At 40.1% G+C, this 70,850-nt stretch overlaps 6 protein-coding genes across 9 annotated transcripts in view; 4 read left to right on the top strand and 2 right to left on the bottom strand.

Moving 5' to 3' along the window:
- The window catches only part of hic1 (hypermethylated in cancer 1), a 9,592-nt gene extending 3,962 nt beyond the window's left edge, over window positions 1–5,630 (bottom strand). The window contains exons 1-2 of one of the 3 annotated variants that reach the window (XM_079569309.1): window positions 5,350–5,630; window positions 1–1,535 (exon numbers count right to left, since the gene is read on the bottom strand). The exon at window positions 1–1,535 is cut by the window's left edge and continues 3,962 nt beyond it. In XM_079569309.1, the coding sequence (XP_079425435.1) occupies window positions 1–1,518 (1,518 nt within the window). In that variant the 5' untranslated portion in view covers window positions 1,519–1,535; window positions 5,350–5,630. Of the gene's footprint in view, window positions 1,536–4,317; window positions 4,495–5,349 lie in introns of those variants that run through there. The other 2 variants (XM_079569308.1, XM_079569307.1) reach the window with 2 other exon arrangements.
- Window positions 5,631–13,174: 7,544 nt separating this feature from the next.
- On the bottom strand, window positions 13,175–23,581 carry tsr1 (TSR1 ribosome maturation factor). The gene is made up of 15 exons (XM_079565664.1): window positions 23,412–23,581; window positions 20,818–20,921; window positions 20,508–20,736; window positions 20,276–20,410; window positions 19,772–20,202; window positions 19,546–19,687; window positions 19,239–19,426; window positions 15,804–16,012; window positions 15,546–15,705; window positions 15,359–15,469; window positions 15,136–15,268; window positions 14,931–15,047; window positions 13,661–13,801; window positions 13,494–13,568; window positions 13,175–13,408 (listed from the first exon to the last, which is right to left on the bottom strand). Exons 1-15 carry the CDS (start codon window positions 23,536–23,538, stop codon window positions 13,227–13,229), a joined length of 2,484 nt encoding a protein of 827 aa, XP_079421790.1. The 5' UTR covers window positions 23,539–23,581; the 3' UTR covers window positions 13,175–13,226.
- Window positions 23,582–24,845: 1,264 nt separating this feature from the next.
- taok1a (TAO kinase 1a) lies at window positions 24,846–37,135 on the top strand. The gene is made up of 20 exons (XM_079556982.1): window positions 24,846–25,271; window positions 27,641–27,883; window positions 28,473–28,544; window positions 28,647–28,748; window positions 29,084–29,129; window positions 29,216–29,312; window positions 29,387–29,500; window positions 29,579–29,670; window positions 29,765–29,858; window positions 29,927–30,008; window positions 30,192–30,359; window positions 30,431–30,631; window positions 30,722–30,850; window positions 30,919–31,155; window positions 31,224–31,352; window positions 33,218–33,421; window positions 33,563–33,802; window positions 33,914–34,126; window positions 34,238–34,420; window positions 34,576–37,135. The coding sequence occupies exons 2-20, from the start codon at window positions 27,752–27,754 to the stop codon at window positions 35,092–35,094; spliced, it is 3,054 nt and encodes a 1,017-aa protein (XP_079413108.1). The 5' UTR covers window positions 24,846–25,271; window positions 27,641–27,751; the 3' UTR covers window positions 35,095–37,135.
- Window positions 37,136–38,517: 1,382 nt separating this feature from the next.
- Window positions 38,518–42,094, top strand: paf1 (PAF1 homolog, Paf1/RNA polymerase II complex component). Of its 2 annotated transcripts, none has more exons than XM_079571067.1 (14): window positions 38,518–38,722; window positions 39,188–39,217; window positions 39,289–39,381; window positions 39,513–39,634; window positions 39,721–39,787; window positions 39,871–39,972; window positions 40,048–40,153; window positions 40,232–40,300; window positions 40,434–40,537; window positions 40,631–40,747; window positions 40,823–40,951; window positions 41,061–41,166; window positions 41,261–41,345; window positions 41,442–42,094. In XM_079571067.1, exons 1-14 carry the CDS (start codon window positions 38,676–38,678, stop codon window positions 41,861–41,863), a joined length of 1,599 nt encoding a protein of 532 aa, XP_079427193.1. In that variant the 5' UTR covers window positions 38,518–38,675; the 3' UTR covers window positions 41,864–42,094. The 2 variants fall into 2 exon arrangements, with proteins under 2 accessions (XP_079427193.1, XP_079427192.1); XM_079571066.1 differs by having other exon boundaries at window positions 39,185–39,217.
- A 692-nt stretch (window positions 42,095–42,786) lies between these two features.
- samd4b (sterile alpha motif domain containing 4B) lies at window positions 42,787–51,403 on the top strand. Its single transcript, XM_079572359.1, has 13 exons — window positions 42,787–43,090; window positions 43,761–44,257; window positions 44,372–44,848; window positions 44,937–45,179; window positions 45,254–45,363; window positions 45,918–46,004; window positions 46,075–46,342; window positions 46,496–46,581; window positions 46,677–46,792; window positions 46,865–47,063; window positions 47,188–47,314; window positions 47,644–47,727; window positions 48,766–51,403. Exons 2-13 carry the CDS (start codon window positions 44,062–44,064, stop codon window positions 48,792–48,794), a joined length of 2,022 nt encoding a protein of 673 aa, XP_079428485.1. The 5' UTR covers window positions 42,787–43,090; window positions 43,761–44,061; the 3' UTR covers window positions 48,795–51,403.
- An 89-nt stretch (window positions 51,404–51,492) lies between these two features.
- On the top strand, window positions 51,493–54,976 carry socs9 (suppressor of cytokine signaling 9). The gene is made up of 2 exons (XM_079572645.1): window positions 51,493–51,612; window positions 52,078–54,976. The coding sequence occupies exon 2, from the start codon at window positions 52,204–52,206 to the stop codon at window positions 53,833–53,835; it is 1,632 nt and encodes a 543-aa protein (XP_079428771.1). The 5' UTR covers window positions 51,493–51,612; window positions 52,078–52,203; the 3' UTR covers window positions 53,836–54,976.
- Window positions 54,977–70,850: the final 15,874 nt, after the last annotated feature.

Raw genomic sequence — 70,850 nt, 5'->3', positions numbered from 1 at the left:
TTGACTGGACTTAGTTTCTAGGTGGGACAAGCTGTTCAGACTGCTGCTGCTGAGGCCACTGTACCCATTGGTATTGCTGCCATTGTTTTTGGTGCTGCTATTGTTGTTCCCCATCTCTCCACCGGTGGTGCCATACAGCTCTTCCTCAGTGTGTGTCTCCACGTGTGCATTGAGCTGCTCTGAGCTTGGAAAGCCTTTATCACAAGGAATGCAAACATAAAGATTGTCCCCAAAGCTTTCAGGCTCATATGACATGTGGAATCGGCCCCTAGGTCCCGTTGGGGAGGGTCGGCCTTCGCTGCTGCCTGTCTCCTCTGTCCCTGAGCCACTCTTGTCCTCTGCTCCTTCACTCTCCTCCCCCACTTTGTGATGGTTGTGATTCTGCTCTCCATTTTCACCTGCTTCATCATCATCATCCTCATCATCATCTTCAACTGGATATGAAATTGGCTCATGTTTAACCCAGCGGTATATGTTTCCCATCTCTCTGCCAGTGTCTGTCCCTTCAATCGGGGTGTCAGGGCTGGGTGGACAGGGAAAACGTTCATTGGCATTGTTCTGTGAAGTGGAGCGGTGCAGATGGGGCAGGTGCGGGGCCAGAGGCTGGTTGAGATGAGGGAAAGGAGGGGGAGAAAGAGCACCGGCTGGATCACTGCTCTCAAGTTTGTCAGATGGGAAGGGTCGTCCATTGATGCCCTGCATGGGGCTGGTGTGGCCACTCAGAGTGCCGTCTCTCTCCTCCTCATTATGAGAGCTGGTCAGGTTGGGCGTGTGCTGAGACTGTGAGCTTGGGCTTTTTTTAGTGAGATCGAGGCCAAACATTGGGGAGCAGTTTGTTTCTGGGTGGGCTGAGCGCATGCTCATCTGAGCAGACAGGCCATTTGGAGGGGAAGGAAACACCTGAGATGCCTGTGTGGAGGTGGGAGCGTACAGTTCTCCTGTGTGAATGCCCAGGCGATGAGGAACAAGGTCCTCTAGTGGAGGTGGTCGAGGTGCAAGGCTGTTTACGATTCCTCCAGGAGGACAAGACTGAATGACAGGAGTTGAAATTCTATACCGGCCACTCCCTAAACCCATACTATTAGGCCCCAGTTTGGGATAGGGCAGATATGCTGGACTTGGACGAGGCAGGTACTTGCTATTCCTTTTAAGCTTCTTTTTACATAAGGCCACTAAGTCGAGCAGCTGCAGGTAGCTAGCTGCGGCTAACACAGCCCCCAGACTGGGTTCAGAGGCAGAGGTCGGGTCCCCTTCACTAAGGCGGCCGGTGTATATGTAGTCCAGAATGACCCGGAAGACCCCTGGACTCACCATCTCATGGTCGAGGTTGATGAGATTGTCGTGGACCACCAGGGACTTCAAGTAGTGGCTGCTGGCAGCCAAAATGTTCTTGTGAGCTCGGAAGAGCGCATTCTGCACCACTATGATGACATCGCATAAAAAGCCCTTGGTGCGCTGGCTGTTGAGCTGCAGAAGAAGATCCCTCGCATGACTTGGAACTTCCATGGCATCCAGCATCGTCTTCAGTCCAGCACCTGTAACAATAGACATGTGTGAATGTCACACAAAGGGCAACACCATAGTGCACAGGAATGTACTGAGGACTTCAGTAAAGTCTGGCTTGGATTAAATTAAATAGGATAAAAAAGATGTATCATAATGTAGAAAGCAGAGTAAAAATGATCAGTGTAAATGCTGCTGTTATTGCTGGTATTGCTTCATCAATGACAGGGAATTTGTGTTATGTATGTGGAGAGCACCACTCTGCGATGTGAACTTTTATAAAAGGTGAATGGAGGCAATGGTTTTCTCATTATCAGAATTTTTAATGCATTGACATTCTCTGCGTGAAGAAAAAAAAACTACACTCAGAAAGCACAGATATACTTAGTGGGTAAAATATGTGTATATTTTTGTCTAAATAAAGCGCACGATGCAGCTACAATATGTAACTGTATGAGCAGAGGACATTTGCTGAAAGAATAAGTCATATATGGAACACCAGAAGCCCACAAAGTAAATCGGAATTCGATACTACCATGAATTGATGGTGAGCACACAATACATTACACACGCGTTAGATAAAGCTAACCTCAACATTATTGTTCTATCAGGCCCAAAATACACCACATCACACAGCATATTGTTCATTCATTATCATCTGAAGACAGTTTATTTATGAAATTTATCACGTCGAGGGGTTTTGTCTCACTCATGGGAAACAAGCTGCTAAACAACTCTGTCAGTTGTCTGATCATTCCTTCCTGACATCAGACTATTTGTTTATTTAATTCTAAGATACACTCTGATTACCAATGGGAACTCCTCAAAAACGCAAATCTATTTTTAAGTGTATTCACTTTTTAGTATTGGGTAAAGAACAAAATCCAGCTTATATTGATTGCACTTTAAGCATGTGTTTGGAGCTGAAATATGCTATCATCGATGTCCTATAAAATACAAATACTTGTAATGATTTATGGCATGTAAAGTGCATACGGTTGGATAAACAGGCGGCTACGTGGTAGGCTGAGATGAGTTCACGCTTCATCTTGTCTCCACGCATCATGTTAAGTGTTTTAGATTCAGTTATGTGTCAGCGTTTGATCACTCCACTCACATGTGGTGGGGTAAATATTAGTAGAAGTCAGATGAAGCATGTTTAGCAGCAAGTGTGATATAAAGAGGTCATGAACTCTGAATAAGTCACTAAAAGTCATCAGCCGCATTCACTCTGATTAACAGCACTGGGTGGATATCGTCCCACAGAAAATATTTGTGAGGATAATTGATTCTGTCACTGCTGTTACAACAAACGGCATCACTAGCGAAATATATGTATTAATGAAAATATAAAAAAACAACAGTATTTTAAAAATGTTCAAATATCTTGAATATTTTATTTTGTCGTTTTTCATTATGTTTAATGATTTTAATCTAACATAAAACTTATATGATCTTGATTTAAGATAAAACAAACTTCACCACTTTATCTATAGGGCATCCTGTCAGGCAGTTTCTGAAAACTAGCACTTTTTAAAATCATGTTTCTGCCACATTTCTCTGCAACAATTAAATATATAAAGAATACAAAAAAACATTGATGGCGTTATATGGGTATTAAATAATCTATATGAATAACATAAAATGTCCCCGCAGTGTTTCTTTAAACAATCTGACATTACCAGTGTGTGTAATGTGCACGCACTTAACAGCAATAGCTTGAAGTGCATGAAGTGAAGGCCTAAGAATTGTTACTTTTTTCATGAACGAAAAGATCTTAAGGTCCCGTTAGAATAGCTGGGGCACAACTGTCGTGCTTTGTAAGTGATTTTCGACCCTTTGATTTTAACATTAAGTTGAGAATTAAGAAATAAACACTCAACAAAGATCGTTTCATTTCGAAAGTAAGTCTGTCACAACTCTTTTATTCCATTGATGTGAGCGTGGCGCATCCAGTCGCACTGCGTAAAGGCTACACTAATTTTAACCAATTTATTAACCATGACTAACTGTTTAATCAAACGCACTTAGTGCAACTTCTTAATCCGATAGAAAGCGCAAAGAATTGTAGAGAGTGTGTTGGACAACATTTCATCTGTCTCTAATCTACTTTACTCTACACATAGTGTCACAGTAAAAAGATCACGAGTGGCTCCATCTCTCCTAAAGCTCTCCTTTGCTCTGCCGAAGAGCGAGTCTTAAATCACCTCCAGAAATAGTGCGTTAAAACAAGGTGTATCGCACAGATGGTTCCAATATTGAGCTGTCAGCAGCGCCACGAGCGTCTATTTTAATCACTTTTTTGTAAAAGTCCTTGAGCATTATCTAAACATATTGTTGAATGAAATCATCAGTTAAAGATGACGCGTGTTATTTCTTATGAAATTATTCTATACAAATTAAATGTTTTCTTTCTCAGTAATTTAGCATTTTCAAACTGTGAGTTCGCTATAGCCAATAACTATCACCCAACTGTTTGTTGTCAAATACATGGCAATTATTAAACACTAATTTGGATTTATCTTTAAAGGATATTCATTGATTTTACTTTGTAATATTCAGTACCGTGGTGTTTAAGTTTTGTGAGGTTCTATCAACACTGATTGCCCACGCTATAAAGTACATAAATACTTTTAGCCAATAAATGTATTGTTTTTAATTAGACAGACGTACACAAATTAACACATTGTGCCGCCTTGTTTTAAGTTTTAAGCACGGCAGTTAGTGTGTAAAGTGGAGCGGACCGTTCTACACCCTGACCGTGTGTCCCTGTTCCCGCGTGCTGGCTGTGCGTAAAGCGCGAGTGGCTCTTACCTGCATGCCCGATGTCTTCTGCCATACGCTCCAAGTCTCCCTTAATGATCATCTCAGCACTCTCTAGAACTCATATCTGACATTTGAGCTTTCAACTGCCAGCCTCCAAAAACCATGCCAGTTTTCCGAGCGCGTCTGCCAGCTCTTTTTTTTATGTTATTAATTGATATGAATTTCTTGTCGCTCCTTACGGCCCGTCCTCCCACCCACTTCTCTGTCACTGCCCCTCCTCTCCACTCTGTCTCATCCACTCATATATTTTAAAAAAGTGCTTTGACCAGCTTCAGTTTCCTCTAACATTTTTTTTTTTTTTCAAGCAATTTCCTTAGCTATTTTTTGAGTCTAAGCAAAAACGCGCACCGGGATGATAATGGTGCCTCTATGCGCCTTAAGTGTTTTAGCGCCCCGTGTGATGTCAGTCTCTAATAAAACGAAAAGGTAAAATCGAGGGCAGGAACTTCATATGACCCCGACTCGAACTTCTCAACACATCGTCTTAAAGAGACAGGCACATATTGAATGCATATGTAGGCTCTACTTGCATATTCAAGATCACTCTTTACCGTCGACTTTTCTGATGGGTTTAAATAAAGTTGGAAAGATGCTATGAGGCCTTTCTTATGAAGCGTTTCAACGAAGTCACTTCCCGGCTGTATTGTTTATATGTTACATCATTAATTTACTGGATTATTGAAACATTGAAACCCCTGATCCATCTGAAAGCTCAAGTTATCGTGCATAGATAACTTGACGCACCTGCATGCAGTGCGCAATGTCCTGGTCACTGTGTCGTGCTGTTTAAGGGGTCTTATTCTGAATGTACATTTAAAATGAGCATACAGTATTTCAATTAATTAGTACATCGCTGTAGTCTTTGTTATAACGCCTGGGTAATTTTGCATTACACTTCCTCCATTCTCGTGTAGCCTACTATTACGCCCCAAATGACAACGATCGTATTTTGTTTTTTTAATAAATGCTACTTTCGACATTTAAGTGCTTTTAAAGATCAGTTTTGAAGTTGTCACTCACTCGTTTACCTCGGATTCATGCTGGTGCTCTAGTCGTATCCTCCTCGACATTCCCCCCGAATCCTCACTCTGTCCTCCAGGTCCAGCACTGGCTTCCCTCAGAATATTCTACCGCGTATCTTAATCTCGCCCCTCTGAATCGGGTCTTCTCCTCCAGGTTTCACTCTTCTTTAGCCCCCGTCCAAAACCTGGGGTTCTTCACACGTGTTTGCGGCACAATCTGACACTTCGGACTGTTGAGGTCCCGCACGCGGAGACGTTTACGCGCACAGCGACACCCAACGGTGCTTTCAAGGGAGTCCCACAGGTCTGAGGCACTGCAGTCATTTGACCGACGCTGAATGACTCATTCATTCATTCATTCATTAGGCTATGTTTGGTCATGGTTAAATTACTTCATCTATAGCATACAATCATGATGACATTAAGATTTTTATTTTTATTATTATTATTATTATTATTATTATTATTATTATTATTATTATTATTATTATTATTATTATTATTATTATTATTATTATTATTATTATTATTATTATTATTACACTACTGTAGCCCATATGTATCACGTTTGTATGTACTTTATATCCACATCCTATGTAATCCCCTGTGTGTTGGAGAGAAGGACTGCAGACAGATATGAATGTAGTCCATTATTTTAACATTACTGCTCTGTGCAGACAAGTAACCTATTCCTGTTTGTTTTATTTCCTAACAGCAGCTGCCAGCTCTCTTGCAGGTCTTATTTTGAATGTGAAGGTGCGTCTGTCACTGAGCCGATTCCTAGGACACCCTGAAGACCCCAGAGGAAGCTATTGTCTGACTTCCATGTTCTCTGATGAACCGCTGATAACCCTGCAGACTGAGGTGTGCTGCAGAATACATATGTTCCATGAAGGATGTCTCTCAATTCATGCTCCAGAATAGTCTTTTCCATCCAGGAAGGGACACCATGATATCATCAGTGCCTTGCCAGGTGCTGCATGATGCGTTTTAAATCGACGCCGCTGGTTACAAACACCATGGCATTTTGCTTGAGGAACATAGACACTACATGTTTACAATTCCTCATTAAACAATGGTGTGGGCAGTGGAAGTGCGGCTGGCACAAGCTTTGACCCTACTGCTACCATACTACATACTGGTACTGGTATGGACTGGCTCTGGCTTATGGTGGTCCTACATTTTTTTGTTGGTGGCCCACCTATTACTTCTAATTACACCTTAATTAGACACTTTTGACACGCAACCTGTGACTTTGTTTTACTTTGTAGTTTGTTTTTGTGTATTTTTATTATTCTTATTGAAGCACCACTGTTGTTAAAGCAGTACTAAGTAGCTTGTTTAACTTAATGAATCCTTTTCATAGTCCCTCTGGGGGTATACAAGTGTTAATGGGATGATTGGGGGGTCTTTCATCTCCCCCTGGTGTCTCTGGCCAGAAAACCACAATTGCAACTAAGCTGCCTACGTGTCCGAGGCCTCAATACACACTAATAGAATCACGAAGAAGAAGCTAACAGGCTAACGGGCAAAGCTAACTGTGGGCTAGTGCCACTTAAAATGGATTTACAATTGGGTGTACGATATCCCTCTCTCCCATTGTTTTTTTCTGTCAGCGTAGTATTTAAAACCGTAACATGCTACGACACCTGAAGTGGCGCTTATGGCCTCTAGGGGCATGAGTTACTTAGTACTGCTTTAAGGTGCTCTAGAGCTCCACAGTCCCACCCACTCCTGGTCAGATGTCAGGGTCCGACATAAAAAAATCCTATGTTTTTTTTGCATTGACTCTATAAAAAAAGTCAACTATTAAGAGTTTAAAGGCACAACGCCAGCTAATCAGCTATGTGCTAAGTACAAGAAAGAAATAATACTTGAAAATATGACAAAATTACTTACATAATTTAACAGATAATAACGTTTTAGACAAATCGTCGATTTTACCTTGTATATTTCATTTGAATTGTATGTACTCAGAACTTTTCAGATCAATTTTTATGACTTTTTTCATCTGTTTCTTTTATATGTCACTAATGTAAGGCGCTGACCAAATGAATTTCCTTCGAGATTAATAAAGCATATTGTATCATATAGTGTTTATGCCAAAAACAGACTCTTAACGGGCATAAAAAGAAATAGCAAATAAATAGTAGTTACTTTGTCAGCCTTCGCACTTCTATCATTAGAAACCAAGTTGCTGGACAGGGTTTGGGGATCGTATCAACTATTTTTGTACTTTCAGTCCCATGAATGCCTTTTGCCAGACAAACTTTATCTCACTAATCAATCAGTCCTCTGAGGCTGGACATTAAACCTCAGCTTGTCCAAACACAATCTAACATACCAAAATCTGGAGCTCACTAAACCTGAAACGCTGAACTTCTAATGAACTGAGAAAGCCTCCAAATTGCCGGTTGTAAGCAATGATTCAATTAAAGCTGCCTGTTCACAGGGCCACAAATACAAGTAAAGAAGCCCATCCCTAATTCATGTGTCTAAATCCTCCATCCAGTGCAGGGACTTGAGCTGGAGATAAGGCAGACCAGGCGCAGCGCAAATGGTAAATCTGAGAGGAGTCTGTCACCCTTTAAATCATGCACATTTATAGTTCATATTCCAGGTTAGAGATGTGGGATTTTGATTTACAAAAGACAGGGGCGAATTACGAAACACACAATAAAAAGGCGATATGAGCTGAGCGTCTCTATGGCTATAACCCAGAACGATGGTTTGTTGGGACTGATTTGTTTTTGACGCGTTTTGTTTCCTGACAAGAAGAAAACATGTAACTAAATATGCTTTTGGAAAACCTCAGTTGTATACCATCACTTTATGCACATCCAAAATATGTAAGAACTTCAACTGTGCTGCTGTGACCCGAAATGGTAAGAATCTATTACAAATCCATTTTGAGATCAACAAAGTCTTATCTTATCTTCCACTCAAAAAGTGAATCCTTTTTCAGCTTGAATAAAAGGCTTAACTTTGAAAACACTGATTAAAAATGTAAGACTTTAAATGGCATAAGTAAAAGACAGCGAAATGCCTAAAAACAATCACCATGCAATATCCTACTCCAAGTCCTCGTATAAATGCCATCAGTCTTTAGTCTCCTTTGTCCTCTCTCTCTCTCTCTGAGGGAATTTGGCTGCTCATCTGTCCAGATGCTGTGACCGCCGCGTCATACCAGACACGCTCTCTCAGCTTTAGGCTCTCATCATCACCATAGATTGAACAGAAGGCTCAACATTTACACACAGGCCACCCCTAATTCATTTTAAAGAACAGGCTTTCAGACAGCTTTATAGAGCACAAGTCTCCACGTCTTATCTTCAGATTCCACATGCTGGTTTAGCGACCTTAGACTGGCGTGCTTTGATGGCAGGAATTTCTGGAAGTGCAAGTTGTGAACAATCTTCATTTCATTTCAATCCAATCCACTTTGTTTTTATAGCACATTTAAACAACAAAAGAATTTCCAAAGTGCTGCACATAAGATCATAACAACAATAACCAGATGCAATACTAATTAGCTCGACCACTTCTTCCATTTCATTTCATGATCCTATGTTGTTGTTTTTTTTAAATTATACAAAGGATTTGTCTGATAGTTCACAAAATGTATATAGAAATACAAAAACGTATGTGTCTGACTATGCCACAGAGACTAATGAGAAAATTAAATGATTTCACAAATGACCTCATAGAAAGGACATATCTTATGATCCAAGTTTAGTGATGTGTACAGAGAAACTGTATTCATGCAGATAGCTGTAAAATAATATCGAAACATGTTGCAAATAAATGTAATGTAAGATTTGTGTTAATATTGCGCCTGTTTTGCACATGGTTTTCTGCTGCGTGGTCTTTGCTCCCTGGTCTCTCCTCATTAGCCTCACACAGTGCAGCCTCTCTCCTCCTCTCACTCACAGCTCACACTCAGGGGGACGAGCCAACCTTTTGTTTTCTGTGTCCGATCCACGCACTCGTTCCAGCCCTCCTATTTTCGCTCCTTCCCCCCAAATCTCTTTTCCGGCTTGATGCTGCTGAAAACCATATGGTGTGTGACATCACCAGGGCAGGAAGCATGGTGAGGGGAGAAGAGGGTTGCCAGGTCTCAGTGCACTGATGTCAGCACAAAAGCACTCTGCATGGGAGGCCCTCGAGGGGGTCAGAGCTGAGCAGGTTGGAAATAGTACGTGTGTTTTTAATTTCACAGCAGGTAGTGACAGTGACACTTGTTACAATAAAGATCCCATTCAACATTTCAGAACTCAAATTGAGCGCCAGAATAAGGACAGTACATGTTTAAGGTTAAGACTCTAGTGAGTTTATTGTCTCTTTAGGGCAAAGGTTCCCAACCTGGGGGTCACCGTATTTCAGGGTCACCAGATCAAAAATGTAGTTTGAATGGATAAAGTGACTTGTGGGCAATTGCTATACTGGGGGTTGCAACTAAAAAAGGTTGAGAACCACTGCTACAGGGAAATGCAATGCTGCTCAAAATTCAATTAATTACTCATGCACACATAAAAACAAAAAAAAAATGTTTCACAGAACCCATGAAGTCTGTTGAAGAAAAACCTCAACAGATGAATAACTTGTCAGTGACAGGAGCAGAGGCAGCACTTGAGTGTGCCTAAAGGACTTGCCTAATGTGCATATCGTATGTGACTGTGCAATAATCCGTGTTGGGTTATTACAAAAGAGTTACGCAAATATATGACTTTTTTCAGTAACTAAGGAATATAACATATTACTTACACAAGTATATTAGTCATTACATTTCAGGTAACTCGAGTTACAAGAGCATTTCAATGCATGAACAACTAAAGGCCAAACTCCCCCCAAATTAAAGGCAGCGTGCCAGATCAAGTTGGACACTGGTGTATAAGATCTGCAGTTGCGTGTAGTTAATGTCCTCAAAACAAAACAGACAGAATGTGGGAAAGAGAAGGAAAAGGAAATAATATATTTGACTGCACTTTTGCTCGGTGGCATTATTACTATATTCAGTTTACATTTTGCCAAAGGTGACTCAGAAGTAACTCGAAGTAGTGTAACTCAGCTACATTTTTTGAAACAGTAATATGTAATCTGTAATCTGTAATCACTAATATAGAATATATTGCATTTTCTAAGTAATTTGCCCAACACTGGCAATAATCCAGATTTGGACCCACGGCAACTGTTTATGGGTAACACCTTAATGATTTGAGCTTCATTTAAACTTTCACACTTGCCTTTGTGCCAGCATGAATGCAGTCCTATATGCTTAGAAATAAGGGTAGAACTACTCATCACTATGCCTTAGAGAGATACATGTATATATATAGATTTAATATAGAAGTTAGAGATTTTCCTTATATATACAGGAAGCATTCATACACTTTCTTCAAAAATCTACACTCAGGCTTATAGAGGCTGTACCTTTTTGTATGGGGAATGGGGATGATTTTGTTTTTTCCCCACAGAAAGTTCAGAAACAGCACAACCGAGAGCAATGGAACGGCTCTTATCCGCATTTTGTTTTCAGTTTTTTTTCACTGGAACTTTTACTTTTAAAATGTCTGTCTTTAGCTTATTCAGGATAATCAATGTATAAAATCTTAACCAATATAAAACAAATTTAGAAAACTTTAGTATCAGCCATAAACCGCAATAAGAGTATTGAGGACATGGGTTCGTCGGTCCACTCACTGTCTTATATTTAAGTGACATCTTAAACTTCTGTGGTCCTCTTTCTTCCTGGTCCTGACAGACCCAAATGTGCACGCCATGAAGCCCCATGTCTTCTGAACCCCCCTCCCCTCCCTCTTTTGTTCTCTGTGTGAACTCAGAGCTTTGTTGTGAGGTCCTGGTCTCCATACCATCGGCAACAACACATCAGCCCCAGCATCACGATTGGCATAAATACAGTTGACATCCCATAGACTGAAATACCCCAACTGCTCTCATCTGATTGATGGCAGCAGTGGGGAGGATGCCAGGGCTGATTCTTGTGGAAAGACGGGGGGGAGAGAGAAAGCTGAACTAATTCCATTGTCAAATTGTCCCGCTCTACCAAGAAATATCAGTGAATGCATAAGGCTTTGGAGTCAGTGAGGACAGAGAAACTGAATAACTCAACCCTAAAAGAAGAAAAAACAATACATACATCTGATCTTTGGCCTTTTCGCTCACTTACCAGTTCCCCGTAATCTGAGATCTTTTGCTCATTTCTAAAACTCTTGTGTAAATAATTTCAGATACGCCTTATCATGATGGGCATGCATGTACAAGGGGAGTTGAGTGAATGAGTGAGTTATTCAAGTAATAACCATATGGTTCTTCAATAGCCGGATGCTTGGGTGATCCCAGGCTGGTGTTGGGGGCCACTCAGCTCCTCTCTCCCCTCTCTCTCGCTCTCGCTGTGTTTTATGGGCTGTGGTGCAGTGACCTCCCTCTCACCCCGGTGCCACCCAGCCCGTGCACCATTCCAGGGAACACGGCCCCTGCCAAAACCCCACAGCGCCACATCTGCAACCCATAAACGCCAGCCACTCGCTCCAACTCCCTTTGCCCACACTCTCACACTCCTTCATTTCATCCCTGTGCCTCTCTCACCCACTAACGTTTTATTTTTATTTTAATATTCGTTTTGGAGCATTTCCACGTCCCCGCTTCAACCACCGCTTTAGTCACCCTGGCTCTTATCTTTGATTCCTTCTCTGCCCCTTCTCTTGCTCTTCTTCCATCTGTTTCCACATCCAATGGAAAAGATCTCCCATCTCTACAGTAGGGAACAAGTTAACTTCATCATAAAAATGTGGAAGCAAAAACTGGGAAGGACAGGGCATTATTAAAAGATTCTTGGCCCTTCAGTTTAGGACAGTGCAGAGTGAGAGACATTCTGCAAATTGTTGGCATTGTGACAGGAACCCACGACACTGAGACAATCTTCCATGTACAGCAGCCTTACCCAGTAGACAAGACTTAAGCTGTGCCACCTCAGGGCATTCTTGATCAGACAAGCATGGTGGATCGGACAACTCCTGTATGCGAGGTCTAGGTTAATCCACTAACAAGAACTGGCTATCTTATTGTGTTAATGATCAGTTATTCTAAACTTAGCTGTTTACTTATATTACACAGCCCAAACTGTTCCTAGGCATGTCAGTCATCCAAGTCCATCAAGATGAATTCTCCATAATTGTCAAATGGAAATGTTGGTAGAAACAACTCCACGCAGGTATTTGATTAATTTAAATCTGCAGCCCTAACACAGTCTGAATCTGAATGTTAAAATGACTCCTCCTTTGCAATGAGCTATATATATATTCCCTGTATGGAGCAGTAAAGGATACCAACTTTTTAGGAACATACGTTTAATATTTAGAGTTGGTCTATTTATTGGTCTGGCTTCATTTCAGCGTAGAACCAGTGTCACATAGAAATGTTTTCAATAACAATAGGGTATATAAAGTTGGCTAATGCAGATTACTCTGATGTTCAAATCAACATACATTTCTTTTCTGTCCATTAAATGTGCATTCTATAATTTTATGTACACATAAATGTAAATTATAGAACGATTATAGCCTATTCTTACTTTGATATTAAACAAACTGTTCATTAGAACAAAGATTCCCTTTTATATACATCCAGTTACTGGACTGTACAAATGGTGCGCGATGCTTGTGCGCTTAAAATGAGTCATTGCTGCCACCTAGTGTACGTTTATTGAATGCAGCGGACAGCATCTCGAGTTTTTTATTTATATTTCACGACAAAATATGAAAAAGCACAACAACAGATCAAGTTATTTATTAGACTTTTTTTAGTTGTTGAAATGTGCTACATAAATAAAGTTGGATTAGATTGGATACTAATATATTACTCCATGTCATCCAAATCCTGCATCTCTACAGTGACCTCCCTTTTAACCCAGAGCGAAGGCAGTGGCACAAAAGGGTCATAGGTCCAACGAGGGTACACTCTCTTATACAAGTTCATTAGAACTGTGTCTTGAGAACGCAGCTGGTTATCAAACACGCACTTCATATGGCCATGTGTTCCTGAAAAAAAATCAAAATAAACTCCATATATAACATAATAGCCAAAGTGAATATATCGTTTTCTTAGCTTTTGTTTGGTTCTTACCAAGTGCCTCTTTAATGTGGCCTCTTCGACCCCATTTAGTTCGCAGTTCTATTGGCTTGAACCACATGATGTCATCTTAACCAGAATTAAAATAGAAAAGTTAATAATATCAAGACATACAACAAAATGAAAGTGTGAAAAAAATGAGTGTTATCTTGATTATTCACCTCGATTGAAGAACATGTATCGAACAACTGCAGAGCGTCTGTTGATTTTAAATGGGTGCCCACTGACGACGATTCTCTTGAGCACTATACGCTGTGGGTCACAACTGAGCAGACTGCCAGTGGCAACCAGATCCTGTGCACCTAAAAGAGAAAGTACGATTTCAAATGTAAATCATGTTTCAGATCCACCCCTATAAAAAAAAGCTATCAAATAAAGACATGACTGACATGTCAAAGATTTATAGATCATAGGGGTGTGTATTGCCTAGTCTCTGGCGACACGATTCATATCCCGATACACAGGTTGTGATACTTTAAGATATATTCCAATTATGAAGCATTAGACGATTATTGCGATTTTTTTTTCTACTTTGGAAACTATAACTATAATCTATATTGTGGACTTGTGACTGTGGTGTTTGTCATGATTATGTTACTTTGAATGGAAAACAGGAAGACTAGTAAATGTAATCAAAACTGGGGATGCACGTTTTCTAGTATTTCTATAACCTTTATTTGGAGTCCTTAGTGATCAGTAATGACATAACTGAGCCTGTTTCATCCATTAAAATATATGATCGCTCAGATGGGGCATTTAAAACCTTGTAGACTCCACAACTAGCATCACGTCTCTGTGGCTCATCTGTGCATCAGATTGGGGACATAACATCGGCATGACAGCTCATCTCTTCATTATCTTAATGTGTTAGGAGTAGCACACAAACTGGACGCACTCGTCACTTCACCACCGTGACAAGTTTAACATATAGTAAACCTGCTGTATTTAGTTTCCCCTTGGCTTTGTTTTATCCCGGAATAAAATGCTATAATAAACACGCCAAAACACTTCAGTGAAATGTGCAAAGGTGCATGGCTCTCGTAATAATCCAGGTCTCCAAAGTGAGGTCACCTGTAGAGTTCTCAAAGTGCCCCAGAGCATCTGCCAACTCCTTATCCACCATATTAAAACTTTTGCTGAGTTTCTCTAGAGACTACACTGTAAAAAGCCATCCCATCGATAACTAGATTCTATTGAGCGGGCGGGCGGCACAGTGTGCTGCCATCTAGCGGGCGGGTGTAAAAGTGCAAGAACGATGAGAGACACTGCAATTAATATTTCCCCCAAAATGGATGTTTAAATATAGATACAGACGTTATTTGCATCGATACAAGAATCGAGTGACATAATAACGCAGAATCGATTTTTTTCATCACCCCAATACATCAGCAACAAATTTCCACATTATTCAATGATTTTTAAAGATCTCACCATCTTCTCTCTGCTTGAACAGCAGGGCTCCAGCAGGATTGAAGGTGATGGGGGCATAGACTGACACAACTGTAGGGGCATCCGGCCTGAGGAAGCGCTCCATCTTGTGTTTGTCAGCTGTAACGGGGAGTAGATGGCAGATTTATATCAAAGTTTGAGAAGATATGTAGAAGCAAAGAAGCAGAAAATGGGTCTTGAGTTGAACCTGAGGTGTGCTGAGAGAAGATGGGAGAGGCTTTGAACCTTCGGAATCCACAGTGGAAAATAAGTTCTTCTTTCGATTTAATGGGCTCCATGTTACTTGGATGCCTCCTCACCAATAGATGCATTACTGACATCTGTAAAAAGAAAAAAAAGAAGAAGAAAAAAAATCTAAATCCAAGTATATTCACACAATGCATTTTAAAATATAGGACATGTGAACACACCTTCTGTTCATGGGACAAGAGTGACACTAGGACAAGTGGTCTGCCAGCCTGTACATTCTCCATCACTGAGGGCGGGACATCAATAATGTGTACAGTGATGTACCAGCCCACCTAAGACAAAATATGCAGTGGGTCATAAACACAAGTAACACAATAAAAATGTACATAGTATCAACAATGGATTTACCATGGCTCCCTCATCCTCAGCTGAAGCCTCAGTCAGGATGCGCCTGCGGGTGCGTTCAAAACTCTGAAACTGGAAGATTCGTGAAAAGTCGGGGGGGAGGTTTTCCATGGGATCCCAGGGGGACGCTCGAAAACTCTTTAAACCTCTGTAGCGCTGAAACCTGAAATATAATACATAATAAATAAATGTCAAACCATGTAATGGTTTGTTGCTGTTGCTACTTTAATTTCAATGAAAGATAATACAACATTGCATAACCTGATTCTTGCAGGTGTTTCCAGGGGCGTGTCCACCTCATCAGGAAACATCTCATTGGCTCGAGCCTCCCTGTAGCGCTGAAGACCCTCCTCTTCTGCAGCTTTGTCCATGTTCTCATCATAGCGCTGATCTGCACCAGCTCGCTCAGAGGCACACACCTCCTCCTCTTCTCCATCCTCTTCATCAGATACACAACCTGAACCAGGCTCCTGAGATGATCAGATTTACAGCATGAGCACTCTTTGAGGTTTTATACATCTAGCATCCGTTTTGTTTTGATATTATATTATTTTATATTTTCAGTAAGGACAGTATGAGACAAGAGTGGCCTCAGTACACAAAGCTGTTTAAATGACCCAGACTCAGAGTTGACTCCGACCGTTACAAGGGGGATAGGAAATAATTTTCATTTACAAAAATTCAATTTTCAATAATAATGTTGAAATTAATTGTTCAATCACAGTCTCTGGTTAAACTCCGATTTAGAGGAACAATGTTGTGTTCCAGTCATCCTTGTAATTTGAATTTTCGATTTTACGATCAGTGCATTTCTGAACAACCTTCTAAATTGGAATTCCTACTCAGAAACTCAGGTAGTATCTCATAGGTCCAGGTAAGCAATTAACATAGCTGTGCTCGCCATTAAAACGGCTTTCCGAGCTCCAAGTTCCCGACCACAGAGGACAAAGGGAACACTGCATAAATCAACAACAATTTAACAACTAAACTGATCAGAAAGTGTCATTACCATAACTAGTTGCGTGTAATTTTGAATGGCTACAGGCAGGGCTTGACATTAACTTTTTTGGTCACTGGCCAATGTGGCAAGTGATTTTCTAAAGCTATCTATAGCTACCTACTGATTTCACTAGCCGAAACTAAGATGAGTATTCAAATAATACACATGTTCACCTGCTTTAATTTAACTAAATGTATGTTTAACAACATGGATTTAATCCACCATGTTATTGTTATTTAAAGGGGGGGGGGGTATTATGCAAAATCGACTTTTTCAAGCTTTACATCATGTTATTATGTCACTCCCTCAGTAAAAACATGCCTGAAGTGTTGCCTTGGCACATTCACGTATTTTTGAGTAATCTGTAAAAGTTCTGATGGCAGCCATTTTAGGGATAGGTTTGCCTGAGTCCTCCTAGGAACGCCCCCACCTCCTGGAGACGCCTCCGAGCTTTCGTCACCAGCCAAGTAACCAACCATTGCTCCTTAGCAGAACCCCCTCCCCACTGATGCCACAGACAGCGTGTGGAGGGGGCGTGCCGGAAAGGGTCAGAGGTTCTTAAAGAGACAGAGGCCTATTTCAAGACATTCACTACAGCCATTTTGAGACAGCAATTTTATACAAGGCAGTTATTCTAATTTACTGCATTTAAAGACCAACAGAAGGTTTCGTCATCATTGTAGTGTGTTATAGACTAGTGCTATGTGATTGAAAAAAGCATAATACCCCCTCTTTAACATAGAAAACTCAGCCTCCTGTTGTGGGGCTATAGTAAGTTGATTGATTATAAGTGTTACCCATAGAGTGGCCAATTTACATAAGCAGGATTTAAACAGTGCAACAGAGAATAAGTGCAGCTTGTAGAGCTTTAGTCCGTGTGTGACATGCTTTCTACAGACTAGTACTATATGTCTCGGTCTCTCTAACCGGGCAAGAGCCAGATTGAGATAACAGTGCTAATGTTATGGCACTGTTTCTTGGAGAAGCATTTACTGCTGATTGAATGGATTTGCTGCATTCTGTATTCACTGTTTAGTTTTGAAAAAAAGTTATGTGTGATGGTGTTAAGTGTAGCAGCATACAACATGTTTTTTGTCACCAACACCTTGTTAGTCTGTATCTATTTGGACTAAACCAATTTTGGTTTGGTTCCGAACGGTGAAGGTTGGAGCAGTACAAGATGGATTCTTGTGTGTTTGTAAATTCACAAATACCACGAGAATTCAGCTTGCTGGCAGGCAACAGTCTGACCTCTCCCTGCTTTCTCTACCTGCAGCCAAGTGGACCCAATTATTAATGAGTGGGATAGGTTAAGATCTCGCACACTGTCACTTTCTTGTGTGCACCGGGAGCAAGCATGACGCCACAGCTTGACCAAACGGCTCCACAAACAAAGACTGCAATGCTGCAAACTGTACAGACTGGAAGCTCATGTAACAAAGTTAAAGTGTGAACCAAGGTCCTGTTTATATTAGAAGGCTAATAGTATAAATTGCCCAACTTTAATCTTGAATACTGTAATGTTTTAGTGTGACTTAAACCAGTTTAAGTTGTACAGAGTAAGATCATGCACCAGAGCACTATGTCTCACTGATTTAAATATTATTGTAACAACAAATGAAGGCAGCTTTGCATAGTTTTGTTTTTGCTTATAAACAAAACTTAAGTCCACATGGCCCTCACGCTCGCTCTCTTTTACAGTAAAAATGACAAAATACCCACTAGAAAATTGAAGACTACACACTCTCTGCAGCTGCTTCTCCTCTGCTCGAAGCAGCTTGGCCGCTGCGGGAGCTCGGTTCTGGGATATGTGTAGCAGGCCTGACAGACCACAGACCTGGTCCGGGCACGTAACGGGACAATCAAAGCCCGATTAGAGATTTTTTTTTTTTCAAACTCCACTGGAAAATGTAGTGCAGTAGATAGAATGATAATAATGCTTCATAAGTGTTTAGTGTTTAGGTAAATAAGATCAGTCTAACCCACCACTGTGGCTGGTTAGGGAGACGGCATTACCCGCCACCGCCCAAATCTACCTGCATTTGGCAGGTGTTAATGTCAAGCCCCAGTTACAGGAGAGGGACATTATTCTGGAAGAATTTAAAAGACACACTGAATTTGCAGAGTTCGCATGAATTTGCTGTAATGGTTGTGATCGTAACATTGCAAAATCCTGGAGGTACCAAATCCTCTGAAGTGCCACTTTCCTCCCTTCGTAGTCATTTTAACACCAAACACATAACACAAATCAAATCTCAGTGATCTCACAAATAAGAGGGGTTTCCTAGACGTATTTTTTCCAAGCAGAGCAGCAGATAAATAAATGCAACACGCCTCCCTATGTCCAGACAGGAAGTTCTGCTCACTGAACAGGAAGACAGGAGGCTTCTCCTGGGACTCCTGCTCCAAACACTATTGTTGTGGCCAGCAGCCTGACACTGAAGGCTGGAGACAGACACAGTGAAAACAAACAATACCCCTTAGACCTGAGGTGCACTGTCTGGAGGTCACGTATACGCAAGCTGCGGAAACTCTGATACTGAGGCGGAGCAGCTCTTAATCATCTCCAACGGAACCAATCACAGTTTCTATGGCAACAGGCTACAATGACAGCTCAGTTCAGGACGTGTATGCAATGTTCAAAAAGGGGGAGGTTTAATGCAGTATTATAAAATGAGATATTGTAACAGCTTCACCTGTGATTGAAGGTCCTCGTCTTCGTCTCCCTCCATCGCTTCATCCATCATGTCATCATCATCGTCATCCTCATCACTGCTCTCTTCATCAATGTCACCATTCTCTTCATCCTCATCCACAATCCATGCGGCCTGGTAATCTGAGGTCCCTTTGGGCACCTTCATCACACACTTGTGCTTCCTTGCCTCTAATCATACAGCAATCATTTTCAAAATTTAACATGATTACAACAAGTGCAACAAATTGTTGACCATGAAGTGAAATGAGAATATGGCTGTGACCTGAAACAAAGCACTCATACTGTACCTTCAGCTTCTAGCAACTCTGCCTCTGTGGGCCATGTTTGCTCTCCATCCATGGGGTCCACCTCTGCCTCAGCCTGTAAATTTTCCCTGCGAGACGGGTCTGCTTTCATTAACACTCGAGTGGTCTCCTCCTCACCTCCATCCTGACAAAATCAAACTATAATTGTACCCATACATTCACATACATAAATATGTGTGCACATTTAAATATTGTGAATAAAAACTACCAGCATGTCGACATCTTTGCCAGGTTTGATAACACGTGCAGCTGAAATGTTCAGTGGAAGTGGATCAGACGGAGCATCAATTTGACTGAGCTGAAAGTCTCCATGACCAGTAATGTGAACTAGTCGATCCACCGATAGAGGGCAGCCTCGCACATATCCAGAAACACAAAGAGTCCCAAGGCCAGTGTTGCCATCTGTATTTGGTGTAAAGGTTACGTTCTGGGCTAGAAGGTGGGAACGTCTGGAGCGAAATCCTAATTTTCGCTGTCTTTGACTGCCAAGGTGCCTTAGCAATAATGTTGCTTCCTGCTCATTGTCAAGAGAGAACAGGCGTGTATCAGGAAAACGAGCCTCTGTTATTTTTGACAGTGCTCTTTTGGCATCAACCCTTTTTTTCATTGGAAGATCAGTCAGACCATGGCAAACCAGGGCTAGAAAACAAAAAAATGAACTTTAGATGTTTTGTTAACCAAGAGCCAGAAACTGCCATTAATCATTGCTTACCATGACTTGGCAAGCCTTGAGCAAAGAGGCATGAAAGACAGTACTCCCCATAGCTGTCCCAACCTTCAGTGGAGTCCAACACAAACACAAGGCTGTCTGCAACCTTTGCAATATCCAGCAGGGAGTGCAAGTCAGCTGTTCAAATGATATACAAAACAGGTACAATAAGTACTACTGTGATAAAGTAACAGCATAATTCTGTTGTTAGTAAAATTGTACATAAATGTCATACCTGTATTTTGATTCATAAATATGAATCTTTGTTTAAAACGAGGCAGAAGTAAAGCAAAACTTTCAGTGACACCACTAATGCATCTCTCTTGGTGCACAATGCCCCCTGCATCATTCCCACGCAGGAGTTTTGCAACAGCAGAGGCACTGACTTGGACATGGAGCGGCACCACGGCAACCAAATGAGGAGGGCCATCCTTACTGCCTAAATGCCTTTTCTCGGTCAGTACCTGAAGATACACACAAGCTGAAGATTTATAGCAGATATTTACATTAATGTACATTAATATACATAACTTGTTCGACATTACCCTATCTTTTTTATTTCGCCGTAGTTGGTTTGCCTTATGCCTCCTGTCCATCTTCCTTTGCTCTCTCCTCTGTTTTTTACTGAGGACCGTCACTGATACTCTTCCTATATGTAAAGAAATAGAGGACAGGAATTAAAATAAAACAAACATCTACAATAAGAGGGTCAATGATGAAATTGGTGATATTTCTTAAAAAACATCTGCCCACACAAAAACAATATTTTGCAACTGGAATAGTTTTTTTTCCCCTCTGAAGACAACACCAAAATAACAAAAAAGGGATGTTGTGATGTGAGCTCGATATCTTAGTTGGACTTTGCAGCACAGTAATAACATAAAAGAATGGACATAGGATGGTAACTAACCAGGGAAAAAGGGCATAATGCATAGCAGCCCAAATTCCACTTACGTATCACCAAGAAAATACTTGCTGCTTAAATAGTACAATGTTTATATTGGGAATCCTAGTATGAAAATTGTAGTATCCCAGTCTGGGATAGGGCAAGAGTGAGATTTATCATATTCCCTTGAAATAAATTGGAGTGCATCATCATACACTTTTAGGTAACATGCCATTTCCATTCCATTACCAAGTTATTACTGTAAAGTGCAACAGGCATCTGAATTTGAATTGATATTTATTTGATCAGGGACAACGTACAAAAGACATTAGTCTAAAATAGAAGTGATTTCACGTGCCAGGTTCTAGCAAGAAATGCTCATTTCCACCCGCAGTCCCTGGACAGGTTGAATTAATACTTGCATAAGTTAATAAAATGTATACAGAATAATTTAAAAAAAACACTCACTTTTACACCATTCATATCACAATTGTTCAGTGCGTACAGGTTTTCTTTGATAATAACCTGTTTGGTCAGGCATGTAAACGTACTTTAGATTGTACATGAGAAAATTTCGTTTGGAAGAATGTTCCAAAGGCTTACTGCTTCATAAGAAAACGACCAAATTGACCAAATGTGGTTGTGCAATCTCAACTTTTCATGCTTGTCAACACAATGTAATAGATTTATATCAACGTTAGTACCGTGGCTTTACATTATCACGGGTATCTCTTTTGCTCTCAATAGTGACTTTGGTCAGTTCAGTCTATTATTATTATCCGATTGTGCTTACAAAAAGAAAAATTCACCTACCCTACAAACTCTAGGTGTACACGATGTTTGTATTGGACAATACAATAGGCTACTGATTAATAGACATTTAAAGAGGGGGTTTTATGCTTTTTTCAATCACATAGCACCAGTCTATATCACACTACAATGATGACGAAACCTTCTGTTGGTCTGTAAATGCAGTAAATTAAAATAACTGCCTTGTATAAAATTGATCTCTCAAAATGGCTGTAGCGAATGTCTTGAAATAGGCCTCTGTCTCTTTAAGAACCTCTGACCCTTTCAGACACGCCCGCTCCACACGCTGTCTGTGGCATCAGTGGGGAGGGGGTTCTGCTGAGGAGCAGTGGTTGGTTACTCGGCTGGTGACGAAAGCTCGGAGGCTTCTCCAGGAGGTGGGGGCGTTCCTAGGAGGACTCAGGCAAACCTGTCCCTAAAATGGCTGCCATCAGAGTTTTTACAGATTACTCAAAAATACGTAAATTTGCCAAGGCAACACTTCAGGCATGTTTTTAATGAGGGAATGACATAATAACATGATGTAAAGCTTGAAAAAGTCGATTTTGCATAATACCCCCCCTCTAAAACTCTACTAGGGCTGGATATTTATTGACACCAGTATTGCGCGCCAAATTCTATTAAACACTAATACATTTGTACTTTATCCATCATTTAGAACCATAAAACAGAAAGCTAATTTTCATGCATTGCATTGCATTTTTTGTATTAATATGTTTTACAAAAACACATATTTGTATTAACATTTATGTCTAGGGATAGCCTGGGTCTGCCAGACAACACTCTTTTATTTCCGAACAGAAAGAAAGTGGGTGTGGCCTTTCAGGATAGTCTAGGACTCCTAGACTATAGACTGTCCCTACTTAGGAGTAGGGACCCACCATCATCAAAACATGGTATCTAACTTAATATACTTACAGTACGATTATTTTTACTATTAAAAAAGTAGTATAGCAGCTTCGAGTAGGTTTGATCAATTACTGTATTAGGCAACAGTACGCAGCCCGACTAGCAACTGGTACTTTCCAATATTACCATGCGAACAACCGGGGACCTTTAGGGGAACTTCAGTATGTACAAAATATTGGGTTGTTCCCCACCAAGAATAACCTGGATGCCCTCAGAAAACTTAACTTTATTTTATTTCGCATTTCAGTATTGTATCAGACTTGTGTGCATTTATATTTCTCAAAATCATCGGGTTGCCTAAAGAAACAACACTATTGCATTTTCTCCAAAAACACAACTGTAGCTCACAAGCATCGCATAATGCAACATGTCATAACAGAACAAACAACAGGGTTAATTTAACAGAACAGCACACTACACTTAAAACACGTGGGTTTGATTCGCCACTAGCCCCTAATTACCTGTGCACGAGCCTCTTCCCACGCCACGCATACAGCCATCAACAACTTCCTTTCGTGTAAAGACAAAACATACCTTTATTTTCTCTTTCGATTTCACCCTTTGTCCGATGCTTGCCATGTTTGTGCCCTTTATTTTTCTGCTTGTATATGCCTGCTCGATGCCCTTGTTGTTTTTCTTCGTTTGCAGCCATTTTCACCATGTGGGCATGTGGGAGCCACACACAGGAAGTACTGCAGACTTCCGCAACGTGCGGACGTATTCACAGAGGCGCGTCTTCAGGTTTTCCGGGCACTTCAGAATAAAATAGATACAAAAAAATAAGATACAAATATGTTTGTGTACCATATAATAATTTCAAAGTTTATTGTGACATTTGGTCAATAACATAAAGGGGAAGCACCACAGGCCAAAACTCTAGATATAGGACATTGATTGAGTCTAAATGTTGCCATGGCAAACTCATACTGAAAAGTAAAGTAAATATATATATATATATATATATATATATATATATATATATATATATATATATATATATATATATATATATATATATATATATATATATATATATATATGTATAATAAAAACAAAATAGTATAAACTAAGTAAGGAGTCCTAATTTGGCCCTTTTCACAGTTGCGCCACTTTCCCTGAGGCAGTATGCCACTTTTGAGGACAAATCAGCTGTTAACCTGCCAACACAGCCGAGTCATTCGGTAAAGCTTTCACATCATATGGCAGCTTTAAATGTCCTCAACGTGGCTATCCCAATGACACTTGCTGTCCAGTGTGAACTTTTAGAATATGAATTTATTTGCTGGAGATGGGTGATGGCTTAAAAAGGTGTGTAACACTGGAACGTCTATCTGTCTCATAGACTGTAAAAAATAAGGATCTGTCTTTGACATAATTTAACTGAATTATGAAGATAAATATTTCCACCACTGAAATGATGTTAACAGTATGCATATCTGCGCATGTATGGACACATCCTCCATCAGATGTATTTATTTTCCCCCAATTAGTAAAACGCTGATAATTATGAGCCGAATTGAAATTTTTATAGACGAAAATGGATGTCAAGATGAGACAGACAGACAGACAGACAGACAGACAGACAGACAGACAGACAGACAGACAGACAGACAGACAGACAGACAGACAGACAGAGAATTTATTCAAATCAGGCAAATTGAAGAAAATCACAATAATTAGTAGAATGTCCCATTAGTTTAGTACATTTTAGAGTAGAATGGACAATCACAAATGGATGACCACATAGCAAAGTCCTTTTTATAACCATGGTTTTGGTGAAGTTATTACATGGTTATTACATCCCCGAACAGTACAGACCAAGGTTTGTTTTTACTATAATTATTTTAATACGAGGTACACGAAGGTGTACCTGTGGAAAGTGAAACTATACGCGCATAAGTCTTTTACTGCAGCAGTTAGACAGGAACTGCAACTGCCCTTTGCCGCAGGCAGGTCCCCAGCTAAGAGTTTCAACATAACTCAACAACAAAGTAGTCTGATTGACAAGAGATTACGTATACTTTTTGTAACAATACATCGACTATTTGTGTGGCTTTTGGAAGACTTTTTGATGGTGTTTGAGCGACTTTGGCGTTTTTCTATCGTATTTTGACGAAGGGAGGCGGCAGTGAGCTTGGCAGCCATCTTTGGATCAACCTGGGAGTGGGACTCGACAACTCTAGCTCCCCACTTACTTCAGGGTGTGGATTTTAGTCCTAACATTTAGGTAAATATCTATGCTTAAATCTACTGACAGCTCTAGAGACCCGAAGTATCTGGCACTTCGGAAACAACACACTGGAACTAAAAACGGAGGATCGCTGCCATAATTTGTAACTGTTGTGAATTAGACGACATTATCCCCAGCGCAGAAGCCTGGCCTGTCAGAAGTGGGTGAGTTTGAGCTGGCTAAGCTAAAGTAGCAAACAGGAGCGAGATTTGTTTGGTTATAAAGTTATACTTTTTCAGGTAATAAAAACGTCCTGCTGTTCATCACCCTTTCATTAATGAGTGGGTGTACATGGACATAATGCCATTAATATTTAAATCATTGTAAAACCACGACACGTAACTTAGCCGTGCTAACTTTGTGTGTGGCTAACATAACACTACAGTCACTGTATAAATTGTGATGGCACATAAAGCCAACATTATACTGAGCTCTTCTCATTTCTGTGTTTTTTGACCACATGGCTTCTCCCAGGAGAGTGATTATGAGAGGACAACAACGTGTATATATGAGATAATCTGAAATGTATTTTATATTGTAATGTTTAAACAGTTATCTAACATTTTACATGCTTTGTAGTATTGTGGAGTTTTCTGTATACTCAAGTTCTTACTTCACACAAACAAAACTTACTTTGGTAGTTTGGTTTATAGTGATGTTTTTTTTTATGTAACTGCATTTAGTCCCACTCAGTGTTAAATAGGCCCTATGTAAGTCCATTTTAACCACTATAATTAACCCAGATTGTATTTAAATTGAAACTTTGAGAGACATTGGGTGCCAAATTCAGACTGTTGATTATGAAAAAAATATAATTTCTTAAATAGAGCAGCCATTGAGAATGGTTTATTCAATTCTTTTTCTGAAACCTTTGCAGTACAGGTTGGACTTCAGTTCCAGTCTGCCTTGTGAGTTGATAGTCGTAACACATGACAGCACTGCTGCTTAATGAATGTGAATTGTATTACTTGTCAAATCCTAGTATGCCTCATTCAAACCTTCCTATAACATTGTGACCAGGAAATGTAGATGAGTGCTTCACAGTGCGTGCATACATTGGGAATTCCAGCCCTCCAGCTTTGTTGTCCTGTCCTTCTGCATTCTTCTGAATGTGTGCTAGGTGGAATGCTAAGGTGTTTTTGAAGGTTATCATCACTCACATGTGTGATTTCCACAGACATGATTAAAATACCATCTTAAATAGACAGCATGGCGCATTCACAAGCAATGTCATACAGAACAATGATCTTAAAGAGGCACTGTCCTGCACAGGGCTTTAGTTCTGAGCTCTGGTTGCATCAGTCTGTCAGATAGTGAGCTGTTCAGTCTTGTGGTGAGACAAAAGATGTCTGCTTAAACTGGGGGCTGTTTCTTTCTGGCTGGGTAAAGGTCTTGTGACTGTAGCGTCAGCTCTGCATCTATTTACCACTGATCATCTGAGGCACTTGGACTCGGTAAACTTTCCAGAGCAATCTCATCCTGCCTCGATGTAACATCTGTAATGCCTGATGTGTCTGTGTGGTCAAAATGCCTCCAGTTACGCTTTGATAATTCATTGTTAATTTTGTATCCACCTTTTTTCCTTTCTTTACTCAGTTATGTTTAAATAATCTGGTTAGCTTTGTTAGAACTCTCTTCTGTTATCTTGTCCTGACCAATCAGGAAGTCTTTATAACATTGTCTGCTCGTAGGTGTTATGAGGATGATTCATTGTATTATTTTATAGCATGTTATGAATAATTGTGTCCATAAAAACAGTTTGAATTAAAAAACAAAACAAAAGATGTTTTCTGTTTTTTGGGAAATCCACTGCAGGATTATATTTGACTCCATTTTAATCTTTTTCTAAATAGAACCAATCACGGAAATGCTTTTTTTGACTGATAATTCCTGAATTGTCTCTAAACATGCCCTGCTGATATAAAGATACAATAACATGTATTGTTTATTTTTACATTAACAAGTCCTCAAGGTACTAGTTTCACCCGTAGTTTTCATCAGAGATGCTTTTTTGATTTAGTCAGTCTTTTCTATGCTCTACTCTATTGTACTTATTTGTACCACATACCGTAACTTTATGAAGGTGCAAAAAGTACTTCAGATTAAAACCCCAGATTTCTGTTTTATTGGTGCATATGCTGGAGGGCTGGGACAAAATATCGGATCAGATTTGGATAGCAATACTTTTTTCTGTAATACTAAGCATCGATACTTTATCAAGTATTGCAATACTTTCAATACTTGTGTTTGGAGGCATTTTTATCATACACCTTTGATTTCCTGTAACAACACTTTGTTACATTTTGTGTTAATGCACTTTTCAATCTTAACACATCAATCTATGTCAAATGGTATTTGGTTTATAAACTTTGGACACATAAGTAAACATATTACTTATCATGATTACTTACTGTATCGCAATACGTATCGGATCGGCCCCTGAGTATCGTGATACGTATCGGATCGTGACAAAAGTGGATTGTCCCAGCCCTAATATGCTGTAGTCTTATTGTAATGTTTTCTTCTGTTGTAGGTTTGAACGTATGAGGCTATTGTCCTGCAAATGAACCCTCAGCGGGGGCATTTAAGTCGCTGTCGCAGACCCAGATAGTTCCTGGCGACAGCGGCGCCCCATTTTTCAATTATGCCCAACAGCAGTCGGGCGGGGAGTCTGAAGGACCCCGAAATTGCAGATCTCTTCTTCAAAGAGGACCCAGAAAAGCTTTTTGCTGATCTGCGTGAAATTGGCCATGGCAGCTTCGGTGCTGTTTACTTTGTAAGTACCAATATCTTAAAGGTCATTTGATATTTCTAGTTGTATAATAAATGTTGTTCCTTCAGCATGTTATAAAAGCAGACATTTGTGAAAAATACCTTTTTTGTGTTGAGAATCTAACTATCCAATCCACTTTAGAAATGTTTCTGTAGTCCAAATGTGCAATATAAATAAAGTGCTGCACATAAGATCATAAAAACAATAAAACAAATGGACTACTTAACTAGACCACAAAATGAGTACATACAATAATTAATAGAAATTAAAAAAGATTAAATATATATATGTATGTGTATATACGTATGAATGCATAAAGAAAACCGAGGCTTGCTGTTGATTACATTACAGCTCCCTGTGAATATACCAGTTTAACACATTTCTAAATGTGTTAACACTGTAAGGACTGAGTTTCGACCAACTAACAATTTACAATGGATGAACTCCCTCCTTCATTGTTAGTAAAAGAAAAAAGCAAACAAAAACACTTTTTTTTTCGCATTAGCTGTTGCGCCTTAATTAAAATGAATTGCTTGCACCCCAGATGTTTTGCATTGGATTGTGCCATTAATTGAATTACATTTTCTTGAAGGCACGAGATGTGCGGACAAATGATGTGGTTGCCATCAAGAAGATGTCTTATAGTGGAAAACAGCCAATAGAGGTACCATAAGTGTAATAACTGTAATAACAGTAAATGCAGTTATTAGTGATGCATCTATAACACCTCTATTCCGTATTGTTATGTTGTTATTTTTTTTTTTAGAAATGGCAAGATATCATTAAGGAGGTGAAGTTTCTACAGAGAATACAACATCCAAATAGTATAGAATATAAAGGATGTTATCTCCGAGAGCACACTGCCTGGGTAAGGTGTACTCAGGAGATAAGTGGGGTGCTCCACTTACTCTTCCACAAACAGCAGTAACCGATTCTAATCACTGATGATGTACTATGTTTTCAATACTTAGGTCTCCACTTTTTTTCTGAATGAGGTTTAACACATGATTTAACCTTCATTACGAATAATGAAAATATATAAACAAGTACATAACTTTCTTCCATTGTTGCAAGAATCAGATGCATTTACGTACACTAAAATGAATAATGGACTGATGGTTGCATGAGTTGGAGTACCGTAACACGAACATTGATCGATTTGTCATGTATAATGAGCTCACAACACTTCACTTTTTCACACAGCTTGTGATGGAGTATTGTCTAGGCTCTGCTTCAGACTTGTTAGAAGGTAAGGTAAAAATACTGTGTTTGTATGTTTATCTCTTACCAATGAGTGGTTTACTTCCTGTGCCTCACTTAACTTGTCTTCACTAGTTCACAAGAAACCCCTGCAAGAAGTAGAAATTGCTGCAATTACCCATGGTGCTTTGCAGGGCTTGGCCTATCTTCATTCCCACAACATGATTCACAGGTAAGTTTTTATCCCCACGCACACACACAAAGAAAAATAAGTAAATATTTATCTCACCGGTTTTATTTTGATAGAGACATAAAGGCGGGAAACGTCTTACTAACGGAGTTTGGACAGGTCAAACTGGCAGATTTTGGTTCTGCATCTATAGCCTGTCCTGCAAACTCTTTTGTTGGAACACCTTATTGGTATGTTGTTGTTTATTTTTTTTACTTAAAGGCATGATAGATGAGGCTGTTCTTATATTCTCTTACAATGATCCACAGGATGGCTCCCGAGGTCATTTTGGCAATGGATGAGGGGCAGTATGATGGTAAAGTGGACATCTGGTCATTAGGAATAACCTGCGTAGAATTGGGTATGTCAAGCATTATTTCCTATATTTTTGATTCATTTAGAATATCTGTCTCTCTTTCCATCACAAATATACATGTATGTCTGTATTTTCACAGCGGAGAGAAAACCTCCTTTGTTCAATATGAATGCGATGAGTGCCTTATATCATATTGCACAGAATGAAAGTCCAACACTCCAGTCAAGTGAATGGTAAGCTTATTGTTTGGTTCAGTTTAATATAAACAACAAAACAATTAATTGTTTTCTTGTGGTTATAGGACGGATTATTTCAGAAACTTTGTAGATTCTTGCCTTCAGAAATTTCCACAGGATAGGCCCAACTCTGAGGAGCTCCTAAAGGTGAGATGAAAAGAAACTAGAGCCAAATTTCACACATGCGCTCTCAGCTGGACAATGTCGGGATAAAGTCAGGATATTCCTCCAAAAGTCCTGACATTACCAGAAAAGTGTCATGCTCTCGGGGCATGTTTGAATTTGACTTTTTTTTTTTTCAGAGACTGTAATTTCTGTTTTTTTCCGCAGCATGCCTTTGTTCAACGAGAAAGACCCGAGTCTGTTTTAATGGACCTAATAAGTCGCACCAAGGATGCAGTGAGAGAGTTAGACAATCTGCAGTATCGCAAAATGAAAAAGATCTTGTTTCAGGAAGCCCACAATGGCCCTGCAACTGAAGTGCAAGATGAGGAGGAGGTATGTCACCGGCCCATATAGGTCTGAAATGTGTTGTATGTTTCAAACTGTTGAATAATTTTTCATTTTAGGAGTCAGAAAATATGGTGAGCCGTACTGGCACAGTGAACAGTGTTGGGAGCAATCAGTCTATTCCCAGTATGTCAATAAGTGCCAGCTCTCAGAGCAGTTCAGTCAACAGTCTGACAGATGCGGGTGACGACAAAAGTGAACTGGAGCTTGAGGGTGACCACACAGTCATGTCCAACAGCTCTGTCATACACCTCAAACAGGCAAGTGCTTAATGACTACAAAGCTAGATTTAATGTACTTTAATATTTGTATTTTTTTAAAGTTTAATTTTCCTTTATGTTCACATAAAGGATGAAGAACCTGTCAATGAAAAAGCTGAGCCTCAGACTCGACCAACTGAGCCACAGTCCCCAGCAGCGCAAACTCAAAGACCAAAGCGAAATCGTGAGCACTTTGCCACCATACGTACAGTCTCCGCTGTAAGTGTAAGCCATTGGCACATGAATGACTCATTTACGTTTTAATAACATAATAAATGTGTTGACAGCTTACTCGCCAAATAAAGGAGCATGAGCAAAATTCTGAGCTAAGGGAGCAAATTCTGGGCTACAAAAGAATGAGACGGCAGCATCAAAAACAGCTGATGGCACTAGAAAATAAACTAAAAGCTGAGATGGATGAGCACAGACTGCGTCTCGACAAGGAACTTGAGAACCAGAGGAACAGCTTTGCCCAGGAAATGGAGAAACTAATCAAGAAACACCAGGCATCCATGGAGAAAGATGTAAGGCTAAAAAGCTTTGTTATCTGTCAATAGTTTTCCTGCACTATAATGTCATAAATGTTTCATAGGCAAAGACATTCAACAATGATGAGAAGAAGTTCCAACAGCATATTCAGAACCAGCAAAAGAAAGAGCTTAATAGCTTTTTGGAATCCCAAAAACGGGAGTATAAGCTACGCAAAGAACAGCTCAAGGAGGTATGTATATACATATATATATGTATATGTGTGTATGTGTGTGTATATGTATATATGTACAGTGCCTCTCGAAAGTATTCATACACCTTGAACTTTTGCACATTTTGTCATGTTTACAACCCTAAACATGAAGATTTTATTTTGATTTTTTTACTAAATGTTCACACACAAGTAACAGACAACTGTGAAGTGAAAGCGAAATGATACATGATTCTGTTATTTTTCAAAAAATAGAAAAGTGAAAAGAGGGGCTTGCATAAGTATTCATACAGCATGAATGAATACTTTGTGGAACCCCCTTTTACTGCAATAACAGCACAAGTCTTTTGGGGTCTGACTCTACAAGATTTGCACATGTAGAGACTGACATTTTAGCCCATTCCTCTTTACAAAACAACCCAAGCTCTGTCAAATAAGAAGGAGAACGTTTGTGAACAGCAGTTTTCAGATTATTCCACAGATTTTCAATAGGATTTAGGTCAGGACTTTGACCGGGCCATTCTAACACATTTATATGTTTTAATTGAACCATTCCATTGAAGATTTAGCTTTGTGTTTAGGGTCATTGTCCTGCTGGAAGGTGAATTTCCGTCCCAGCCTCAGTTCTCTTGCTGACTCCAGCAGGTTTTCCTCCAAAATGTCTCTGTATTAGGCTCCATCCATCATCACAACTATTCTTACAATCTCCCCAGTCCCCGCATGAGCAGCCCCACAGCATGATGCTCCCCCCGTATATTTAACACTGGGGATGGTGCACTCAAGACGATGAGCAGTGTCAGATTTGCTCCATACATAACGTTTTGCATTTGGGTCAAAAAGTTCAATTTTTGTGTCATCTGACCAAAGCTCCTTCTTCTACATGGAACTGTGTCCTCCATGTGACTTCTAGCAAACTTCAAACGTGATTTCTTATGGCCTCCTTTCAATAATGTCTTTCTTCTTCCACTCGTCCATGAAGGCCAGATTTGTGTAGAGTACGACTTATAGTCCCATGTACAGATTCCCTCAGCTCAGCGGCAGGACTTTGCAGCTCCTCCAGAGTTATCTTGGGGCACTTGGTTGCATTTCTTACCAGTGTTCTCCTTGTTCAGTTTGTTAGTTTACATGAACAGCAGTGTCTTAGTAAGTCTGCAGTGGTGCTATACTCTTTCCATTTCTGAATGATGGATTGAACAGTGCTCCGGGAGATGTTTAAATCTTGGGAAATCTTTGTATAACTTAACGCTGCTTTAAACTTCTCGACAGCTTTTTCCCTGACCTCTCTGGTGAGCTCCTTGACCTTCATGATGTTGTTTAGTGACCAATACACTCCGACCACAGCTCTGAGGGCCTAAAAGAACAGCTGAAATTAAACTGAGAGTAGATTACACACAGGTGGCCTCTATTTAATGGTTAGGCCAAGGTGTGAACATTCTGGAGTCATTAGGAATGTTCTAAAGGCAATTTAGTGCACTCAGAAAATGCTGTATGAATACTTATGCACGCTCCACTTTTCACTTTTCTATTTTTTGAAAAATAACAGAATCATGTATCATTTTGCTTTCACTTCACAGTTGTCTGTTACTTGTGTGTGAACGTTCAGTAAAAAAATCGAAATAAAATCTTTATGTTTAGGGTTGTAAACATGACAAAATGTGCAAAAGTTCAAGGTGTATGAATACTTTCGAGAGGCACTGTATATATGTATATATGTATATGTATATATGTATATATGTATATGTATGTATATATGTATATATGTGTATGTATATATATATATATATATATATATATATATATATATACTAGCTCATTGCAATATGAGGACAACAAATTTTCATTATTGTTATTATTATTCATTATTGCATTTTTTCCCCATTTTGTAGGAATTGAATGAAAACCAATCAACACCAAAGAAAGAAAAACAGGAGTGGTTGTCCAAGCAGAAAGACAATTTCCACCATTTCCAGGCAGAGGAAGAGGCCAACTTACAGCGCCGACAGAGGCAGTACCTGGAGCTGGAGTGTCGCAGGTTCAAGAGGAGGATTCTAATTGCCCGTCACAATATTGAACAGGACTTAGTGCGCGAAGTGAGCATTTTTAATTTCACTGCATGTCTCTGAAGCCAGTTCAGACCGTTTGAAGTAAAATTGAAGTGAAATATGAATAACTATAACTCTAACGCTATAACGAGTGTCTGACCTTGTGTTTCGAATCTTTTTTATAATTAGGAGCTAAACAAGCGACAGACGCAAAAAGACTTGGAACATGCTATGCTTCTACGCCATCATGAATCCATGCAAGAACTGGAGTTTCGCCAGCTTGGTCACATCCAAAAGACTAGAGCTGAACTCATTTACACTCAACACCAGACTGAGCTCACAAATCAGCAAGAGTACAACAAAAGAAGAGAGAGAGAACTTAGACGGAAACATGCCATGGAAGTTCGGCAACAGCCGAAGAGCCTCAAGGTGAAGTATCTTTGTTTTATATTGATATATACTGAATATTAAATTGTTTGTAAATAATAATAATAATTATAATAATAATAATACATTTCATTTTTTTTTTTTCTTTAATAGTCCAAAGAGTCGCAGATCAAAAAACAGTTTCAGGACACTTGTAAGATTCAAACGAGACAATACAAGGCTTTGAGGAATCATCTGCTGGAGACCACACCAAAGTCTGAACACAAAGCAGTTTTAAAGCGTCTCAAACAAGAACAACACCGCAAACTGGCCATCTTGGCGGAGCAGTATGAACACTCAATCAACGAGATGCTTTCCACTCAAGCAGTGAGTATATGACAGGCCGAACAACTGGACAGTTGCGAATTAATATTGTAGTAACATCTTCTGTCCCAGTTGGGAAATGATGTTGACTCTCACTCTTGTTTTTTTTCTCAGCTTCGTCTGGATGAGACTCAGGAGGCTCAGTGCCAAGCTTTAAGAATGCAGCTGCAGCAGGAGCTTGAGCTGCTCAATGCCTACCAGAGCAAAATTAAGATGCAGACGGATTCTCAGCACGAGCGCGAAAAGAAAGACCTGGAGCAAAGAGTGTCACTGCGCAGAGCACTGCTGGAGCAAAAGGTCTTGTATATTATTTTACACATTAGATAGTGTTATTTAAACACAAAAAATAAGCAAGTTTGGTGATGCCTATTGTTAATGCTTCTGAATGCAAAAGTCTTGTTACATAAATAGAAGTACTGTATATTCACCTGAAAATGTCTCTTTTGGTTAAGATCGAGGAAGAGATGTTGTCCTTACGAAATGAACGCTTGGAACGAATCCGGAGTCTCCTTGAGCGCCAAGCCCGCGAAGTGGAAGCTTTTGACTCTGAGAGTATGCGTCTTGGCTTCAGCAACATGGTGCTAGCAAATGTCTCCCCAGAGGGCCTCAGCAATAGCTTTCCTGGATCTCCAGGGAACTGGAGTAATCAACAACACCCATGTGGGAGCTCCCAGGGACAACACTGGGGCAGCGTCAGTTCAGGCCACCAGGGCAGCCAGTACCACTGTCACTCCAGTCCTGGAGCGGCACCCGGACAGCAGGCATGGGGGCAGAGCATGCAGGGTGCTGGGGGACACCATCCTTGGGGGCATGCATCTTCTGGATCTCTGGTTTCTCGTAGCAGTACAGGAATACAGAACAGTCCTCAAGGAATGGGCAGGACACCTTCAGGACGCAGTGATCCAGCCATGAGCAGGAGCACCAGTGTGGCCTCTCAGATCTCAAATGGCTCGCATCTTTCCTTCACTTAGATATTTCGGAGCTAGGCAGTGAGTATGCTAATGTGGAGTTTGTTCAGAGAAATGGCTCTTTCCTGCTGCTCTGCTCACCCATAATACGCCTCAGTTTTTTCTCTCTGGGCAAATGTGGATGTACAGGAAATACATGGTGCTCAGGTTAAAAGGGCTGCATACAGCAGATAATTGGCACTCAATAATATCCATTCTTTGTTTGACAAAGTGACCATTCAAGCAGAACTCTCATGTCTATCTACAGCCATTACTCTCACTTTGCACACTGATAACTTTAGATTCGACTTGTGTTATTGATGTCTTTAGGTATGCACAATGTAGTGTTTTATTTATCTTCATTTCTACTAGCCCCTATTTCTTAAAAATATATATTTTTTTTTCGGTTCATTGTCATTCATACACTGGCTGATAATCTGTTGTTGGTCCAAGCACACCACTCCTAAATTGCTTTGCTGCCATTTTACAAGCCTGCTGTAATGGTCTGTAGGGGAAATTATTTAGTAGTAATATGCCTGTTTTAGTCAAAGAACACTACTGCTGTGCCTTTTTACACTTTTGCTTAGATCAATGTTTTAAAGATTTTAATCATTGTCTGCAATTTCAGACGCATGCAACTGAATGTTCACACACAAATTTTATGATTTTGCAGCAATTAATCTCAATATATTTGAACAATAATGTCTAAACAGTCTTGAGGGGAAGTATATTGTAAATGCCTTTTTATATTGGAGTTACTTGAAGGTTACATCACTAGCTTTCATATTTTTCAACAAATACATTTGTAATCAATATTTTAGTAGTGCCTTTAAACTGCTGCTTATTTCACTGCACTTTACACAGCTTTATGCAAAAGAGATCAATTCAGATGGTTGCTTTGATAGTGTGTATTTAGTAAAGTCTGGAACTTGAAATGATTGTGCTAACATGTATCAGACCCAACGGGCAGGTTCTCAAGTGCAGAAAGGCACTGATGGCCTGATGTCATCCTTTTGCATGTTACAGTTTTACAAGTTCAGACACAGAAAGGCGATTACAAAGTTTTGTATGTGTACGTAAGTAATGCTCAAGTTTGGCCAGAAATATTGCCCTGACCATAACAGCAGGCTTGGCACTAATCATAAGCTACAGAGTTGAAGACCCAAGCAACACTAATGATATAAAGGTGCTCGGTCACACATGCTTTTAATGCCTCATCATGGGTGACTGAACTAAGCACATGCTCTCCTGACATAATTGTCTTTACACACTGTACAAATGGCCAAATATAACTAACTGAATATTAAAGTGGCAAAGCACTTTGTTGTTTTGGGTGCCATCGGGTCAGTTTATCTTTTTCCAAGTTGATTCAAGCATATTTGTTAAAAAATAAAACCTTATCCATTGAGATTAATTCTAGAGTTCTATGTTTATATGTGTATATTTTATTCAAACATTCAGTGACGAAAACATTTTTTTATGAAAACGTTCTAAGATAAACTTTATTTATCTGGCAGACCGCACTATATTTAGTAAACTCTCAAGTAAAAGATGTTATTTTCCAGAAATTGCTTTTAAAAGGTAATCTTTCTTTTTTTTAATTATTGGGTATATGGTTTTGCTTATTTGCTTGTACCCTTCCCTTCAAACTTTAGATGCAGGGTCATTGTTTGTTCTATTATTGTCTTGCTCTTCATTTGTTCTAATACACATATGAACAGCTTTTAACATTGTTTGGTACAGTTCTTGTTGTATTTCCCTTTTTGAATTAGTACAAAAAGGCAAGTGTAATTTTTTTAATTGCCTGTGTGTGTCAGCAGCCAAGAGTTTGAATGTTAGGCCAATCAAACCTCATTATACAAGCCAACCATTTCTTCTTATGCACACTTTGTCTTCACTGTCTGAATGTTTTGTGTGAGCGGCGGGGTCTGGATATCGATGCTTATCCAACGATTATGTTATGTTTAACAATTATGACTCAAACTTTGATGTCAAAATGTGTCCTACTGACTGAACATTTGCAAAATTCCGAATGAGACTTGGTAGAAAAGAAAAAAAAGAAAAAGGCAGACGTCAAACACTGTGCCATACGTATGTCTAAAATCCAGGCACCCCTTCATTGTTTTCGCTTTTGAGCCCTTTGCAAGAGGATCGGATGTGTGTGTAGCCACAAACCCTAAAAGGATGTTGTGACAGAATTTATGAAAAGAAATAGCATTTCTTTGAAGATGACAGTATTCTTCGGGCACATTACCACTGCAACTCATAACTTGTATTAAAATGTATAGATGGTGGAACATGATATTGAATGTCAGAGATTATTATGCTACATACAGGATGGAAAAATACTAAGTGTGGGTTAAGTATAAAACAAATACACAAAAAAAGATCAAATTCACTATTTTGTTTGTATCATCTGGCAATATTGTATTACCATTGTGTGGGCAGAGGGATATTGAAAGAAATCAGCTGTAATAAAAGAAAAAAAAGTTGGTATAGCTTGGCTTTCTGAGTCTTCTTTGCCAAACAACTTCACTGCAGTTCACTCTGCGGACCGCAGTTTGAAACTTGCAGCTGCACATTCACAAACCAGAAGCAGTATAGTGTAATGATTACTGTATTAAAGTAATGATTACTGTATTAAACAATAATACTCCCATAGATCAGTAAAATTAAATAAGTCACTAACTCTAACCAGTGAGGTATCAGCGTATTGCTAGGAGCCATTTTTGTGATACTCACATATCACATATTGTCAGCCTCAGTGAAATTGCCAAATAGAGATGTTATTTCATTCTGCTCTCCAAAACACTGCTCCATTTTAGGTTAGAACTGTTTAGTTTTTCCTGAAAACCCTAGAATGTCACTTATGAAATGATGTGTTGATGCTAAAGATTTTTGGTCAGTTTTAAGTATTAAAATGTAAGTATACAGGTGTTCGTCATATAATTAGAATATTATGAAAAAGTGCATTCATTTCTATTATTCTACTTAAACTGTGACACTAATACATGATAGACTCATTACATGCAAAGTGAGATATGTAGCCTTTCTTTGTTATTATTTTTTATTATCATGGCTCACAGCTTGTAAAACATCAAATTAAAAATCTCAGAAAATTAAGCCATCATCAAAATGATAACACACAAAGGCTTGACATATGTCACTTTGCATGTAATGAATTTATATCATAAATTAGTTTCACATTTTCAGTTGAATAACAGAAGTAAATACACTTTTTCATGATATTCTAATTATATGACGAGCACCTGTATATTGCCCACAGTATTTCAAGTGGTCGACTAGATGTATTCATCTGATTTATTTTGTACGCCTGGGCTCTGACTTTGTTGAACTGTAGAGGGCGACGTGCTACTGGGAAAATTGATAAATAATAAAGTCGTCAATCCTCCCGTCCAGTAGGGGGCGGTCTTTCACAGAATCCATCCTTAACATCACTACATTTACCCGGGGCCAGCGGCATGAGCGCTTCCCTGTCCCCTCGCAGCAAAATAACCAAATTATGCTTCTCGGTTGAAGAGATTTGGGTTGTGTTTTTCCATTTTCTAATACGTACGTAACTATTTGTTTGTTCGGGCTCCAACATGGCACCGACGATTCAAAGTCAGGCTCAGCGAGAAGACGGTCACAGGCAAGTAGCTATTGTGGTAATACAAACTAGCGTCGGGTTAGTTATAGCTGTTAGTTTCCTTATCTAACACGGATCTATAATATTATAACGTTTATTATATATCTGTGTTTGCACTGCTTACTTTATGCTTTGGTCTGATTATATAGTTAAAACATGAAAAAAATAAAACATGATACACGTAACCGAGGATGTTTTGTTTTTATATTACACATGTAAATAAAGACATGTTTGCTGTTATGTATCTTCAAATATATAAGACATACCTAATTCGTGGTTAGTAGTAACAAGATGAGCTATAGTGACCTGTTTTCACATTGTTTGCTCATTCCCCGATTGTGAGGTCAATAAAGTTCTGTCTTATCTTATCAAAATCAGTTGATGGCATGAAATGTGTATTTCATTGGCATCAAGGTGATTAGCAGTAAAGGCTGTCTTTATTAAAGCTCTGTTGTTTATCTTTAGCAGGCAATCATCGCACAGAACTGTCCCTGAGAGGTAATACAAAAAAAATGTTGAGAGCATTGAATACAAGTAAACTAACCACACATTTTCCTTTTTTTTTGTAGGTCTGGAGTTGTTTGCCGTGTGAAGTACTGCAACAGCCTTCCTGACATCCCTTTTGACCCCAAATTCATTGCATATCCTTTCGACCAGCACAGGTGACAACTAGTTACTTAATAATTAAACTGTCACTTGTATGCTAGCCGTGTCCTCCATTGAGAGCTCACACTTGTATGTTCCTACTCCCTACTGCTGTTGCCACAAGTGTAATAGTTATTTTGTGTTTTAGATTTGTACAGTACAAGGCTACATCTCTGGAGAAACAACACAAGCATGAGCTACTGACTGAACCAGACCTCGGAGTGACAATTGATCTCATAAACCCAGACACCTATCGTGTTGACCCCAGCAGTAAGCTTTCCTTGCATGTGTAGGTTTGAGTAATGTGTGGTGTTTTTATTGGATTTTGCTAGAATTGTTTTTATGTGCTTCGGCAGTACTGTTGGATCCAGCTGATGAAAAGCTTTTGGAAGAAGACATCCAGGCTCCATCCAGTTCAAAAAGGTAAGCATACATAAATGTCTCGTGCTGATGTTTGGTTGTGTTGCCAGGTATTTCATTAACTTTCCCATAAAATCCCCCACAAGGTCGCAACAGCATGCCAAAGTGGTGCCATGGATGAGGAAAACCGAATACATTTCCACAGAGTTTAACAGATATGGTGTCTCTAATGAGAAAGTGGAAGTCAAGTAAGTTTTCCTAGGTTTATTCCTCCCTTCTATCTGTGTTATATTTTTTACAAACCAGTGTTTTTGTGGTTTTAGAATTGGTGTTTCAGTCAAACAGCAGTTCACAGAAGAAGAGATTTACAAAGATAGAGACAGTCAGATTTCAGCCATTGAGAAGACATTTGAAGATGCACAGAAATCAGTGAGTAAAAGATTATTATACAAGATCTATTTTTGTATCGAGTTATCTGAAATGTTTTGGGGTTTTTTCGCCTTAAAGATTGCGCAGCATTACAGCAAACCTAGAGTTACTCCTGTGGAGGTACTGCCTGTGTTCCCTGACTTTAAGGTGAGCACATTCCAAAAAAAGTTTTACATTTAACCATTTTATTCTTCAGTAAAGGCATGCCATTTTGTATGACTATTTGGAGACTAAACTTACAAAATTGCTGGTAGAAGGTAACATTTAATGAATTCCCTAGATGTGGATCAACCCATGTGCTCAAGTCATCTTTGATTCTGATCCTGCTCCTAAAGACATGTCAGCACCTGCAGGCGTGGAAATGATGTCTCAGGCCATGATTAGGTACTGCGTTCATTTAGTCCGTCGCAGCATTAACGCTATCTTACTTTACTTTTTATATTGTAACTACGTTTTCTGTTCTCTTCTGTAATACAGGGGTATGATGGATGAAGAAGGGAATCAGTTTGTGGCTTACTTCTTGCCCAATGAAGATACTCTTCGGAAACGCAAAAGAGATGTTGATGAGGGCATGGATTATATGGCTGATGATCTGTAAGCATTTTTACCTGATCTTTTTCTTTACAATTATGACTTCTCTAAGTAATTATTTTTGCTTTATTATTGAAGGTATGATTACAAGATTGCCAGGGAGTACAACTGGAATGTCAAGAACAAAGCCAGCAAGGGTTATGAAGAGAACTACTTCTTTATTTTTCGAGATGGCGATGGTGTTTATTACAATGAACTTGAAACTAGGTATCATCCAAAACCATTTTACTTGTCATTTCATAGGATTGAATACCTGCAGCTTGTCTAGATCTCTCTCTGACTCACTCTCTCTCTGACACCTCACTTTGACTTGCAGAGTGCGTCTAAGTAAGAGAAGAGCTAAAGCTGGAGCACAGTCCACTACAAATGCTGTGCTGGTTTGTAAGCACAGAGACATGAATGAGAAAGAGCTTGAAGCGCAGGTAAGAGGGCTTAATGCTAAGTACGCCTACTGCTAAAAATGATATTCCATACGTAGCATAAAACTTTATATATATATTGTAATTTAATTTACAGGAAGCCCGTAAAGCTCAGTTGGAGAACCATGAACCAGAAGATGAAGAGGAAGATATGGATTTGGATAAAGATTTGCAAGAATCTGGTCAGTATTTAGCTTTATCAGCTTTTGCATTATCTCTACAAGTGCAAGTTTTCGTCCACAATCTGCTTGCTATTGAGGTTAAATATATTTTTACAGGTGATGAGAAAGAGAAGGGCAGTGGCAGTGATGGTGACAACTTCGGCAGTGACTCAGAGGGAGAAGAAGAACAGGAGCAAAGAGAAGAGGAGGAGGAGGATGAGGACCGAGGGAAGCGGAGAAGGAAGGCAAGTGGTAGTGGCAGCGAGAGCGGAGAGGACCGCACCAGAGAATTGCGCGATGAAGAGGAAATCTTTGGCAGCGACGATGACAGTGATGACAATGAGCCCAAGAACTCTGGAGCCAGGAGCAGTGGAGATGAGGGCAGCGGAAGTGAGGACGAAGGTGGAAACCGAGGTGGCAGCAGAAGCCGCAGTGCGTCTCCTGCTCACAGTGACCATAGCAGTGGTCATTCAGAAACACATGCTCGCAGCGGCAGTGACCGAGCCTCAGATTCTAGCGTAGCCAGTGACAGTGAATAAAGCCTGGACCAGCTTCTATTGTATTTCCTTAAAGCTACAAACATGCCTAGATAACTTGTTTGCTTGGCATAAAATTACTTTCATCTTGATTATCTTGATAATTATACAAAAAAAGAATGATGTTTTTATTTGTAGTTTTAGTGCCGTTTGTAAACGTCTCCTGTCTGATCATTATAAAGAATGATCGATCAACTCCTTCTTGTAATATGTCATTGTGGTACAACTTTGTAAAAAATAAAATGCAACAGACGTTTTGTACTTTTTCTTCCCCTTTCTTACTTGCTTGAGGTGTAGAATTTAAGCATTTATTTATGACCGATATTTTCATAATTGAAAAATACTTAATACATAAATGTACAAACAAACATGTGCCTTTGCTTTATCGGGAGTCTCCAGCTCGTTTCCATGGTGATCTTGAGTGAAGTCAGCAGAATTTGAGATTTTAACAGGTTAGGTCCTCATCCAAATCCATTCTTTGATTACAAAAAAAAAATAGCTTTTTCTGTGTCGAGCTGGTTAGTGGGAGCATGTTTTGTGTTGATGGCAACAGTATTGGCCAAAATGTTCCGCAGTGTGCCTTTAATGAATATTGAAGACATGTTTATGGCATATTTATTTTAACTTTTGTCAGCATTGAGATAATATATAAAAAGAACGCTATTTTTTATGAACAATATGTATTTTGATGATATTGAAACAACACACAATCCTTTTACCCCTGCAGTCGATATCATTATGAATAATAAGTATAATAATAATAATTCTTATTATTATTATGTGGACACCGGACATTTTATAATAGATCCATGACATATAAACACTTTTTTCCATTGATCCTGCGGAAAGTTGATCTGTGGGCGTGGCTACAATACGCACTGTCCAGGGGTAGGACGTTCCGTCAGCGTCTTACGTCAACAAAAAAAATCGAAGTAGATTTCTCTAAGCGTACTCTTTATTCTCTGAATATGCAATAAACTATTTAGTACTTATGTAATGTAACAAAGTATTACTATAGCGACTGGTAGACGCTTCTGTGAGGGAATATATTTTCAGAAACACAACGTGTTGGACCGAAATCTACGCTTCTTCCAGCTAAGCTCACGTTATTGTATCCATTAGCAAAACTGCTATCGCCAAAGCTACCACTTAGCTTTTCCTCCTCTAACGTCGAGCTAAGCTAAGCATTAGCACTTAGCTTAGATCGCTAACCAGTGACAACTGACAAAGGTAAACAACTTACTCTTCCAAGATTTTGATTGCGTGTTTATGAAGTAGACAACATCTTGTACTATTTTGAAATGGCAATCTAATGCATTTACACAGTGATCGGGCACTCTACGGTCAGTGGTTATGTGCACAGTCAAAGTATGAGCATAGAAAAGCGGCATACCAGCAGCAACAGCGTCAACGATAAACAATACAAATTTTGAATCTCTTTGCAGACAAGACCGATCCAGGTAACACATGCTGCTCGCTAAGTTATAATTCACTTTTGGTGGCATTTTTGCACCATTTTAATACTATATGCAATGTATCAAAACAAGGGCCTTTTGACGGAGTTTCCACCAGTGGTTTGGGTGTGTTCGGTCAAATCTTGGTCCAATGTTACAGGTGTTACCGCTTGCTCTGGTGCTTGTATGTACATTATGCATTGTAAGTGTGACATTTTATCATCTAGCCAAATGTGGTATACATTTATAATATGTGCTTAGTCTGTTTAAAAAAAAAAAAAAAAAAAGAACATACATACACACACACACACACACACACTCAGAAACGTAGATGAATGAGGGATAATAAACTAATTGTTTCTTTTGTGCCGAGTTAAATTGTTAACGTTAATTCACAGACACTAAAAAGGCATTGACTGTTGTAAATTCATGTTTCTTTTTTTTAGGTAATAAAGGATGTAACTGTGGATATGACAAAGTGAAGAGTGCTGCAGCTGCCATTCTCTGCTAACAGTGAGCTGAACCTACCATAAACCTACTGCTGGAAGTTGTGCTACCAAATCCTTTCAGCATCACAGCCTGCATTGAACTTGTAGTAAAACCATGTGAGGGCTTCGTACTGTGAGCTGAGGAGATCTCAGGACTAAACATTTATCCCCGCTGTGCGGGGAAGACTCATTCTACCTGTGCGTTATTAAGTAGTCTTTAGGTAGACCATATCTGTTCTCCTGACAAAGGAGACACGCCATGATGTTCCGAGACCAGGTAGGTATACTCACAGACTGGTTTAAGGGGTGGAATGAGTGTGAACAGACGGTAGCACTATTGTCCCTCCTGAAGAGGATTTCTCGCACCCAAGCTCGCTTCTTACACATCTGCCTTGAACACTGGCTGGCGGACTGCACAGAGATCCACATACTAGAAGCTGAGGCAAACAATGCAGGTAACATTACCAACTTATTGCGGTTCTAATTTTACACTATTTTGGGGCTAGAGAGCTTAAAAATGCTTTTTAATCTACTGATGCATGTCTCTTTGATATTGCCTCTGTCTTCAGCTATTGTTAGCCAGTGGCACCAGGAGCCAAAGGAAAAGGTGGTGTCCTTGCTGCTGTCTCATTTGCCTCTCTTGCAACCACGTAACAGTGAAGCCAAATGTGAATACATGAAGTTGCTGCAAAAGGTATTGAGTCACACTATTGAGAGCAGTTTGTTTGTGGAGGAGAGTAGACAGCTGTTGTCCTATGCGCTCATCCACCCTGCCACCACACTGGATGACCGCACGTCCCTGGCTATGTGGCTAAACCACCTGGAAGAACACTTATCCAGTGGTTATGCACTCACGTCCCGAGCTCCTTCCAGCCCCTACCATCCGCAACAGGGCTCAGATGAATGGCACAGCTCTGCTGAATCTTTGGATCCAGGCCACATTTGGCAAGACAAGTCAAGTTCTTCAAGTACCTCTCCAGCAGGCCAAAATGGACACATGCCTTTCCCAGGAGGAATGTCCTCACCCATCAACAGTAATAATGCAGGTAAATCTTCAAGAATGCTTTCTTACCTTTGTTTACCTTTTAAATGTTTCTTTAATCAAAAGCTAATAAGACTGATCAATTTTGTCAGGTATGGGTGAACAAATGCAGCCGAGTCCTTTGAAAAAATGTATGTCAGTCATTCCCTCTAGTCCCCAAGCATGTGGGACTGAGTGGGTTTGCCAGGATGATCAAGGGGGTCGACAAGGTTATACTTCAACAGACCATGCACCACTGTCACCCCAAAGCAGTGTAGCGTCTTCAGGCAGTGAGCAGACCGATGACCAGGGCTCTTTGCGTAACACCTTCCAGGAGGACGGCAGTGGCATGAAAGGTAGAAATACAATGATGTTACAATGGCATTCGGACAATGTAGACTTTAATATGTCTGTCTGTTGTGTGTTTAAGATGTTCCTGCATGGCTGAAAAGTCTCCGGCTTCATAAATATGCGTCACTTTTCTCTCAGATGACCTATGAGGAAATGATGATTCTTACAGAGCATCATCTGGAGTCACAGGTTTTTGAAAATCCTTTACATGGCTGACAGTTCCCCACAGTGGCATTGAAGGAGGGTCAAATGCACAGGGCTCTGGGGCCAAACAGGACTGTTCCTGTATTGTCCTATTACCCCATTGTTAGAACATTTAAAATCAAGTTAAACATATACGTCATGATTTTGGATAAAGGTGTCATGACAGAAGGAATATAGTTAAACCGTAAACAAAAGGAGCTGCTTAATATAAGCCAGCAGAACCTGTCCAGAGCCTGAACAGAATCCTTTCTTTTTTTAAACAAGCTTCATAATGATGATGATTATTTTTATTAATGCTTTATTTCACCTGACAAAACATGAAGACTGTTGTCTGAATGTTAGTAAGGCAATAGTGTTAATATTTGCAATGTTGACCTGGATGTGTTGGTATCACTTAAAAGGAAAAGGAAATTGGTAGTAAAGTGTTACTGTTGTATATACATACTTTACAAAGGTTTCCATTTTAATTGAAATATTTTTGCTCTCTTTGGTTATTTGCTTATTAATTCTTTCTTTTTTTGTTTTTTTTTAATCTTTAGAATGTTACTAAAGGAGCGAGACATAAGATTGCCTTGAGCATTCAGAAGTTGCGAGAAAGACCAAGTGTGCTTCGTTCTTTGGAAAAGGTATAGAAGGATGTTATGTAAATTTACCAAATCAACCAAAGTCTATGCCAATTTTATTGTTCCTTCACAGGATATTTTGGAAGGAGGAAACTTGCGTAATGCTCTCCAAGAATTGCAGCAGATAATTATGACTCCTATCAAAGTCTACAGTCCACCCAGTGTCTCTCAAACCACCCAAGACTCACTACCGTCGGACTCGGCAAAGCCAGGTGTGGACAAAGAGCCTGTCCTTGAGGGTTTCCAGTCTCACAACCCACCTCCCTGTGATGGAGACTCTTCAGGCACACCCATCTCTGACGGTGATATTCCTGGGCAGTTCACCCGTGTGATGGGAAAAGGTACATGCAACTCTTTTATTGATTATTCAAGATTCAAGATTTTTCATTTGTCAAACCATGTGAATCGTTTGAAATTATGATAAATATATAATTATTTGATAAATGCTATTATTCTGATGTAATACCATATCTAATAAATTTTTGCCTTTCCAGTGTGCACACAGCTCCTTGTATCAAGACCAGATGAGGAAAATATTAGCTGTTACCTTCAACTTATTGAGAAGTGTCTGACGCATGAGGTATAACATTTCAAAGAATTACTTTGGTTAGCCAAAACGTTTTGAGTTGTATTAATCAATGGATTAATTTCTGTTTTTCTCCATTTCTATTTTAGGCATTCACAGAAACTCACAAAAAAAGGCTGGTGTCCTGGAAGCAGCAGGTTCTCAAACTTCTCCGCCTGTTCCCTCGGAAAGCTATGCTGGATATGCCTGTGTATCGACAAAAAGGGTGAGGTGTTTTGAAATGTTTCTTTTATTTGTAATGTTTACTATTTGTCAAATTGACCTTGTCTTTGTACAGCTGGACATATGGGTCAAACTCGCTCCCCACAGCAGGATCTGTGAGTGGAGGCGTTGGGCGGAGGGGCCAGAGGCAGTTCCAGATGACTCCCCGGGGCCTCCCTGCAGGACGCATGGGTCTTCTGAGTCCCAGTGGAATGAGTGGGGCATCTCCACGGCACACACTTGCTAACCCTGCTTTAGCTGGCCAGGGCCGTCAGGTAAAGTAGACGTTTAAACAAATATAACTGATGCTTTATTTTCGTAAACTGCTGCTTGGTTTTGTTATTTATATTTTCTGTATATTTTTTCTCAGAGAAAGTAAATTTGTTTTTCTTTATACAGAGCCTGTGGTTTGCTAACCCTGGGGGCAGTAATAGCATGCCAAGCCAGAGTCGCAGCTCTGTACAGCGGACACACTCACTCCCTGTACACACTTCTCCACAAACCATGCTCATGTTCCAGCAACAAGGTACCAATCTTACCCTTTTGATAAACCGCACAAAGCATGACAAAGTGGCATGTAATAATCTGTTACACGTGCGAAGTTAGGGAAAACATGGGTCAACAGGTAGTCACTTAATTTTAGTCTTCTAGTTTGTATGGGGCCTATGACCAATCTGCATGCATTGCACTACCAATCATCAATATTAAAACAGAGATTTTTTTTTTCCTCGTCTTGACATGCAGACATTTTACTAAGCTGTATGACCTTTTTACTTTATTATTAATCTTCTAGACTTGCTTTTTACCCCACAATGTGTTGGATACATTTAAAGTTTTCTTTACTCATTTCCTTAGAATGCCAAGTTCCAGGTGCTGACCTAGAGATCAACCCTACGCTGGAGTCACTGTGCCTCAGTATGACAGAGCATGCCCTAGGGGGTAGGTGTCCTCAAGAGCACTGCACTTAACAGGCTATTAGCTGGCTAGTCTCATATGCCTCATTTTGGTATGTATGTATTGGGTGACTGACGGAGGCTTCATTTACACTTAGCTTTCACATTTGTAAGAAATATTTTTTAAATGTGCATAGTTTTATCCCTACAGCAAAGACAAGTTTAGTTAAGCCAGGGGTACTTGAGCTCTACAACAAGTCAAGTGTTATTTTTCCCCCATTAGGTATATTGTAAATGCAGCCATTATTACAGCATGCTGTGTTAATTATAGAGCTTTTTTTTTATTGATCATTAGCCTTGAAGTAAGTATTTAAATCATTGCAACGGGGGTCTGCCCTGCTTCACTTCACTGTCTGACAAAGATATTATACACGTGCCCAAAATGTGTATTTATTTCACAAAAACTTCGAGATCTGCAGCAAGGATTGTGAGAGATATAATAATGAGTTAGGGCCACACTGCTGACAGTTTGACTTCCTCCTTTTACAGTTTGAAAACATTTTTTTTTTTTTGAGCATAAGAATTCTTTTATAATGTATCGATATGACAGTACCGTTTGTCAATGAAAAAGGGTGTCCCAGTATTATTTAGTTATACGTTTTCTAATACATAACAGTATTTGGGCTAGTCTAGTGGATTAGGCGGTGCACATATGGCGGGACACTGTTTTGTCCTCAGTGTCGTGGGTTCAACAATTTGCAGAATGTCTCTCCCTGCTCTTAACTCACTTTCACCCCAGACTGTCAAGTCAATTTATAGCCTTGTATTTTAGGCCATTTCTCTCCCGCATACAAAAAAAATGTCATTACTACACTTTGCTCTATACTACTGACAACAGTGAGAATCAAGGGGAATATTCTGTCGCACCCACACAAAAAAATATGTGTGTGTTCGCCTGAATTGGTGGCAGCCCTGTTTGTACATATATAATTGTTTCCCTTCTGTTTATATTTGAATCAAACTATGGTATGTAGTTGAATACATTTTACATTTCCTTGCTTTAATTGTTTTTTTGTCTTCTTAGATGGAACTGATCGTACTTCAACAATATAAAAAGAAGAAAAGAGAAACACACTTGATTGAGGGTTGTTTGGTTCCTCGTCATCCAGCACAAAGTATATGTATGCTTGAGAAACAGGCGAACAGTCACTACAAAATGACAAAAAACTGTGTATATGTTCTCTAATATTTTTGTACTTTATTATATACAACTAAGTTTATTAAAAATGGAATACAGATGATTATTCTATCACGGGACAAAGAAATGGTTAACTGTGTCGACTGCCACATGTCACCTGCAGGACTGTGACATGCTGCGCAGTGTCACAGTTTGCCAAAACTGGACGGAAATACAGTGAAATGGTGCTGTTTTCAATGGGTTCTGACCAATAAGTTACTCTACCCCTTTTTTTCCACTTGTCCTAATGCAAGGTTGCTGTCAGGAAGTCACTGACAGCCCCAGACCCTGAAACAACAGTATATCGACTTTTCTAGCCCTAATTAAGGCACTTTTTCAATAAAGGCACTAAATATATTAAGCCCCAACAATTCATCTACCAAAAGGCAACACTTAAATATTTGCCTGGGAATATTGAGCATATCCTAACATTGGTAATTGATGCGTTTCCAGTGCCATTGATAGGGTTTGTATTGTTTTTTTTTGTTTTTTTTTATTGAAAACATTTTTTTGTATGGGGAAAAAACAAATTCTAAAAATAACAATTAACACGTTATTTCAACAGTAATACTTTATCTAGCTTGTGGCCCTATTCTTTTAGGTAAAGACTACACAACTTTTACTACGCCAAAGACATGGTTGTGCATTTGTCAAATTGAGAAGTGTATCTGAAATGACAAGAAACAAAGGCTGCCCCCAACTCCCCCCCCCATAGAACAGCAGTCTAAAGAAATGATGCCAGCTGCAATTTGTTTTTGTTATTTTCTGTCCAACTACATAAATGATGATGAATCTCATTTTGTGCCGAGGAATCTCCAGAGGGTGAATAAGGGCTGGTGCGGACTGCTGAGGAAGAGTTAGTGATCTTGAATTGATAAGGCGAGCAGAGAAGAGTGTTTTCAATTTACACTCTAATGCCGGGTGAGGAAATTAAATGAAAGCCTCCTCAACCTCATGCCACCTACGTGATTGGTTCTGGAAAACAGAACTTGATCTTGTAATAGAAGCTGTGGTGAGCAGCCAGTCATCTCAGTGACCTTTTCCTCAAATGGCCAATGTGATGATTTGATGAATCATACTTTTCAAGGTGCTTGATGATGTTGATGTTTTCTGTTTGTGTCTCGGTGTGTTTCACTTTCAGAATCCTAACATTATCATGTGGTATCAGTGTTGAATCAAAATCTGTCTTATAAAGCCTCTGTCTTTGAATGTGGCAGAGCGGAGGTGCATGTATGTGTTATATGGTCTTATCTATTGGATCACTTTTGGTTGTATCAAAAGGCAGGGATAACCATATTTTATTTCAGCAGAGCCATAGGAGGACTGTGTAGTAAAATGGTTATTTACAGATATTTTTTCCAGTTGTATTTTTTACCCTTCACTTGATATTGTTAACTTATGCTTATTTTCTATATTAGCATGTTTGCCACACTAATACAGCACTGTTTTAGATGGTCGTTGATGGATGACACTTGTCGCCAACAACTGAAAAGAAGAAATGTTGCAACTAATGTTGTATGTTTCATCTAAATGTCACCTGTTTACATCTCTGGGATAACACCCAATTCATGTTATACGGCATCAATATTATTTTTGTGTGAAACATAAAACTGAAGCTTTCTTACCAAGTAGGTGGCCAGGTGGAGCCCTGAAAAGACATTTTGTACTTGTTTTGTTTTTGAAACATACAAGACATGTACCACACCTGTTTCTGATCACTGTTTCCAATGACTGGAAAAACGACATTCTTGATCTGGTGACTTTGATGTCCAGAGAAACTATTGTGGAACATGTAAAATGCACAGCTCCAGTGTATACTTTAAAGGTTATGTTAATCCAGTGGTCCTCAGCAAAAGTTTAGTCATTGATTTCCTCAGAGCAGGCTCTTGGATAGATCTGACTTGCTAATGCATCATACTCATGTCCAAAAATATCTTCTGTGAATTCATTTTTGTCACGTTAAGAAAAAAAAACTTTTCATTTTAACTTTTACTGTAAAATCAACTGTTACGTCATTTGTGGCGCAGATCATTCTTTTCATTACCTTTGCAATTTATTAACATTTACAGAGACAGAGGTACTATTTGTCAAAGGTTGCTGCAGGGGATGGCAATTTTTATCAGAGCCTTTAATTTTGTCATTTCTAAACACCTTAAGCAGGCCAAGGAAAATGTGTACTCAATGTTTACATTTTACTGATGAGTGAAATCATTTACTTATTTGACCCTTTGTACTCCTTTATCATCCATCCACTGGGAGATCATGATCAGTGGAGACTGGTGGTCCTGAGGTCATATAAATGTCCCTGCCGGGTTAAATGTTCTTGATATGTCATTGTCTTGTACAATTTATATAAGTATAAAAAAACCCAATATTTTTTAATATTTGTGAATCATTTGCATCTGTTGCTAATACTTTTTACTGCCACTTGTGTGAATGGTCTGAGGTGCAGCATTCATTGGGTCACTCACAGTTTAAATAAACAGTTCACTTCTTTTTGCATATCCACTTGTAGATTGTCATGTGTCTTTTACCTACTTTGCAAAGTCGATACATGACCGTGCATCACTTCCGGATAATACAACTGGGCAGGGGGGAAAAAAGCAACCAGGCAAGCTTTTCTTTAGTGCAACATTCGTGAGTTGTTATATCAAGAAACAAACACAAAAACTTCACGTGTTGCCTACAGTTTGGGTAAGCTTCCTATAAGGCGAGATACAAGTTACTTTTCATCTGTAGAAGCGCTGGCACGGATGTTATTTAGCAACTTGCTAACTGCTGAGCTAACTAGAGCTAGTGTGAAACAGTCGCAGCCAACGTCTCTCCCACCTTAGTGTTTAATGTTTTAGCGATAAATATATTTCGTTATCAAATATTGTGACATGACGAGAGTGATCGTGAATCGTAAAGATGACGAGTTAGCGAGTGATCGGACGTTATAGCTTGCTAATGCTAACTGTTGTTTTCCTTAGCCTTTATATTCATCTCCTGCCTCGCGGTGATGGGATTACGAGCAAAACATGGATCTAGCAGTTCACTAACATGGCAGCAGTACAGTGTTACGCCAGCCTCTGTAAACTTTATATGTTGAACAAAACTAGTGTTACTGAATTATCCGTGCGTTGGTAAAGCTACATCCAAGACTTTTCTCTTTTTCAGATTCATCTTTGACCTCAACAAACTGATGACAACTTCGCTCAAGAAATGAACAGGAAAGCGCGCTGCCGACTCTTACTTTGTACTTTCTGACCACTTTTACCCGGTTGGTAAACTTAACACCAAATCATGTCATTGCCAAAGGATTCAGGCAATCGAGGGAAAGAGAGAGAGCGGGGAGCACGCCCTAAAGTCAGACAGAGTCGGTCAGAAGAGAGACGGGACACGGGCGCTTCACGCAAATCGGCAAAAGCAAAGAAGAAGGGCCTTGCTGCTCATGAACCCGCTGCGGAGCGCCCAGTGAGCGATGGCTTTGAGTATGGGGAGCTGCTAAATGACCTAGAGACGACAGATTTGTCATCTACCACTCTGAAGGAGAGTTGGAGGCGACAGGGATTGGAAGTTGCTGCCTCTTTGTTAGGACACGAGAGGGCAGCATCTAGGCCAGTCCTTGGTTCAGCCAGCTCTGTTGCCGAATTATCTGCTTCTGGCGATGCTGAAAGCAGGGGATCCAACAACAGCCGCACTTTACGCCAAAAGATTCAGGATGCAATGGGGCAGTGTTTTCCAATAAAAACACATAGCGCCGCAGCCACACCAGCGTCTACGCAGGCACTTTCATCACCAATAGCCTGTCCATCCTCAAAACGTAAGATACATCTCAGTGAACTGATGTTGGACGACTGCCCCTTTCCCGTTGGCTCCGAATTGGCTCAGAAGTGGAACCTCATTAAGCAACACACGGCCCCAATCACACAGCCACCCATACTTGATTCAGCAGTGGTTTGCAATGCCCCATCTGCAGCTATGGCAACAGTGGTTGAGGACGTTGATGACAGATTGCGAGAGCGTCGCCGGATCAGCATCGAACAAGGTGTCGAGCCTCCACCTAATGCGGAGATTCACACATTTGAGGTCACCGCTCAAATGAACCACCTCTACAAACATGGCCCTAAACTGGCGCATGGCATGAACGATATAGCAGGAAGTGACCGAGCCAGCGCCCTCCAGCAGCAGCAGCAGCAGCAGCTACTCCTGCAGCGGCAACAGCAGCATCAGCTCCTCCTTCAGAGCTGCCTCGACACTCTGGACGAAGTGGTGGCATCTGCCTCGGCCACTGCCCAGATGGGCGACTCCGACTCAAGTGAAAGCTCAGAAATCCCTGCGACCAACCTGATATCTCAAGCCACACTGCCTCAGACTGAGCCTCAGAAATGTAATGACGGCTACCGCATTCATACGCAAATAGATTACATTCACTGTTTGGTCCCAGATTTGTTGCGAATAACCAATTTGCCGTGTTACTGGGGTGTGATGGACCGCTACGAGGCAGAGACGCTGCTGGACGGCAAACCTGAAGGAACATTCCTACTCCGTGACTCCGCTCAGGAGGACTACCTCTTCTCTGTTAGCTTTCGTCGCTACGGCCGCTCGCTGCACGCACGTATCGAACAGTGGAATCACAACTTTAGTTTCGACGTTCATGACCCCAGTGTGTTTCATGCTCCAACTGTCACTGGTTTATTGGAACACTACAAGGACCCAAACTCTTGCATGTTCTTTGAGCCTCTTCTGTCCAACCCAATCTTCCGTACGCAGCCGTTCAGCTTGCAGCACATTTGCAGAGCTGTTATAAGCAGCTGTACAACATATGATGGTATTAATATGCTTCCCATTCCTAATACTTTGAAGAAACACTTGAAAGAGTATCACTATAAGCAGAGAGTGCGTGTACGAAGAATGGATACCTGGTGGGAATAAAATCAATCAATGCTCAGTTAAACCCCACATACTTGATCCTAGTTGAATTATCTTTGATTTTAAACTTTGTAAATCATCAAAAGTCACATATGAAAGTGGTAGAATGTGTCCATCAAGAACTTGTTTTTACATAGATCTCCTCCGTTGTCCATTGTCGGTATGCCGGTCTTCTGCACAACTTTTGGATTCAGTTATTCGTTTCAATATGTTGATGTTTTTTGGTTTTTTTTATCACTGCTACTTTACCACTTCATGCATGGCAAAGATATGAAGAAAAGTTGGGTGCAAAATGTTCCCGCTTTACAAATCTTTAAGCTGATTGACATGTTAGCCTCGTCTTGAATCACCATGTTGTAACCAGATCATTACTATCACTATTACTTTCCGGCTGTATGTCTTCATAGTAAATTGCACTGAGGATGGGGAACAATGTAGACTAATATTGCACACTCTGGATCTTTAAATTAAATTAAACAATATTATTTAGATTCATTCTGTTCAAGTGCTCATCTGTACATACTTTGTTTTTTCAAGTGTGACTTAATCAGCTTAATTATTTGTCGTTGAGAGCAAGTGTCCTATTGTGCATGAAGATGATTATAATGGACTTGTTCATCAGTCACGTGCTGGGAAGGCGGGACACACACTGACACTTCTTGTTACTGAGGTGTGGAAGTGCACCATGTCTCTTGAATTAATCATCATTTTCCATATCTAGCCGGGAGCTGATTATAATGGGTAAGCGGACGGCGCATTATGCTACCTGTGCCTATACCCAGATAGCAGCAGTGCTGAATATCAATTTGGTTGACGTGAAGGCACAGTGGGGCACAATCATTTTGGCTTCTAAAGGTGCATAGCAGACGGAGAACCTGTAACATTCATCATTCATATTTGTTAGTTATTCAGCTCTGTCTTCAGACTTTTATAAGTCAATATTAGCATTTTGCTTGATATCAGTGTAGAAATAAGTCATTATGAATAACAAAGAAAACATTACAATTCAAAGCGTGCAGCAACCATGCTATTCTGTCTGCGAAAATGGATTTTGTCTGTCTGCCGTCTCAAACATTTGATAAAAAAAAACAACTGGTAAGTTCTGAATGCCCGCTTAACAAACAATGGCATAAATTACAAATTGTTCTCCTCATTCATCCAATATTATGGGTACATAAAGGTAGTAAGCTCGCAATTTCCAAAGGGGAAGAAAAGGTGAGTATAGCAGTAACAAAATCGTATTTGTATGTATTATTTGTCTGATCTTTTTCATGAAAATAAAACTAAAATGGTGCCTACAATTTAAACAAAACAGATGTCATAAAAATATTTTTGTTGAATTACAAATGGGTACAGCTACATAGCTTTTTTCCCCCCAAGGCATTGCCTCAAAAACATCACTAAATTATTGAAATGTATTCTACCTTATACAGCATATAGTCCACAAACCAGAACTACGCCTATTTGATTTTCACACTCTCGTGATGACTGCTGTGTTACACCAAGCACAGCAGGTGGCTCTAAAGAGCTTTGGTACTTCCCATTGACTTACTGTAAGAAGCACTCTGGTGTGGTGAGAGAGAGGCTGAATGTGGCTGCTGCAGCTGGGGCCACTGTGCCTCTCATCATGCAGGTATTACAGGCCCTTGGGGGGAGAGGAGGACTTTGCCTTTTCTTTGCCTGGATCAACAAGCCCAGAGGGACAGCCTGCTCAGGCAAAAGCTGATTGGCTACACATACTTAAAGTGGTCATGCCTGTTAGGTGCACATTTTGCCCCACTGTAGGAGGAGATTGTGCTATGTATTCAAAACCCTATACATTTGGGGGTGGACAATAAGCTTCAATGATCTAACTCCTGGGAACATTTGTGATCCAATAATCTCCTTGTTATAGCCCGTTTTCCTTACCTTTGTAGCATATGAATGAAACAACGTATAGCCTTAACTAGCATAGCTGCTTTGTGTATCTAGGCCATTAATGCATGGGAGGGATATCAAACATATCAAGTTCTGCTAGAGGCATTGGAGTAGGCACAAACCCACTATGTGCCCAGAGACGAAGAGGATCGGGAGGAATATATTTCAGTGGCAGAGGAACGGCAGCATCTGAAAGAGAGTTTGCAGTCAGGGAGTCCTGTGTACCTTTAGCCTTGAACATGACTACGAAAGTGACAATTTTATACAAATAGCTAAATCCAAACCTTTACTTGCTTCTAATGTCCGCACCATTTCATAATTTCATCTGCATTTCAAAAAATATCAGACCTTTCAAGTCTAATAATAGCTTTGTTTTTTAAAACCTAGATGTACAATTTGTGCATTACTAAGTGGCCCAGTTAAAGACAATGGTTAGATCATGAACATGAGTTTTATGTGTGAAGAAGATCAATTTAAACAACCCAGTCCAGTTGACAACTTTAAAACCGTGTACAATGATTACAAATGACTTGGAGCTTTTGGAGCATTGCCCTTTTTTGTGGCCTCCTTTATTTTCCTTTAGTTGCATAAAATAGTAATGCGTTCTTAGAAAAAACGTCCCTATAGCTACATGGAACAAAGGGACACAAATGATGAAGAAAGATCCTTAAAAGTGATGCTTCTTTGAAAAGACATGCTGTTTGTGTTGTTTCTCAAGCACTTTGTACAGACTTTGGTCCTATCCCCACAGCACTATCCCAGAAGCGCTAACAGCATGTACTAGAGCTGTGGACAGGACAGGCCAAATGAAAGAACAGGGCAGAGCTTTTGAAGCACCTCTCAAGGGATGGTGCAGTGGTGTGTGGCTGGCAGCATTACACGAGAGTATCCACTCACTACACTTACCTGGGAAAAAAGAAAAGTGTGTATTGATATGGCGGGATTATCAAGATTTTCTTTCTTTGTTAGTGCTTGTTATGGGAGAGAAGGTCTGAAATGTTTACTTACTGTGTGCTTGTTAATAACACACTTGTGTTGGTACCACCTCAGCAGTCTGCAGTTCTAATCAATTCTGTCACTTCTTGTCAAAATCTGTCATCCGTATAGCTTAACAAAATGATTCACATTTCATAATTCATTTGAATCAGGCATGCACTGTAGTAGCTGTCACATTTGCCGGTATGATTGCATGTAGGCGATAGGACCGCGTTTTTAACCACATTTAGCGTTTTAGGTCTAGTTATCCACATGATGGATTCAGCACCATGGACAGCTCATGCATTGTTATTTCACTGTTTTCTCTCAATATACACATCACACAGTCACATTTACATTTGAAACATACAATCATATGTATTGGTAAGAATGATAGGCTATAGGATTTGATTATATAAAACATCTACTGTAATATTAGTCATTGGCTCCTTTTTTCCGCACAGACACAGTCGGGCTGAACTTGGTATTGTTCAAAAAATAATCCTGAAAAGCAAAAAGTATCAATCCATCGATCCATCCATCCATCCATCCATCCATCCATCCATTTTCTTCCACTTTATCCGGGACCGGGTTGCAGAAGAAGCAGTCTCAGCAGGGTTGACTTCCCGATCCACGCACACCTCCTCCAGCTGTTCTGGAGGGACCCCGAGGCAACACCAAGCCAGCTCAGAGACATAGTCCCTCCAGCATGTCCTGGGTCTTCCACGAGGCCTCCTCGCAGTAGAACATGCCTGGAACACCTCCCAAGGGAGGCAACCAGGAGGCATCTGAAACAGATGCTTGAACCGCTTCAGCTGGCTCCTTTCGACGTAAAGGAGCAGCGACTCTACCCCAAACTATTACCTTAATGTGCACTGTTTCAGTGCCCGAATGATCATAGGAGCTATGTTGTCTGGGGCATTATGCCCCTAGTAGAGTCTCCCATGGCAAACAGATCCTAAGTGACGGTTCAGCTCAGAAAATCCCTATGGAGAGAGCAACATCAAGAACTGTGGCGTGCCATTGTCTATTGGTCAAGCCTTTGCCCACGGGGCCCGTAGGGGTCAGGTACTGAGAGGACTGGGTGGCACTCGAAGGCTGGTGCCTCAACAACCCAGTCCGTGTGCACAGCTTTTGGCTGTTGGGAAGCAAAAAGTAGTCACTTAGAAATCTGAAGCTAAGAGTAAAGCAATTTATCCAAAATACTTAGCTTTTTCTACGGCGTTAATAGCAGAAGAAGCATATGATACCGGTTGCTTGACAAGAATCATACACTATTTAAAGAAAAGCTGGAACTTTACTATTTGTATAGTGCTTTCACATGACTCAAATCACCAGAAACACTTAAGTAAGTAGTAGTTAAATTTGGTATTTAATTTCGGATGCTTCTGAATGTGCTATTATTGATTCCACCTTTATTGCTTGTCTGTATTTCATTATTGCCTTCTCATAAGAGTTCACCTCTGACTGCCGTAGCTGAAGGGTACCCGGGTGATAACGATTGAAAGTCTAAAATGATCAGTTGTCCATCTAATGTCTAATGCTTTTATTTAATGAGCTGTATGATATAAAGTAGAGGCCAGGGTTCACTTCATTAGCTGTGGCTGCTAGCTTTAAACTCTGCCAGACTCGATCATTATTTTTCACATGTATAGAATGGTCTAATAAAGCAGTAAGGACACACTTTATTAAACCTTTTGGCATTTAGGGCTATGTTGGAGAGTGCAGTACAGGTGACCAGGTCAGAAGAGGCCAGTGATTACCTGAACAATTAACCAGAAATGAACCTGAACTGTTGTATAACAGCCTAAAATCTTGTGTGGGAGATCAGTGGGAGATTCAGGATCTTAGTCAGGAGTATCTGAATGGAGGATTAGTTACTATTGGCCATACCGCCTTTGCTCTGCCCAATCCCGTCAGACCTTGGAAGCTAAGCAGGGAAGGGCCTGGTCAGTAGAACACCAGGAAGCCTAGCGAATGTAGTATGTGAGTGAGTGGTTAGTGATGGAAGGAGGGGCCGATGGCGCAGACTGGTTGCCTCGCTTCCAGCAGTCTACAACAGGGCAGCTGTGGCTACAATAGTAGCTTACCACCACCGAGTACAGAGTGAACGAATAGTGCAATGTAAAGCAGACAAGCGCTATAAAAAGCCAATGCATTATTATTATTGCTATTATATTTAATAAAGGTCCTGTACTTAAAGGCACACTGTGTAACATTTTGGATTATATCATTGCCAGCAATACAAAATATCCGAATGACCCGCTAGACACAGAAAATTTTATTTTTGCAGTGGGTAATCCAAACTTGGATGAGGATCTTACTTATTTACAGTAAATCTCACAATTTGACCATCTGTAGTTAACATCTCCATGGAGACGAGCAGGAGCCGTTCCCACTCCCATAAAGTTACTGTTTTCCACCATAAAAGTATGTTGCATGGTGTTGCTTTAAATGTATTTATTTTTTCACAATTTTATATAGCTAACAAAAAGAATGGAGATTGTTCATAGTGGTTTCCTATCTTCTTGATTCTGCATGGGGATGCATTTATAAGCACGTGTTTCAGTTTTACCGTATTAGCCACCACCACTCCTAATAATAATAATAATAAACTAATCATAATAAACTCATAATGCACATAAATACACGACTGGACAAATGAATCTTTATGGGGTGTACCTCTGTGTTTTACACTTTTGACTGACAGCAGTGAGAAATATGAAAGAAGGTCGGACTCCTGCTGGGACAAAAAGCGAAAAGTCTTATTAAGAAAATCCACATTCACAGATGAAAAAGCTGCACTGGAAAATGCCGGTACCTGCTTAGGATGTGAAATTCATTTGCATGCTCTCCCCGACCATAACGAGAGCTGATTGGAGACTGACAGAGCTGTGGGAGTGCGCTGCCCCGGAGCCATTCGCAAACGCACAGTCAGCAGAATCTCGGGCTTCCTCTCATCTGCATATCTACATCCAAGTGCCAAGAAATGAGACGATGAATGTGTTTTTCCACTGTTTGACAAGGCAAGCTATAGATCCACTGAGCGGTGCACTTATCCGACATGGAGACAGTTCAATATGGGACAGCAATAGTGGTCAGGTAGAGGGGGACTCTTGAAGAGAGTTTTCAGGGAAATCTGTATGTTATCTAAGGGCTGAGTAACTTTAAGTTTCCCCGCAATAAGAAATCTTTAGTCAGAGACAGCCAAAAAGAACACCTGGCTGACATTATATACAGTTATGAAGTTGATGTGCTTTTTACACAACTTTATTTTGGGCTGTCCTGCTTTTTAGTTTGCACATTGTCCAAGTTCCGTTTCTTGTCTTTGTGTAGGAGAAAGATATGATCAGGTTTGGAGTTCTGTTCTGCATACTGGGTTTCTGTGTCGCACTGAGAGAACAGGAAGAGCCAAAGATTGAATTACAATCAGAGGCAGAATGATGCTACCTGCTGCTGAGCTGAAGCTGCAGAAACTGAGAATCTGTGTGTGTGTGTGTGTGTGTGTGTGTGTGTGTGTGTGTGTGTGTGTGTGTGTGTGTGTGTGTGTGTGTGTGTGTGTGTGTGTGTGTTTGTGTGTTTGTGTACGTGGAACAAGTCTCCATGACTCGCCATGTCTTGTACTAGGCTATATTTTGCAGGGAAGGAAACACAATGCATGGGAGCAATGAAAACCTTGGCTAGTTGTGTCGATGGCAACATTTGTTTGGTGCATTCATAATTCACATTGTCGTTTGGGTTTTTGTGAAATGCACAGTATTTATTATTATTTTTTTGTCATGAATCCTATCTTTAAAGCAGTAGTGAGTAACTTGTTAACCTTAATGAATCCTTTTCGTAGTCCCTCTGGGGGTAATACAAGTGTTAACGGGATGATTCTTCCCCCGGTGTCTCTGGCCAGAAAATCACAATTGCAACTTTCCTGCCTCCGGTTAGGTGCCACACTAATGGCATCATGAAGAAGAAGCTAACAGGCTAACTGGCAAAGCTAACTGCAGGCTAGCACCACTTAAACAGTATTTACAGCCAAGTTTGAGTGAATAAAATGATCTCCATTGTGTAATTGGATGTACAATATCCCTCTCTCCCTTTGTCTTTTCTATCAGTGTAGCATATACTCTCACGGACAATTAATGGGTAAAAAAACATAACGTGCTACGACACCTGCAGTGGCGCTTATGGCCTCTAGGGGCATGAGTTACTCCTACTGCTTTAATTTGTATTTATCATAATTTCAAAATGGTGGTTGTGCGTCTGAATTAGAACACAAAAGAAGCGTGATCAACTGACTGTGAACAATTCAACACTTGTATCTTCTGTGATTAAAAATATGGCTGTGTACCTGCTTTGCAGCTCACGTACATCGAAACCTTAGTGTGTTCAATCAACACTGCAATAAAAAAAGCTATGTTAGATGCCGATGCAAAGGTGTTTTCAAATCCAGACTAAAGCATATCATGTGTCCTTTCAGTCATGAACAGTAACGTTGTAGAGCTGACAATGATCCATTCATTATCACATTCACTTCACCTAAATAGATGCATTCAAATTTTGTTTACAGATCTTTATTATGTTAGGCCTTTATGACTCATAAAATCTATATTGAAATAAGTTTAATGACAACACACTGTCGTTCCTTTATCTGCCTTAGGGGAGCTCCAGCATCGTTCGCTGTATATGCATGTGGTTGCACCTCAAAGACACACACACACACACACACACACACACACGCACACCAGTGCTGTGAGGATTAGGAAATCCATTTATTTTTCTTAGCTCTGCCGTTAAGAGAGACATAAAACTCAATGATTCAAAAGCAAACTGCAGGAATACTAATGTTCTTCCACTCGGGAATTCCACTCTGTTTGTACTGAGGCCATCACTTGTAACGTGTAATGCGTATAACAGATGCCAAGAAGATGCTGTGTCCTTTTGAGTCATAAAGTCTTGATAAGTAATTAATACATATATAAAAACTGAGAAGAAAAACAAAAAAGATCAAAGAACTGTAAAACTTGAACTAAACATAATAAAAAGTTCAATAAAGTTATATTTTGTAGATGTTTATTTACTATATCCTCGAGCGATAGATTTTAATCTAAACTGATAGCTGCTGTGTGCCACACAGGAATAGAAGCACAGCTCCGGCCAAATGTCTGTACTGTGAAAATTACTAAAATGATTTTTGATGCTTCCAGTAGATAAGAGAGCCATATCGTTCCAGAGTATTAAGACATTTCTGTAGAGGCTGCTGAGAATAAAAGTAACCATGAATTCTGGGGCAGATAATGTACAGAATCAACATGTATATGCCTGATTATAGATTTTATCAATAGACCAGCCTGGATCATGATAAAAAAATGTGATTCGCCAGATGAGTTAGGTTTGCATACTAGCTGGTCAAAAAAATAAAAAAAATAAAGTTAGTCAGTTCTAGATTTAGCAACATTATGTGTCAATAGAGTGAGATCAGCCGACTCACTGTATGTACTGAATGACCAGGTTATTACATCAATGGATTTTCTTTTTTCCCTGATGGTGCTGGCATATTCCAAGATGGCAATGCCAGGATTCATCGGGCTCGCACTGAGAGAAACTGTGGGATGTGCTAGAGCAGGCTTTGCGCAGAGGTCACACTCTCCCATCATCAAAACACGATTTTGGTGGAAAAAGTAAACGAGAACGATGTGAGAGTGTGCGACATACAAACACACACAACTATTCTGACATTCGCACTCTGTTATTTATCTGGGGGAATTTAGTCATAGCAATTCTCTTGACACATGCAAATGTCTGGTTGGTGGGTGCATTTGAAGTCAGAACACCCACTGCCTCCTTGTTGAGATACTGAAGCACCAAGCACTCTACCGCACATTAATGAAATGCCATTAAATAAGCATTACGACAAGTGAAATAGTTTCATATTGTATCGTTTCTTAATGGAAGGCGACAGATGCCCAAATTCTTTGACAAACTCCCACTTACGCATTAACATATTCTGACAATGGCACACAGAAAAAAAACATCCTCAAGTCAATGGTCTCTGGATACTTGCTTTTCGCTGCAAGCGTTACGTGTCCCACTATTGTAAGGGCAAGGACAGGAAAACTTTTAATTAATGATCTTTATTGCATGTGCCACCTCGTTGTACAGTAACTCACTCTCAGCACGGCAGTACAGACGCAGGCAGGTATTTTCGGTCATGATCTCGCAGCAAGTCAATTCTATGGCGTTTAATTAGTTCGGAAGGACAGGTTAAACTTTGAAACTGTCACCCGCGCCCGGAGGAATTCTATCAGAGCGCCGCTGGTCACTTTCGCCAGACAGGAGAGAAAGATTTGGCTCCTCGCAGTCGTCGCTAGGCAGCTGCAATCACGAGCTCTGCCTCTCTCGCACAGTAATTAGAAAGAGGCACGGGCAGCGAGAGCAGCAGTTTAACCTTCACGTTTCCTTGTTTTACCACAAGTGCATTGCTGAGGTGATCCTCGCGCACACTTAAGGCTTCTCACGCTCCATCTTGTGTTGCCATGGCAGTGTGACAAGATCCGCATCCTTTAACATTGTACCCTGGAACAATTGTGCCTTTTAGTATTTTGTGAAGCTATGTGAAGAGAATGCTGTTCATGGCTAACACGCCACAGCACTAAATGTGACAAATTAAACAGCCAGTGAACAGTGAAGGTTCAGTCATAATCTTAACAAAAAAAAATCGCTTAACAATAATAATGTTGAATTATTTTGGCTGATTCATTATTAGTATATGATCTGAAAGCTATATTGGCCTTTGTGTCTTTGTATCAATGTTTAATGACGTCTTACTGGTGTGACAAATGACACTACAGGAAACAAGGGGCCAAGGCAGCATTCTAATGAAATTGCAACAAACTGCCTTGGCCCCTTGTATTCACAGTTTACTCCTTATGACAATGGATGTAAATCATGTGACTGTGGGTGGATAAGGAGGATACAATTAGATCTTCTCAGACCAGCCTTAGCTAATGTGAAACACTGAGATGAATAGTCCGTTTTGATTGCACGACTCACTTTGTATGCCCACGGAGACTCTTGGCTGTGCGCCCTTCTTCGTGCACCAAGGGAATCCCAAATTCATTCGGTAAGAAGGAAAATAACACACAAAAAAAGAAGGGAAAAAAAAAAGCCCAGGAAGCGGTGACCTCTTTTGAAAGACTATGAATCATCCTGTTATCTCCATCTTCAGTGGCACAGACTGCGGAGTCAGGACGTGCTAAATGAAGTGAGAAAGCAATCGTAATGACACTGAGATGGTGTTTGGTTGAAATGAATGAATGCATAAAGCTCGGTGAGATATGCAAACAAAATTACAGGCCAAAGGGACTCGCGATGCAGTAGGCAACATCACTCATCCCAAATTCAAGAAGACGTTTTCAATTCAGAGTTGTGGTATCTTTAAAAAAACGTAATTAAAGCCACGCTGCGAGTGATTCGAACAGATGGTTTTCATGTGACATCCACTGAGGTCAAAACTGTAGCGAGCGCCATGGTAACACCTATACTTGGAGGACTGGCAGGCTAATGTTCCTGCATTATCTAAAGCAGGGGTTCCCAAAGCAGGGATCGGGACCCTCAATGAGGTTGCGAGAATATTATTACTTTACGAAAATTGGAAGGCCTGGATACTGTTACTTTTTTTATTTCAATACCGGTACTTTAACGATACTTGGTTTACAATTCTGATACCGGGACAATGCAATTTTTCTCATGCCCCGAGAGGCCATAAGTGACACTGCAGGTGTCATAGCATGTTGCGTTTTTTTACTCATTAATTGTCTGTGAGAATAAATACTACACTGACAGAAAAGACAAAGGGAGAGAGGGATATGTGGCCATAGCCTACCGCCTTTGCTCTGCCCAATCCCGTCAGACCTTGGAAGCTAAGCAGGGAAGGGCCTGGCAGGACTTGGATGGGAGACCGTTTAGGAACACCAGGAAGCCTAGCGAATGTAGTGAGTGAGTGAGTGGTTGGTGGTCGGAGGGGCCGATGGCGCAGACTGGTTGCCTTGCTTCCATCAGTCTACCCCAGGGCAGCTGTGGCTACAATAGTAGCTTACCACCACCGAGTATGGAGTGAACGAATAGTGCAATGTAAAGCGTCTTTGAGTGTCCAGAAAAGCGCTATATAAAACCAATGCATTATTATTATTATTATATTCTACATACAATTACACAATTTCTTTTCACTCAAACTTGGCTGTAAATACTGTTTAAGTGGTGCTAGCTCGCAGTTAGCTTTGACTGCTAGCCTGCTTCTTCTTCGTGATTGCATTAGTGTGTATTGGTGGCTCCTACCCGGGGGCAGGGACGTTGCAATTGTTGTTTTCTGGCCAGAGACACCAGGGGGAGATGAAAGACCCCCCAATCATCCCATTAACACTTGTATTACCTCCAGAGGGGCTACGAAAAGGATTTATTAAGGTAAACAAGTAACTTAGTACTGCTTTAAACGTGTATCATTTATTTGAGCTGAAACATCCTCGTCACTTCCTTTAATGCTGTCCCTGGAGCAACAGCATCAAAACTTGGATCTAAAGAAATAATATTTGTTTTTTTAGTACCTGATTTCGGTGCTTTTGTTTTTTGTTCGATATCAGTAGTAACGTTAACTTTTTGTCCGATTTCATAATGGTATCGTTTAACGGTTCCCAGCCTTTGCTCAGTCTTTGTGAATGACATGAAATGACAATGTAAACTGTTTAGATATGCATTAAAACAGATTTTAAATCCTTTTACCATTAAAATGGGAACAAATGTGGGGGTTCGCAACCTAAAAAGTTTGGGAACGCCTCGGCTAAAGCAATAGGCTATTGTAATACATTCTGTTTACTCGAGGAATTCCCACCCAGCATGGATTCAAAACAGATGCTTTGGTTAACAAATAACACACAATTTATCTGGTTATTAAATTTACATATGCGTTGGTGAAAGCAATAAACAGTACAAGTTAGCTATTTGTATTTTTTCATTACTCAAGATACCGACGTTCTTCTTCTTCTTCAGTATGCGGTCATTTGCTTGAAGAATATTGTTCAGCAGGATGTGGGAGGATATTGTAGTATGAAAAACTATCATTTAATACATTCTGATAAATGGAACAGGGATTTTCTCTTACTGTGGAGTGGGAGAGAGATTATTTTTGAACAGAGTTTTTTTTTTCCTGAGCAGACTGGGGTAATGAAGCTCCCACAGTCATTACCGTGTGTACGTCTGGTCAAATTCCCCCTCAGCCTTTTTCCGGGTGCGTCTCCAAAACAAGCAGTGCCTCGGAGTCAGCTGATTAGACGCAAGAAAATCCCTGCGTTGGCTGATTCGCTGTTAATTGGAAGAGAAATCTCGGGCCACAAGTTTAAATGATCATTCCCGGGATACCTATTTAATATGCAGCACATTCCTCTGCACCAGGGAAGTCATTTATCCTGAAAATGGTACAGTTTAATGATAAGAGTCCAAATAGTCCACAAATAGAGAAGGTAAAGTGTTTTTTTGGAGGGGGTAGTGATTTGTTTACATTGATTTGAGTGAACTCATCCACAGCAGGGCCCACGCAGATTCTCTTTGATGTCGTATTCTTAGTGGCATCTTCAGTGGATCCATTTTCATCTGGACATGATATGATTTGACCATATCCGATGAAGACTCTGCATGCATGTTCATTTTCCCTGATTCCACATAAATGTTTCACCTGGTCAATGTGCCTGAGTGTTTTATGTATATGACTTATAACATCAGATGCAGCTGAGTTTCAGAGCAGCATTCAGACTGGGATGAATGCTGTTGTTCAATAATTCAGGAGAGTGAAACCCTACAAAGATGAAAGCCATTCCGATGATGAAAAATAGAATATCCCTCTCTTTTTCTAATCTGATTTTCAAGAACAGAATGACTTGTAAAGGTCACTTCTCTTCTCTGCAGATTTAGAGGACGTGTCACTTTTTCTGCCCAAACCCAACCTTGTACATTTGGAATTTCACAAAACGGCATCACATGTTTGATCTGTACGTTGTTTCCATTGTGGAAAAGGAAATTAATAACTCACTCATGTTGTTGCATCCACATTTAGTATGATGAAGTCAAGACACAGTATTTTTTGTGGTCTCAGTGCTTCCCCAGGTCCACTCTCTAGCTCATGCAACAGACCTGTCAACAAAACAGCAAAGAGAGGATAGAATAATTTGAAATAAATACTATAACAAAAATATTTTAGGCAATTAAAACCAAAACGCATTGTGTGAGTTATTGTTTCCTTTCAATTTGCTGGGGTAAATGAGCATGCTCGTACAAAGACCCAGGGTAAAGACAGTGGTGGTTTTCGCATTTGTCAAAAAGCCAAATTGAATTCTTTAGGAAAAGTGGGCTTACGCTGGCGTATTGCCAGAACACTAAGTAAATCTAGCTTTGGCAAAATGACAGTGTTATTCAGTGCAGCCGATGGTGTGTAGAGGACTCATCGTGACTGCTGTAGTTCTGTTTGAGGGCAGTGTTATGAGATTCCTGCACTGTAAAGACATCACTGTATAAAGTGGATTGGCTTGATTTTATCTTCCTAATGACGGTGACATTTCTAAATGTCTAAATGTCCTAAAAAAAAAGAGAGAGAAGATGGGACACCTGGCCAATAACCCAAGAGTGGGAGAAAAGCTCTAACCTTTCAGAATAAAGTGAGATTGAACCATATGTCCTTGTTACAGCATCACTAAGTGAGCATTAGAGAAGTTAAATCACACAGAACGAAAGGGTTCCACTTGAATGTCCATTGTTTTCTTATTATTTCAGATTTCAGAGTGGTGAGCATGCCAGCATGGAAAATCATGATGATTCTCTGAGTTTGCAGCAAGAGCCACCTCTCTCAAATAATCCAAACATAAGGATGTGGGGGTGAAAAGGTAACATTAAAATTGGCCACATAGTGAATGATTGGTTGTCTGCATTCAGCTTGTCTCCAAGTGTCCTCCCTCCAGCTAACTGGCCATTATCCAGGATAAATCCTTACCGCTGGCAATCACTCCAGACCTCTAATGCAAATAAATGGGAAAAAATGCCTCCATAGATGGTTTCTAACGCAAACAGTATTAGCTATGCACTGTCTGTTGAGTGGACAGTTATTTTTAGCCCATCAGCTAACAGTTTGCCACAGCATACTCCTGTGTAGTTAACTTTTTGCAGTCTGTTAAGTGTAGAAAGAGTTGTGATGCAGCAGCACCAGCCCAGTGTTTGGGCGATGAGACTTTTGATGTGATAATGAACCTCACACGGCTGGTCTGCTCCTTCTGACTGATCATGATTTCGACTTATCAGTGGGGGCACAACTCGCAACGGGAAGCGGACTAATCACTTAGAATAACTGTTCACATTGATTATTGCTCTCCAAAACTGAATATTCATGTCTCCACTGTGCACAGAAAAAACACCTGGCTTTGTATTATTTATATATTTTATTTTGGCAGCCTGTCATACATTTTACCTCCTCATAAATGATCAGGTTGTAAAACATTGTAGTTTTGAAGTTTAAAATTAATTACTTTCAAAGATGTACCACCATAGATTAAATCGACTTGGCTTCACTTGTATTCTGTGGATGAAGTTGCATTCTGGTCCATTTATCTTCAGTGTGCACTTTGTTTCTGTACAGTATTATGAAACACTTCAAAGTGAAACATTCATTTCACAAGTCTTATGAGCCCTGAGCACCAGGGCTGATGTAGCAGTGATGTTTAAACATGACCCTGACACAAAGGGTGCGAGAATGAAGAAAAGAAGTGCTGCCTTTCATGCTCAAGATGCTTTTTTTCGTGTTGTTCTTCAACTAATTATTTACACAGTGTAAAATATGTTTAAATGTAAAACAGAATCTGCAACAGATTTGCTGATAATCATACGACCTCTCAAGGCGGGCGCACTTTATAGCGAAAAACTTCCAAATATCAGCAGAAAAGTCCAATGACCATCTCTACAGGATTACTGACAAAATGAAAAGTAAACACCTCACAGAGGGATTTTTAGGTGGTTGTATTGATGTTGCAACCAGTCCAGATACCAGTTTAATTGTTCACAAGTAAACATCCAAGCGAAAGTGCTGACAGGATGCTTAGCAGGGCAATGGCTCCGCATGTCTTTCAGTGGTACAAAACCCAGCGCCCAGGCCAGGCAACAATAAAGGCTTCTCTTTAACTTCAGTTTCTTTTGAAAAAAATAAATAATAATAACAAGTGACTATTTTTGGTCATTTCTGCACACTTTACATCTGGCCTCCCTGCTGCACATCAGTAAGGTAAAGAAGCCCGTAGTCCTCACTCAGTCAATTAGAAGAGAATCTCCCGACAGATCCCACTACTGTGGCATTTGACCAATCAGCAGAGACCAGTCGCGCCCTCAGCCTCCTGTTTTCTCTGATTTCTGAAAAAGACCCAAGTCTGGCTAAATTCATGGTACATTTCTTTATATAACTTAAAAACTAACCATGGGAAGTTAATGAAACTCACACATTTTATTGGTGATTAATTATGTTAAGTGATGATATATGTGTTGGTTTTGGAGGACATAGTGAAATGAGTGAAATTACAGCATTAAAAAGGCAGGCACCATATTTGATCACTTAAACCGAAAGTTAATTACTCGTATTCATATGTGCCCCATCACTAGTATCAAGGACACAAGTCGGCAGCCCAAGTTTCAAGAAAATTGGTGATTCTAACTTTTTTGCAGAATCGTTCAGTTGAAGTCACGAAGAAGCCTCTCCGTGTTTAAGCTAGCACTATTGGTATATTTAAAAGTGTAAATGTTTAGGTTCAAACTAGGTTCAAATGGACGCGCTGCAAAGATTGTAGCAGACGAACTGAACCGTGGACGTTCCAACGAAGTGGATTTATTAATCACGGATATGTGGCGCCGCTTCCTCATGAAGAGCCTTGATCGCAAAGCAGCGACAGCGGGACAAAGACGCTGCTTTGCTATCCAGACACTTTCGCCACGCAGCTTCAGCGTTAAAAAAAGCTTCCCGCAAAGCACCAAACTGTAAGTAGTATCTTTTGGATTTTGCGTTTGAGTTGATTTCTGATGTCTCGCCTCACATCCAGCACGGGGCTGATGCTCCATCCTCCCGACCGCCTCTGTCTCAACCCCAGGCCTGACTGCGTAGTGCCAGCCTGTACTGTGCTCCTTCAGCCTCCTGTGTCATTTTGTCAGCTTGCTTCTTTTCTCTTGTTATGTGGTGCGCGTTCGTAAAGTGCTTTCTTTTCCCCGCGGACTTTAATTCCGTCCAAAAATGAACGGTACTGGCGTGTACACCACTCGTGCTCTCTCGAGGACGTAACGCAAACTCACATAGAGACACACAATAGGAAGAAATAAGAGACAAAAATAGGACGCATATTTATGTCAAAAACCTGCTGTAAAGATCGTGGCTCTGTATACAATGAATGTGCGTACGGCGGCCCGTGGAGACCGCGTGTGAACCCGCGCATCACTAGTGTGTATGTGTGTGTGTTTGTGATATACAGCAAATTCTGCAATCTGGCAAATGTGAGAGGAGTTTGTCTGTCTGTATTTGATAGAGGAATATCAACTATCCAACCAACTTCATTTGTGCAAGACAAGAGACATTTATTTACAGGGGTATGGCTTATCTAAATGAGATGTAAATGAGCCCTATTGTCACCCCAGCTGCAGAGAGAGGTGAGGACTTCTCATTCTTTGAAAGCCATTTACTCCCTTCAACCTTTGTTGAAGGCCTAAATTCAAGTATCTACGCTACACTTTAAAGGGGCTAAATGCTAGTTGGTCATTTTTATGCTCACTACTGCCACCTCAGGCCTTATGCGTAACTGCAGTCTTTATATTATCTCGTGCATGATGGCACTTCGGACCCGTATTAACAACCTTTTGAGTGACAGTGCAGGATTTTAGAGGCAGTGACTGGTCACATATTTGGAAATGCCCGCAACTATTACTTATACTTAAAGTATTTTCTTGTTGCCTAAGGTTATTTTTAGTAACATTTTTAGGGAAACAATATTGGAGGAGACTGACCCCGCCCACTGCACATAAAGCACAATCACATTACAAAAACTCTTGCCTATGACAGGTGTGATCAT

Source organism: Gobius niger, assembly GCF_951799975.1.
Source record: "Gobius niger genome assembly, chromosome: 1".
NCBI classification, from domain to species: Eukaryota; Metazoa; Chordata; class Actinopteri; order Gobiiformes; family Gobiidae; genus Gobius; species Gobius niger.
Note: the sequence above shows the minus strand (reverse complement) of the source record. Positions and strands in the feature narration are given on the sequence as shown.

Excerpts from the sequence above, each read along its gene's own strand:
- tsr1 (XM_079565664.1), bottom strand. The coding sequence starts at position 23,538 with ATGGTGAAAATGGCTGCAAACGAAGAAAAACAACAAGGGCATCGAGCA. Across the intron at positions 20,411-20,507 it reads ATTTATGAATCAAAATACAG|CTGACTTGCACTCCCTGCTG; the intron begins GTATGACATTTA and ends TCATTTGAACAG. Across the intron at positions 13,409-13,493 it reads CCACATTAAAGAGGCACTTG|GAACACATGGCCATATGAAG; the intron begins GTAAGAACCAAA and ends ATTTTTTTTCAG.
- taok1a (XM_079556982.1), top strand. The coding sequence starts at position 27,752 with ATGCCCAACAGCAGTCGGGCGGGGAGTCTGAAGGACCCCGAAATTGCA. Across the intron at positions 30,360-30,430 it reads AAGTGCAAGATGAGGAGGAG|GAGTCAGAAAATATGGTGAG; the intron begins GTATGTCACCGG and ends TTTTCATTTTAG. Across the intron at positions 34,127-34,237 it reads AGATGCTTTCCACTCAAGCA|CTTCGTCTGGATGAGACTCA; the intron begins GTGAGTATATGA and ends TTTTTTTCTCAG.
- paf1 (XM_079571066.1), top strand. The coding sequence starts at position 38,676 with ATGGCACCGACGATTCAAAGTCAGGCTCAGCGAGAAGACGGTCACAG. Across the intron at positions 39,973-40,047 it reads AATGAGAAAGTGGAAGTCAA|AATTGGTGTTTCAGTCAAAC; the intron begins GTAAGTTTTCCT and ends TTGTGGTTTTAG. Across the intron at positions 40,952-41,060 it reads TACAATGAACTTGAAACTAG|AGTGCGTCTAAGTAAGAGAA; the intron begins GTATCATCCAAA and ends TTTGACTTGCAG.
- samd4b (XM_079572359.1), top strand. The coding sequence starts at position 44,062 with ATGATGTTCCGAGACCAGGTAGGTATACTCACAGACTGGTTTAAGGGG. Across the intron at positions 44,258-44,371 it reads AGCTGAGGCAAACAATGCAG|CTATTGTTAGCCAGTGGCAC; the intron begins GTAACATTACCA and ends CTCTGTCTTCAG. Across the intron at positions 46,005-46,074 it reads TGCTTCGTTCTTTGGAAAAG|GATATTTTGGAAGGAGGAAA; the intron begins GTATAGAAGGAT and ends GTTCCTTCACAG.
- socs9 (XM_079572645.1), top strand. The coding sequence starts at position 52,204 with ATGTCATTGCCAAAGGATTCAGGCAATCGAGGGAAAGAGAGAGAGCGG.